This window comes from Callithrix jacchus, chromosome 9 (genome assembly GCF_049354715.1).
Source record: "Callithrix jacchus isolate 240 chromosome 9, calJac240_pri, whole genome shotgun sequence".
NCBI lineage: Eukaryota > Metazoa > Chordata > Mammalia > Primates > Cebidae > Callithrix > Callithrix jacchus.
The window spans coordinates 116,555,832-116,627,920 of NC_133510.1; the positions used below are offsets into that span (position 1 = coordinate 116,555,832).

General features: G+C 45.2%; 1 long non-coding RNA gene and 1 pseudogene across 2 annotated transcripts; both read right to left on the reverse strand.

Annotated features, from left to right (window-relative positions):
- Window positions 1-17,138: 17,138 nt before the first annotated feature.
- On the reverse strand, window positions 17,139-30,251 carry LOC118144344 (uncharacterized). 2 transcript variants are annotated; one of them, XR_004729093.3, is made up of 4 exons: window positions 30,129-30,251; window positions 22,609-22,747; window positions 21,312-21,447; window positions 17,139-19,059 (listed from the first exon to the last, which is right to left on the reverse strand). It is a non-coding gene; the product is annotated as an uncharacterized LOC118144344 (long non-coding RNA). The 2 variants fall into 2 exon arrangements; XR_008474124.2 differs by lacking the exon at window positions 21,312-21,447.
- A 12,168-nt stretch (window positions 30,252-42,419) lies between these two features.
- LOC118144663 (U7 small nuclear RNA) lies at window positions 42,420-42,485 on the reverse strand (annotated as a pseudogene).
- Between the last annotated feature and the right edge of the window lie 29,604 nt (window positions 42,486-72,089).

The following is a 72,089-nucleotide window of genomic DNA, read 5'->3' on the forward strand; positions in this document are numbered from 1 at the left end:
GCCAAACTGCTGTGCATTGTTAACACCAACCTCCAAGGTGGCTTGCGGTTCCTGCCACGTTCTTCCCTGGAGAGTAGATATTGATAAACACCAAAACACATGTTCACATCTGGCCCTCAAAGACAGAAACTCAGGTCTCCATCTTCTGCTAAGCTCAGTTCCCAGAACTCTTGTAGTTCTTTAAGGAATGTTGGTTAAATGTGGGATTTCTTCTGCCAAATGGGGGATCAGAGCTTCAGGAAAGGTGCAGGGCAGGGAATGTGGGGCCTCTGGGGTTTAATGGTTATGATTTTGCCAGAGAGAGACCTCTGCAGTTTAATGATGAGTCCATCACATGGTGGATGTGGTGGGGAGTGCAGAGCAAAGCTCTCTGCTGAGAATCCCAGGAAGTAGATCAAGACCAGAGCAGGAGAAGTAGAGGTGAGACCCAGGGAAGCTTTCCCAAAAGCAAAGGTTTTGAATGAGAGAGATGTCCAGTGACCACTTTGCTCAGACACTTTAAATGGCAGGATATGCTACATATAACCTTGACATTTTCGGGATCATCATTCCCATAGGCATGGGGACCCAATGGTGATCCCTGAGGACAAATCTGAACATGCCAGTCACATATAAATGACCAGAAATGATTGCGTCAATGAAACAGGACAGAGTACAGCCTCAGTCAAGCCTCCAGGGGTTGGTCAGTGCAAGGTCAAACCACTGGATCTCAGGAACATCTGGATTTAAGATGGGGGTTTAGCTAGATCCCTTGTGACTGCACCCCAGCTCTGCATCTTTTCTGCTGTGTGACCTGTGCAAAGTTACCTCACTTCTCTGGGCCTCTGTTTCCTCATCTATAAAAAGTGGATAATAGGCCAGGCATGGTGGCTCACAGCTATAATCCCAGCACTTTGGGAGGCTAGGGTGGGGGATTTCGAGATCAGCCTGACCAACATGGAGAAACCCTCATCTTTTCTACAAATAAAAAATTAGTCTGGTGTGGTGGTGCATGCCTGTAATCCCAGCCACTTGGGAGGCTGAGGCAGGAGAATCCCTCGAACCCGAGAGGTGGAGGTTGTGGTGAGCCAAGATCGCAGCATTGCACCCCAGCCTGGGCAATAAGCAAGCAAGAATGAAGCTCTGTCTCAAAAAAAAGTGGACAATAGTAGTGCCTCCCTCTTGCGGGTATTGTAAAGATTAACTGAATGAATCCACATAAAAACAGAGCAATACTTGGCACATTTCAGTAAGTGTTAATGATTATCATTATTTTCTGGATATTTAATAGACGTGATTATGATTATTCTCATTTAATCCTCTAATTTAACTCACTGGGGGGTAGGCGAGATTATCCTATTTTGCAGATGAAAAGAACTGAGGCTTGCAGAGGTTTAAAAAACTTGGCCAAGGTCACACCGTGGGACATTTGGGGTACCGGCACTCAGATGTGGTACAAAACCCCTGTTCTTTCCTAGCTTGAGGCTTGGGGGCAGGAGAGAGAGAAGGTGGTAAGAATGCCAACAGAGGCCAGGTACACATGGTCTCAGCCCAGCCTTTGGTGATATATGGAAGGCTTACTGAGAGAGATAGAGGCAAAGCAGACAATCCACTGTCGATCTGTGGTCACTAGAGCCGAGCCAGCGTATGAAAACCCCCAGCCCCATTTTATCTCCTCTGCTGGAATGTGAGTTCCAGATAGTCCACCTACGTTCAGTCATATGACTTTTATAGGGACAGCGGTAGAGAACATTAGAAACCAAAATGGTCCCAGATCTCGGATGTGTAGTTGCTTTTCAGACCTACCACAAGTCCAGAGGAATTTCTCCCTGTAGACAACATTTTTTGTCCTTCCCACCTGTGAAAACCATTTATTCCCTTTCCATCACCACCTATACAAGGGGGAAAAATCAAATGAAATATTAAACTGGTTTACACCCCTCCCCTGCCTTAGGTAACCCACAGGAAGGAGGGAAATGGGGGTCCAGAAGAAGAGAAAGAGGGGGCAAAGCTGATGACTGTCCCCAACACTCAAGCCATGGGCCCCCAACTGCTGACCCCTCAGAGTCCGGTCCTGTCCCCACCCCGAGGTGTGCAGGAGAGGAAAAGGAGCTTGCGGAAAGAAAGGCAATGCAGTGTGGCAGAGATGTGTATTCTTCCCGGTGACACAGTGAGCTCTCTCGCCAGCAAAATGTCCCTTGATCTATTTCCCCTGGTAGTGATTTCAACAACAACAATAACAGAAATCCATCATTTCCTTAGCAGGGAATGGAGGGCAGTGGGGGTTTGTTTTTCTTCTGGTGTGGACAGAAAGCTCTTTATTCTCTCCTTGTTTGGGAAGACTTTCCTGCCAGAGGAGTCCAGCTCCAGCTCCAGGAGCGGAAGCTGTGGGAAAGACTAGGGTGAAGAGATGGGCCAGGAGGATGGAGCCTGAGCTGGTCCTCTGACCTTGGGCCAGGAAATTCCTCAGTTTGCTCCTCTCCCAGACAGGGAGAACCGCCCAGCAAAGAGAGAAGGAGGCAGACAGCAACAGGCATGCTGGGGAGCTGAAGATGATGAGCCACCTGTTACCAGTGATGACAGTAATAATGAGCGGAAGCATGTGGCGTGCCCGGTGTTGCGCTTGGGCGTCGTAATGACAGATTTCACGATGTGGGCACTCGCCTTGTGCCAGGTGTTTTTACATTCATCATCTTTTGGATCTTCCAGTTAATCCTGCAGAGCAGGTTCCTGTCTCCACATCCATTTTCCAGATAATGAAATGGAGGTCCAGAGAGGGTAGGTAACTTGTCCAGGATCACCCAGCATGTACGTGGTATTCTCAGGATTTAAATGTAGGGGTCTTCAAGTCTAGGCCTTGTGCCTGTATTCCTCAAAGTGTGGTCCCTGGACCAGCAGTATCGGCATCACCTGGAAACCTATATTCTCAGGTCACACTCCAGACCTACTGAATTCTACACTCTGGGGCCGGGGCCCAGCACTCTGTGTTTTAGCAATCATCCCCCTTCAGTTGAGGAGTATACACTACCAAGCTTGGGAGCTCCTGAACCGAGCTAGCCTGGATGTGGCAAAACATCACGCCTCTCTGTGCCTGTTCTTATTTTTTGCACATGCTGATTCCATTTGGCTCCAGAAACTCACAGCCAACAAGTAAAGTGCAACCAGCCATCACTGCTTTCTGTGAGCTCACATTTCTGTTCTACCCAGATGAAAAGAAGATGTTCTTGCAGAGAGGGGGTGATGTGGTGGGTACAGCCCTGGAGCGGGAGGCAGGAAGGGCTCAGGGGCTGGTGCAGGCTTCACTGCTTGCTAGCTAGATATCTTAGGGCAGGTTCCCCCCCAGCAGACCCTGAGATAGAGACGTGTATGCAGGTGGTTTCCTGGGATGTGCTCTTGTAACAAATGACTGCAAGGAAGTAGGACGGCAGGATGGGGCTGAGAAAGAAGCTGGGCTGGGATGCAGGTGTGATGGGGAGCTCTGGAGGTGGGGTGATCTTTCAGACCAGATTGAGGTACCCCAAATTGAGGTGAAGGGGGCTGAGTCTTTGTACCCCTACATCAACTGTGCCCATGCCTGTCATTGGATATGTGTGACTCTGGGTAAGGTGCCTTCCTCCAGTCCAGGGTGGTTGCTGAAGAGAGCTGACAGCTTAGAACCATCAGAAGCCACCACTGCAGCATCTGGGGAATGAGGGCCTCAGCCTGGGGCCTGGGTGGCACACCACAGCATCCACTACACCAGGCATAGGCCTTCTCCTCAGTCTCTTCTTCTGTAAAATGGGAATAATGGTACATTGCTTCTCAGCCTACCATTTAGAGTATTTTGATCAAATGACACGACGATGACATGATTGTAGTGACTATTGCTTATTGAGTGTGCTACATGCCAGGCCATGCTAAAGACTTCCTAGGCAATTGCATCTCGGCTTCATTCCAACCCTGTGAGATGGGGGCTATGGTGATCCCCATCTTACCGAGGACAAACGCAGGCTCAGAGAGGGAAATTTACCTGAGGTCTCTCGGCTGCTAAAGGACTGCAGCTGGGCTTCAGAGTCCCCCTCCTTAACCACTGCACAATCCTTCCCCACCCCAGTGGAGGTGATTTGCATTCAGACAGTGGGGGTAGGCAGGTGTAAGACACAGGATTTCTTACCTCCCTTTGGGATTGAATGAATAATTTGAGAATGACATGTATACATGTATGTGCACGTCTGCTCCCGCTTTCTGATGAACCTAGTTCCCACTCTTGAGGATGACCAGAGACCCCCAGAGTTAACAATGGGGAAACTGAGGCACCCTTTTGAAGAGCCTTAGCCAGAAAAGAAGCCATACCCTGGATTCCCAGGCCAACGTCATTTCCAGGGGCCCTGGTATTGCAGGAATCTGCAAAGTGGCACTGGAAAAGGCCAGCATGGAGCTGAGTGACCAGCAGGTGATAGTCTGAATGAGGATCTAAAGCTAGGACCCACTTGCAGACTCAGGCTGGCCATCAAGACTAGCCCTCTCAGTCTAGTCTTTATCCTCTCCCGTCCAGTGGCCTGGCCTTCTAGTCAGCCTTTGCCCTTGGCCATCCCTTGGCTGGGGAATATCAAGGGGAACATTCTCTTTGTTCTCTAAATACAATCCTATGTAATTAAGCAAAAGGAAACTGTTGGGGCTGCTGGGTGGAAAAAAAATCTAAGAATTAAGAAACCTCTGGCAGGGCACGATGGCTCAGGCTGGTAATCCAAGCATTTTGAGAAGCCAATGCAGGAGGATCGCTTGAGGCCAGGAGTTTAAGACCAGCAAGACAGCATAGCAAGACCTAAAAAAATTAGTTGTGCCTGTAGTTCCAGCTACCTGGGAGGCTGAGGCAGGAAGATCCCTTGAGCTCAGGAGTTCAAGGCTACAGTGAGCTATGACTATGCCACTGTACTCCAGCCTGAGCCACAAAACAAGAGCTTGTCTCTACAAAGAAATCTCTAGACCAGGGGTTAGCAAATTAACCCCTGAGGGCCAAATTCAGCTCATGGCCTATTTTTACAAATAAAGCCTTATTGGAACACAGTGATGCCCATTTTAAAAAAACATACTGCATTTCACCTTATAACTGCAGTGTTGAATTGTTGCAATGGAGAGCATGAGGTCTGCAAAACCCAAAAGATTTTGCTGTCTGGCCCTTTGCCGGAAAACTTTGCCAGCCCCCAGTCTAGACAGGAAGCACCATGAGGGTAGGGACTGAGGTTGAGGCTTGAGTTTGGCTGAAGCAAGAGAACAGGGGGCTGGAACGGGCTGGGGGACCCTGGGCACCCAGGAAGCAAGCCTAGCCCTTGCTGGTGGGCAGGTCTTTGCCCAACTCAGACCATCAGGCTTCATGCCTTCTCCCCACCCTCCTTCCCCAGTGGTTGACTTGCTCACCACTTTGTTCCTAGGGTCTAGAGCAGTGCCTGCTGATGCCATACATATGAAATAAATAAATGTATGTTTGATTCCCCAACTCACTCTTGGACATCAGCTAAGTCTTGCCCTCCCCGGGCCTTAGTTTTCACACCTATGCAATGAGCAAGATCAAGGTCTCTTTTTCTTTTATTTTTGAGATAGATTCTTGCTTTGTCACCCAGGCTGGAGTGCAGTGGTGCAATATCAGCTCACTGCAACCTCCGCCTCCCGGGTTCAAGGAATTCTCTTGCCTTAGCTTCTGGAATAGCTGGGACTACAGGCATGTGCCACCACACCTGACTGATTTTTATATTTTCAGTAGAGACAGGACTTCACCGTGTTGGCTAGGCTGGTCTCAAACTCCTGACCTCAAGTGATCTGCCTGCCTTGGCCTCCCAAAGTGCTGAGATTACAGGCCTGAGCCACTGCCTCAAGGTCTCTTTTTCAAATTCTGTGTCTATGAATCCTCCAAGGGTTTCTCCTGGTTTAGGGGAGGTGGAGGAGGGTCTCGGGGCTCAGGATCTGATTAGGAGGCATGGTGCCCACTGCCAGGAGAGCCCTGGAGAGAAGAAAGCTGAGAAGGTACTGAGGACATGGAGTCAAGAGGGGCAGCTGGGGGCAATGGAGGGGAGAAGACAAAGGGGAAAATTCCAAGCAGGGAGGCAGATGGAAAGGAGTGGCCCCCGGTGGGACGGAGGAGGCCCGCTGGCCACAATCATGGGCCCAGCAGTCGAGCGCGAGGCCACAAGCTTTCCACAGAGAATGAGGCTGGGGAGCTAATGAGCTCGGGAGGTGCAAAGAATGCTGTCCTGCTAATTCCTGCTCCCTGGGAGCAGCCGGAGAAGGCAGAGAGGGCCAGTGCCCAGGCTGGGCAGCTGGGACCCCACTCAGGGGCTAGGCCAGCTGGTCAGCCGCCGGCTGGGGCTTCATGCCAGGCCCAAGGATGCCCCGGCCAGCCTGCTGGTCCACCTTGTGCCCTGCTGCCTCGGGCCTCGGGCAGGGGAAGGAGGGATCATCCTATGGCTTGGTCCCTAGAGCAAATGTTGTGACAGCCGTGTGCTCACCTGGATAGCGAATCAGACCATTGACTTCCATGAGCTCAAGCTCAGACAACTGACTGCATTTCCAGGTTTCAGAAATATTCAGCTCTTCAGAATTGCTGACAGTAACAAGCAGCATCACAATGATAGAATAGCAATGATGATAACAAGAGCTTCCAGTTACCCAGCACTCCTAGAATCTCACGGGAGCCCGGTGAGGTGCACAGGGGTTATTATTATAGCGAGGGTTTTCTGTCCTCAGCACTTTGACATTTGGGGCCATGTAATTCTCTGTTGTAGGGGGCTGTCTGGTACACTGTGGGATGTTTATCAGCGCCCTTGGCTTCTACTCACTAGATGTGAGGAGCACCCAATTGTAACAACCAAAATATCTGCAGAGATTGCAAAATGTCACCTCCGGGGTGGGGGTGGGGAATACTGATTATGTCTTATTTTACGGCCTCACCTTTCTGAGGCTTAGAAAGGTGGACACGGTACATCCCTTAGGACTGAGTCTCAAACCTCCATCTTCAGCCTTCTCCCCCATCTCCACCAGCAAATAGGTTTGTTACCTTTATTCTTTAGATATGGAGTTCTGGATCTTCGTCTTTTCATATATTTACAAAATTAGGATCATACCGAATATGCTTTTTTATAACTGGATTTTCTCCTTTAACAAGCTAGCACTTACATGGTAGGGTGAGAAAAGTTGCTTATCGGTACATATAGCACGACACCCTTTGTGTCAAATGCACACATGCACACACAAACATATATCTGTATATGCAGGAAACACACACACACATATACAAACATATTTGTATATGCAGAAAACACACACACACATACACACACATATTTGTATATGCATAAAACACACACACATATTTGTATATGCAGAAAACACACACACATACACACATATTTGTATATGCATAAAACACACACACACACATACCACACACACACACATATTTGTATATTCATAAAACACACACACATACACACACATATTTGTATATGCATAAAACACACACACATATCACACACACATACACATATTTGTATATGCATAAAACACACACACACCACACACATATTTGTATATTCATAAAACACACACACATATTTGTATATTCATAAAACACAAACACACATACACATATTTGTATATGCATAAAACACACACACACGCATACCACACACACACATATTTGTATATGCATAAAAACACACACACATACCAAACACACATACACCACCCCCACACACATATATATTTGTATATGCATAAAAACACACACATGCATACCACACACACACATATATGTTTGTATATGCATAAACACAGACACCACACACATATATATTTATATATGCATAAAACACACACACATACACATATTTGTATATGCATAAAACACACACACGCATACCACACACACATATTTGTATATGCATAAAAACACACACACATACCACACACACATACACCACCCCCACACATATATATATTTGTATATGCATAAAAACACACACATGCATACCACACACACACATATATGTTTGTATATGCATAAACACAGACACCACACACATATATATTTGTATATATATAACACACACACACACACATATTTGTATATGCATAACACACACACACACCACACACAGACACACACACATATATATTTGTATATGTATAACACACACACACACATATTTGTATATGCATAACACACACACACACCACACACAGACACACACACACATATATATTTGTATATGTATAACACACACACCACACACACACATATATTTGTATATGCATAACACACACACACCACACACAGACACACACACACATATATATTTGTATATGTATAACACACACACCACACACACACATATATTTGTATATGCATAACACACACACACACCACACACAGACACACACACACATATATATTTGTATATGTATAACACACACACCACACACAGACACACACACATATGTATTTGTATATGTATAACACACACACCACACACACACATATATTTGTATATGCATAACACACACACCACACACAGACACACACACATATATATTTGTATATGTATAACACACACACCACACACAGACACACACACACATATATATTTGTATATGTATAACACACACCACACACACACTTATATATTTATATATGCATAACACACACACACACCACACACAGACACACACACATATATATTTGTATATGTATAACACACACACCACACACAGACACACACACATATATATTTGTATATGTATAACACACACACACATATATTTGTATATGCATAACACACACACCACACAGACACACACACACATATATATTTGTATATGCATAACACACACACACACCACACACAGACACACACACACATATATATTTGTATATGTATAACACACACACCACACACAGACACACACACACATATATATTTGTATATGTATAACACACACACATATATTTGTATATGCATAACACACACACACCACACACAGACACACACACATATATTTGTATATGTATAACACACACACCACACACAGACACACACACACATATATATTTGTATATGCATAACACACACACACACCACACACAGACACACACACATATATATTTGTATATGCATAACACACACACACCCCACACACAGACACACACACACATATATATTTGTATATGTATAACACACACACCACACACACACACACACACATATATTTGTATATGTATAACACACACACACATATATTTGTATATGCATAACACACACACACCACACACAGACACACACACACATATATATTTGTATATGTATAACACACACACCACACACAGACACAAACACACATATATATGTGTATATGCATAACACACACACACACCACACACAGACACACACACACATGTATATTTGTATATGTATAACACACACACACACCACACACAGACACACACACACATATATTTGTATATATATAACACACACCACACACACACATACATATTTGTATATGCATAACACACACACACACCACACACAGACACACACACATATATATATTTGTATATGTATAACACACACACACCACACACAGACACACACACATATATATTTGTATATGTATAACACACACACCACACACAGACACACACACACATATATATTTGTATATGTATAACACACACACCACACACACACATATATTTGTATATGTATAACACACACACATATATTTGTATATGCATAACACACACACACCACACACAGACACACACACACATATATATTTGTATATGTATAACACACACACCACACACACACACATATATTTGTATATGTATAACACACACACATATATTTGTATATGCATAACACACACACACACCACACACAGACACACACACACATATATATTTGTATATGTATAAGACACACACCACACACAGACACACACACATATATATTTGTATATGTATAACACACACACCACACACAGACACACACATATATATTTGTATATGTATAACACACACCACACACACATATTTGTATATGTATAACACACACCACACACAGACACACACACATATATATTTGTATATGTATAACATACACACCACACACACATATTTGTATATGCATAACACACACACCACACACAGACACACACACACATATATTTGTATATATATAACACACACACACCACACACAGACACACACACATATATATTTGTATATGCATCACACACACACACCACACACAGACACACACACATATATATGTATATGTATAACACACACACACACCACACACAGACACACACACACTTATATATTTATATATGTATAACACACACACACACCACACACAGACACACACACATATATATTTGTATATGCATAAAAACTATATGGAAGATACACACAAAATTGTGGTCGGCAGTTTCCCTTGAGAAGCTGGACTGGGGCCAAGCGGGAGTAGGGAATAGAAAACCCTGTTTCCATCACACTTTTCTGAGCTGTTTGACTTTTTACATCAATCAGGTATTTCCTCTTAATTTTAAAACTAGTAAAACAGCGCAAACTTTCCTCTTTGACAGTTCACTGATAACTACAACATAATTCTTTTTCTTCAGCTTTTAAGTTCAGGGGTCCAGGTGCAGAACATGCAGGTTTTTACACAGGTAAACGTGCTGCCCAGATCATCGCATCACCTAGGTATTACTAGAATGTATTAGCTATTCTTCTCGATACTCTCCCTGCCCCCACCTGTTCCCTCTGACAGACCCTGATGTGTGTTGTCCCCTGCCGTGTGTCCCATGTGTTCTCATCATTTACCTTCCACTTATAAGTGAGAACATGCAATGTTTGGATTTCTGTTCCTGCACTAGTTTGCTGATGATAATGACTTCTAACTCCATCCATGTCCCTGCAAAACACATTATCGCATTCCTTTTCATGGCTGTATAGTATTTCGTGGTGTATATGTGCCACATTTTCTTTGGTCTATCATTGATGGGCATTTAGTTTGATTCCATGTCTTTGCTATTGTGAATTGCTGAACTGAACATACACGTGCATGTATCCTTATAATAAAATGATTTATACTCCTTTGAGTATATTTCCAGTAATGGGATTGTTGGGTCAAATGGTATTTTTGCCTCTAAGTCTTTGAGGAATCACCACACTGTCTTCCACAATGGTTGAACTAATTTACACTCCCACCAACAGTGTAAGAGTGTTCCTTTTTCTCTGCAACCTAGCCAGCATCTGTTGTTTCTTTTTTTTTTTTTTTGACTTCTTAGTAATAGCCATTCTGACTGACATGAGATGGTATCTCACTGTGGTTTTGATTTTCATTTCGCTAACGATCAGTGATGTTGAGCTTTTTTTCATATGTTTGTTGGCTGCATGTATATCTTCTTTCGAGAAGTGTTTGTTCATGTCCTTTGCCCACATTTTAATGGGGTTATTTGTTTTTTCTTGTATATTTGTTTAAATTTCTTGTGAACTCTGGATATTAAGCCTTTGTCAGATGGATAGATTGCAAAAATTTTCTCCCATTCTGTAGGTTGTCTGTTTACTCTGATGATAGCTTCTTTGGCTGTGCAGAAGCTCTTAAGTTTAATTAGATCCCATTTGTCAATTTTTGCTTTTTACAATGGGAATCTTTAAATATTGCAAGATACTTCATTGCACGATGTACTATTATGAATTTAGCCATTGCTATGCTGTTGTTTAACTATAAATAATGCTGCAATGAGCATCTTCCTCTTGTGTTTAAGAATGGAAGGTTGAGGGGCAGAGCTCTAGGTTTTTCCTTGGCTCAGCTCCTTCAGATGCATTTTGTAACATCATCTCATTTAATCTTTTCAGCAATACTGTGGTTGAATAAAACTGTGATCCTGTTGTACAAATTAGGAAAGTGGGACTCCAGGAAGCCCAGTAACTTGCCCAAGGTCACAGAAGGAATTAGCCAGCAGGAGAGAGGTGTTAATAAACAACTGATTCCCTGTTAAGACTTTCTCTCTCAAGCTACCCAAATGATCAAGAGAAAATGGAGGAGAGAAAAACTCAACATTTGATTCTCACTTAACATGCACACGATTCACCTGGAATTGGGCTAAAAAGCAAATTCCTCAGGACTGGGGAGGACGGGAGGTAGAAGGTGAGTGTGGTATAAGAGGGTAGCATAAGAAGTCCTATGATGAACGATTCTGTTTCTTGACAATTGTGGGGGTTGCATGAATCTACATGTGACAAACTTGCACAGAACCAAATTCACCCACAAATGAGTGTAAACTAAAAATCAAAAGAGTAAAACTGGTAAAATCTGAATAAGGTGGGTGAATTGGGTCAATGTCAGTTATGTCAATTTTCAAATTGGGACTTATACTAGAGTTTTGCAAGATGTTTGGGGGGAACTGCATGAAGAGTAAACCAGCTCTCTGTATTATTTATTACAACGGATTATGACTCTACAATGACCTCAGGATAAAAAGTAAGCCCTCAAACCAGATTCGGACTTAGGAGGTCTGGGGGTAGAGTCAGGGACTCTGCATTTCTGTATTGTCCCCTGGAGCCAATGTTGTGACAGCCGTGTACTCACTGGGATGGTGAATCCGCTCAGTGACTTCCATGAGCTCAGGCTCAGACAACTGACTGCATATCATGGTTTAAAAAGCACTTGCAAATGATGCTGATGGCCTGTCCCAGCCAGGGTCTGGAACTGCACCCTACAGCATTTGGAGGTTACTAGCCATGAATGGCTATCAGGCACTTGAAACGGGGCCAGTCTGAATTGAGGGGTGCCATCAGTGCAGAACATATATTAGGTTTTGAAGACTTAGCATGAAAGAGAGAATATAAAATATTTCATCAGTAATTTTAAATATTTATTATATGTCAAAATGATATTTTGGAAACATTAGGTTAAATAAAACAGATGCTTAAATTTCATTTCAGGCTGGGTGTGATGGCTTGTGCCTGTAATTTTAGCCCTTTGTGAGGCTGAGGCGGGAAGATTGCTTAAGCCCAGGAGTTTGAGACCAGGCTGGGTAGCATAGCAAGACCCCATCTCAAAAACAAAAATTTATTTCACCTGTCTCATTTATTTTTCAAAATGATGCTGTTAGAAAATTTAATGTTGTACTTGTGGCTTGCATTATATTTTTATCAGACAGCTCTGGGCTAAAGTGTTGGAAGAAGATACATCCAGGGAAAAAAGGTGGTGATCACAGGGGCAGGAGGGGATCGGTTCATTAGTCAGTCAACAAACAGTTCCTGAACATATGCTGTGTGTTCAAGGTGAGCCACGCAGCCATAGACTCTGATCTTGTGGAGCTTGCATTGTAGAGTGGGAAAACCCAGTTATCTGGGGACATCCTGAAAACAAGGAGGGGGGCTTTCAGGGAGGAAGCAAAGGGCAGTGACAGAGTCGGAGTCTGTGGCGATATTGTCACTGACTTTGAACCTGGCCGCAGGCTGATGTGTTCAAACGGTAGAGTTAATCATGTTATCTGGTCAAGGCACTGGGCTAAGTGTCGCCTGAATAATGGAATAATCAACTGGACAACCGCACTAGGTAGGTACTGACATTAGCCCCATCTTATAGCTGCAAAAGAGAGGCTCGGGGAGGTCAAGTGACCTGTCCCAGTGCGCACAGAGAGCAGCCAAAGAGGTTTTTGAACCCAGCTCTGCCTGACTCCAGATCTGTGTACTTAACTGCCACGGGATGCCACTTTTCTTTGCTCCTGGCTGGAGAAATGCAGTGTTGCACTGTTGCATGCATATTTATTGTTGCAGGGCTCTCTCCCATGCCAGCTCTCCGAAGGGGAGAAGAAGGCTGCCCAATTCCTGCCCTCTCTTCATGACCTTGCTGGCACCCTCTCCTGCTGATGCCATAGGAAAATTTGACTCATTCCCAAATTCAGCCTCTCCCAAGTTCAGCAGGCTCCCAGCCCCATGCCTGTGGCTACTGGCCAACTCTTGGGTTGGGGGTGAGGCTGCTGGCACTGGAGGACTTGCCCCTGTGGCCAGAGCAAAGTTGGAGTTGAAGTCACCTCCACCTCCTCCCCGCTTCCTCCCTGCCACCCTCCCTGCTCCCTGCCATGGTCCCCAAGCCACCCCCAGCTTCAGTGCAATTTAATGTCTCACTGAGCTGTCCTTATTTGACAAACAGGTGATTTTGCTAATGAGGAATAAATGAGATCTACAGGATGAGAGGGTATGCGGCAGCTGGCGTGAGGGCAACATGTGCCGGGTTTATTAAAATAATATCTGGCCACATGCTTGGAACTCAGGGCCCAGGGTGGGGGAGCACCTCTCTTTTCTCTCCGCCACCTTCTGCTCCGGCCCAGCCGCCGTCTTGTCCCTGTTCCCTTCCAGCTTCTGGAAGGGTCCTGTCCCCAATTTGGGCTGGACAGTTGGAAGCCTGGAAGACGGAGGTGGGAGAAAGTGGATGTGGGAGTGTGAGTACGTGTGTGTATGCGACTGTGTGTGTGTGATCGTGTGCGCATGCAGGCATACGTATGTGTGTATGCGGAGCTGGTCTGTGTGGGAGAGGCAAGTTTAGCAGAAAAGAGAGCAGGAGAGAGTGGGTGGGGATTTGGGGAGAATGGGCAGGAGACAGGGAGGAAGGGAGGCAAGCAGGAGGGGCCCAAGGAGAATTGTGGGAGCCTGGGAGCATGGAAGCCCCCAGTGGTGAGGGAGCTCTGGGTCCTAGGATGGCTCCAAGGTTACTGCTGTGTGACCTGGGGAAATATCCTCGCTCTCTGGGCCTCAGTTTCCCCACCTGCACAATGAGGGGTTGAAGTTTGCCTTGTGCTGGTCTCTTGCACTGCTGTTTGATGAGAAAGGAAGACAGCAGAGTTGGGAAGGAGAGAGTAAGAGCCACAGGACAGGGGAGACTTCTCCTAAGGCTGAGGTGCTAAGAGAAGGTGTGAACCCAACTCCCCAGGGGGAGCCTGGCCACATTTGCACCCAACTTGGATTGTGGATCTTCAGGCAGGAATAAGTGAGGGCAAGGTCCGGAACGAGGGAAACAGACAAGCAGTGGGAAGGTGGACTTAGAATGGAGCAGGCGGCGGTGGCTGGGAAGGCGGGAGGTGTGTCCTGTCCTTCCCATCTCCGGCTTTCTTTACGCTGTTCTCTCTTTGTCCCTTTCTGCCTGGACTCATCCTCAGACCCGACCCACTATACCTCCTCTCTGAGGCTGTCCACTGTCTCCCATTCCCCACAGCGGACATTACTCTTTTTGAACCCAGGGAGCAGCAAGAGGACCATAGGAGAAGTTGGCATCCTGCAAGGCCTCCTTGGGGAGGTGAGGCCTGAAAGTGAGTTTTGAAGGAGGCAATGGCTCCTGAGCTTCAGGCAGTCCATGCCCCTTGTTGGTCTGTGCCCACCTGCCCATGACTTTTACTTAACATTGATCCTGAAGTGCTGTTATGTAAAAGTCATGGACAGGTGGGCACAGACCCAAAATGCTTACTTTTGACATTGCTCTTGAAGTCAGCCGATGCTTTGTGCTTAAGTGGATTTGGAGAGGCACCATGTACATTAGAGTGATGTGGAAATCCAGCGTCACTCAGTGGGCTTGCTAATGTGTTTTCTACCAGAAATGTATTTTATGTGACTCATGGCATTAGGACCCATTGGTCCAGGCACAGGGGGAAAAGTGATAGGAGTCCCTGAGGTCCCAACTAGGGCCCTGAGCCAAGGCAAGACAGGGGGCGGGGTGGGGGCAGGGCAAGCAGGTCTGTGGGGCCTGGATGCCAGAGAAGAGGGGTGGGCTCCATTCTAGAGGCGATGGGGAGCCACAGAAGGTTGTTATGGGCATTTTGAAGTGGCTAACGTGTTCCCAGTCTTGGGGCCAGGGAGGCTCCTGAAGGTGTGGGGTGGGGTCTCCTAGGGACGGTGTCGCTGCTTCTGGCCTGTCCACTGTGCCTTATGGCTGCTGTCACTGTTCTCCCTTTCTCTGTTCCTGTCACACCCTGAGCCTCTTTCTCTTTGAAGTGCCAATCTCTCTGTCTGTCTGTCTGTGTGTCTGTCACTTTCCCTCTGGGTTCCTGCCATGTGCACACCTTCTCCTCCACCAGGCGGGCTGGGTATCTCCTCCTCCTCCTTCTCACTTCTCTCCCCCTGCTCCCCTGCCAGCCTTTCTTCCCAGTGTCTCTCTTCTGTATCTGCCTTCTCTGTGTCTCTCTGCTTCCCAGTCTCTTCCCATCTTCCTTTCTGCCTCTCTCTTCCTTTGTCTCTTTGCCCATGACCATCTCTGTGGCTCCCAGTCTCTCTGGATCTAACTCCACATCTCTCTGTCTTTATGCCTTTCTCTCTTCCCCATAAAACAAGGCTGTCCCCCCTCTAGGAATAGTGATTCTCCAGGATCCCACACACTGTCTTTAAATGCATACTCAAACCCTAAATGCCCATGACCTCAGCTCATGGGTCCCCACTGCAGCCATCTCTTCCAGGAGCCCACCCTGTCTTCTGTGGGCAGAACAAAGTTCACCCTTGACCATCTTAAGGGCACTCCCTCTGAGCCCAGGGCACAGCACCCAGTAGGTCTTTGGGAGTGGTTTGAGGAGAGTGACTGTGATGGGCGTGGCTGTTCAGGCTGGTCCTGCTGCTGTGTGGTTTCATCTCCAAGAAACTCACCCTCCCGGTGTGGAAAAAAGAGAAGCAAACACACACACCCCCGCCCACCCAGCTCCCCTCACCCTTCCTTGACAGTTTTCCTGTCTCCGGCTGTCTTCCTTCCCATCCATCATTTCCTCTTTTCTGCTCCCTCCCCCAGTCCTACACCCCATCACTCTTACTGACTCCTGGTGCCCTCCCCCAATCTTCATCTCCACTGGCCCCAATGCAAACAGTCTCTCCTCCTTGCAGGGATCATAAGTGAGCCAGGGTGATGGGGAGGGAGGTGTCTTGAGAATCAAGGGTAGAGATGATTCCGGGACATGCAGAGTGCTCTGTTGGTTAATAGCCGAGAAGCCTCCCTCTCCCTGCACCTCCAGTCACAGGGAAGGCAGGGAGCAGAATTTCCATCTGAGATTTCTCAGGGTTTCCCATCTTAAGTGAAGACCCAATACCAGACTTTAAGAATGATAGTCAAAGTTATACCGTGATACCGTAATGTAAGCTTTTATCCATGCTTAGATCTTTAAGAAGTGATTTATACAATTTAAGTGCAGAGTGATCCAGACCCCAACAAAAGCAATGCAAAACTCCCCAATACAGAAAACAAGCTGGAAAGAAATAAGCTATCATATTAATGTTGGTGTTCTTTGAGTGATGAGACTAAGCAAAACACGCATACTGTTAAATCTTTTTCTGTATTTTCCAAATGTTTCTTAGTGAGCCTTTTAAAATTAATTCACTGTTTTCAAGTGGCTCTGTTTATCCATGCAGCTGCATATATGCTTCGCATTTTGAACACTGGTTTAGCAGTGCTATTTTGAAAGTACTTTATTCTCATGTTTACAGTTTATTTATTTTTAGAGTAGGTAATACCTTTGCATGGTTTATAACTCAAAAGCTACCAAAAAAGTATAAGTGAAACTGCTACCTCTCTCCCTCCCTGGCCACCTGGCTCTCCTTTCTAGAGGGAAAGGGTAGCACCTGTTCCTTATGTGTGCTTCCAGCGACAACATCAAGTTAGGAATTCAGAAACATACATACTCCTTTAAGAATAGAGATGACTCAGGATTCTGTAATATCACTCAGTTTTCCCTTCTGCTTCAGGAGACTTAGTTCTGGTCCAAAGGTTGGAATTTCCCCAGCCCAGACAGGTGGTCTCTCTGGCCAATGTCCTGCTCCAGATCTCTTCCTTACAGCCCTCCTGGCCTCTCACACTGGCCAAGACACAAAGTATCCCTTTTTCTTTTTCAAACCCTCTAGTATTCCTGATGACAAAAGCAATGCTTAAATGAAAACATTTGGAAATAGGCAATATAGAACCTTCGCTGTAATCATACCCTCAGATGTCATCAACGGGAACATTTTTTTTGTTAATACTTTGCTGTGGTTTGAATGTGTCTCCCAAAATTCATGTGTTGGAAATTTAATTCTTAATGCAACAGAGTTGAGAGTTGGGACCTTTAAGAGATGATTAGGTCTTGAGGGTTCTGTCCTCATGAATAGATTAATGCTGTTAATGTGAGAGTGAGTTTGTTATCAAAGTGAGTTCAGCCCTCTCTTACTCTCTCTATCTCTCTCTGTGTGATGCCTTCTGCTATGCTATGATACAGCAAGAAGGTCCTCACAAGATGCCGGCCCTTGATCTTGGACTTCCCAGCCTCCAGAATCTTGAGCCAGATAAATTTCTGTTCATTATAAATTACCCAGCCTGGGGTACTCTGTTACAGTAGCAGGACACAGACTAAGACATATTTTCTCAGTGTTTTTTTTCTAGGTATATACTTTTAGATAGTGGAGGTGGATAGAGCAGAGTGTGTGGCATTTTCCAATTCTTCACTTAATATATCATCACTTAATTTATCTGTCATGTCAGTACAGAGAAATATACTTCATTAATAAGATCCATTTTTGAGACACAGTTTGGGGTAAAAGAAGGGAAACCTTTTGTGCTTTGTTTGATATTCCTTGTTTCTTGCTTTTTGTCTTCTTTTCTTTTTATTCTTTTTCAGGGACTGGGACTGATGAGGTCTAGATGGGTGATATTAGTAGCCAAGCTAGGGTACTCAAGGTACTTGATGCCTCAGCGGAATGAAAGAGACCCAGAGGTGCCCAGAGTGGTGGAGCAATGCTCTCCTGCCAAGTAGGAAACACTTATTTTGCTAGAAATTATGAAGCGCTGCCTTGGTCCAAGCTAGCAACTGTGGTCCAGGCTCATGCTGGCTCAGTATTAGCTGGAGAGACCTTAAAAAGAATATGCAGCTCACCTTCCTGAACTTTCCATAGACCTTTGACTGCCAGAGCTTGGTGGAACCTGGGAAATCTCCACATGAAGATCGCTTTGGATCCAGGAGACCTTATTGAGTTGCTTGATGAGACCCATGACACATCCTGCTCCTCCTTGGGCCCCAGTTTCCCATCTATAAGAAGAAGAGAGTGGAGTGGGTGTTAGCATTAAATGAGTGCTTAGTAGATGCCAGGTGCTGTGCCAAGTTCTTTACATTTGATGATCTCATTTTATCCCCAGCAACTCAGCAAGGTAGGTAGTTAGAAGAGGAGCCATGGTTCAAAGAGATCAGAGAGTTTCCCTGAATGCATCCAAATGATAAATACAGGGGCCAGGATTTGAACATAGAATTGCCTAACCCCAGAGCCCAACCTCTTGACCCAATGGCCTGAGAGTCCATGCTGTAAGCTGACTTTCCCATAAAGACAGCCACCAACAAGATGGGGGAAGTGCATGTGACTTTAGTGGGCTTGGGTTTGACTGTCTCTGCCATTGTGTTCCTTACAATCTTCTGATGCTCTTGACCTCTTGGAGACCAGGATTTGGATCCTGCTCATTCTAGTATCTCTAATGTCCTGTGCATTGCCCTGTGCACAGAAGCTCTCAATAAATACTTGTGAAGTCATTTCATCGAGCATCTTTTGAACTTCTCTTATGCATTGGGCACTGTCCTAGGTGCCAGGGATAAACGGTGAAAAATAATAGCATGAAATAAAAGTATTCTTTGTCGTGTGCTAGGTAGTTTGCTAAATGTACATAGAAATGCACATGCAATGTCAACTTGTTTAGTGCAAACCTCAAAACAACTCCACCATGTCCTCAATCTTTATATGAGAAAAAGCCTTAGAGAGGGCAAGAACTTTGTTAAGGGCACAGAACTGATAAACAGTAGTGCTGGGATTTGGAGCTGTCAAGCTCCAAAGTACTCTTTGCCCCTAAATTATATTCTTTCATCTCCCCAATCTCTGGCCTCAGGGTGCTCACAGCTTACTTCAGTAGATAAAATTAGGCACAAATAACTGTAATAAGAGGTAAGAGAGGGCAGGTACCTTCAGAGAACTGTAGAGAATGAATGAATGATGCAGGTTGTGTGAGCTTAGAAGATGGAGAACCTACTTGTGGTTGGGAAAACAGGAAAGGTTTCAGAAAAACACAGTGGCATTTGCACTGGGCATTGGGAAATAGGTAGGTGTTGCAACTGCAGAAATTGCAAGGAATAAAGTTTCAGAGGCAAGAAATTGCAGAACAGGAGCAAGAAATGTAGGATGCAAGTTTTGGTGGAGAGAAAGAAGAGACAGGGAAGGAAATGATAATGATTTGGACACAATGTGTCTTATTAACTTAGATAGTCTGTCAGTTGCTTCTTTTGCATTTTATATATAGATAGTCATATCACATAAACATAATGACAAATTTGCCTCTACCTTTCCAAACATCATAGTTTTGTGCTCTTTTTTTTCTTGTCTTATTGCATTGGTTAATGCCTGAAGTACAATGTTGATAGCAGTGGTGATCTTGGGTAACTTCATCCCCGTCTTGTATTTTAATTGAAATATTTTAAATATTTTACCAATCTGTATGTCACTTGATGAGATTTCATTAGAAACTGGAGTTGAAACCAATTGCATCTGACACATATACAAGCCTCATCAGATTCTCTTGTCTCACCTGCTTCCCAGTCCTTAGCTGTTTGCTCAGCCTTAGCCACCAACAGCAGCCAACTCACTCCACATAGTCTCATGCAATTCCATTGTCTAGGGCTGATCAGCTACTAACCCCGAATCTCTGGCTTTTCTTGTCACTTCTGGACTTAGAAGTAATATCACAACACAGTGTATGGCTTCCCAAGCAGCTGCCGGTAGGGCTGTCTGATGCAGCCCAGAAATGCTGGGGAGTTAATCCAGGGGAGAATTTTTGACCAACAGGATCAGAAGATAGGGAGGGAGCTGATCTGATAAACTCTCCTTCCTCCTCTGGTGCTCTTTTCAGAGGCATGTCCACATGGAGGTGCCCTGCAAGGCTGAGTAGCCCAATGGCCAAACAATCTGCTTTGCTTTTCGAGAAGCAGTGAGCAGCACAGCAATATGTCACCTTGCCTTGCTCCCATCTGCTCCTGCCTCAGTTCCCCCTTCCCTCACTCTCACTGCCTTGGGTTTGTACCTTCTAAACAAGTTACTGTTTTCTGAAACCTGGACAAGGACATTTTCCATATTCCTATTCAGCATTTATTGAGATAAATCATATCATTTTCCTTTAATCTGATAATGTTGTAAATTTCATTGACACTTTGTTCCACAACATGCTTGTATTCCTGGGATAAACCTGACTTGGTGAGCAGATCTTTTTGCAGATGTGGAAGGGTCTGTTTTCCATACTATTGTATACCTTGTGAGTGTGGCTACATGGGTACACCTGGGCATACAAAGTAAAACAGCCTCTCTCGCTTCCAGCCGTGTTTCTCCTCTGCAGATGGAGTCAGGCAGGCTGGCAGCTGGAGATGATGGAGGTGGTGGCAGCAGCTCTGAGGACAGCAGGAGGGGGAGAGAGTGCAGAAAGGGTGGTAATTAGGAACCAGGCGGTATCACAAATCTCCTAGCCTCACTGACACCCGGGGAGAGTGATCACACACTTGGAGTCAGCCCAGACAAGTGTGAAAGCTCTTCACTCCATCTCTAGGTAGTAGGAAGAAGGGGAAGATGAGGGCTTGGGTATCCACAGCCCTACCCCCTGCACTCAACCCAAGAGAGCCATGAGGTCATCCTTGCACTCCCCCTCCCTCAGCTGTGACCTGGGTCAGGGAGCTGTGACTCAGAGGTGTGGAGGAGCAGCCGAGAACCCTGCAAAGATAACAGAAAGGTCCTGGGATGATGTGGCCCGGAGAAGGAAAGGTGAGGAAAGACTTCATCATGGCATCCAATCAAGGCTAGGTAGACTTTAACAAGCAAACTCAAACTGGCCCTCATCAGAAGTGGCAAAGCATGCTTTTCAAGATTGAAAAATTAGTCCTGGAGGAAATTGAAAATTAGTATGGGTTGAAAGGCTCCTGTGTGTGTGTACCAGGGATGAGAGTTAGGTTATTTTTTAACAATCCTTCCATTAGCTGAACGAGGAAGTGTCAGCTCAGAGAGCCTGTGTCCTTGGCCCAAGAGCACACAGCTCTGCAGTGGTGGAGGGGAGATCTCCCTACTTTGGAAGCCATTCATCTCCCTTTTCCCTCAAGAATAAGTGGAAGCTCTCCCTCTGTGGGACGGGTGCTTGGAGGGTCAGGATGTTTTCAATGGCAGGGAGGTGGGCAGGTGGCCTTTTGATTCCAAAACAATAAATAAACAGGAATGTAATCCCCCACCCACTGGGGCTAGCTTCTTTTTGGGCCAGTGACTTGGGTTCCAAGGGAATTCTAGAACTAGGGATTCTTCCTCCTTCTCTGGTTGCAGCAATTCCCGACCTGGGAAGGTGGCCCGAGTGAGCAGCCTTCACTGGCCACAGTGTGAGGCTCTGTGGGTGATCCAGGTGTGCCCTTTCCTTCCCTTCTCAGGTCAGCCTCCTTCCTGGAATGGACACCTGGTAAGGAATAGGAAACTGGAAAGGTGGGGCCAGCCCATGGAAGGCTTCCAAAATCAGCCCAAGAATCCACACTGAGGATCTGGAGCGGGATGCCCCAGCCTCTCACCGACCTCCTCACCTGTCACTTGTCTCCTTGCTTACTCTGTTTCCAGAACATTCCAGAATGGCTTCCAGCATGGTGTTACAGGAAAGGAGTCCCAATCCAGACTCCAAGAGAGGGCTCTTGGATTTCACGCAAGTAATAATTCAGGCCAAGTCTGCAGAGTAAAGTGAAATCGAGTTTATTAGGAAAGTGAAGGAATGAAAGAATGCCTACTCTGTAGACAGAGCAGGCCCAAGGGCTGCTGATTGCTCAATTTTATGATTATTTCTTCACGATATGCTAAACAGGGGTTAGATTATTCGCGCCTCCTCCTTTTTGGCCTTTTGGGTAATTTCCTGACGTTGCCATGGTGTTTGTAAACTGCCATGATGCTGGTGAGAGGGTAGCAGTGAGGATGACCAGAGGTCACTCTCATCACCGTCTTGGTTTTGGTGGGTTTTGGCTGGCTTCTTTACTCAACCTGTCTTATGAGCAAGGTCTTTATGACATGTATTTTGTGCTAACCTCCTATCTTATCCTGCGTCTTAGGATGCCTAACCATCTGGGAATGCAGACCAGTAGGCCTCAGCCTCATTTTACCCAGCTCCAATTCAAGATGGAGTCACTCTGGTTTAAATGCCTCTGACAATGGGGCCTCTCTACGCCTGCTTTTCCCCTTTTCTTTTAACACTCTCAGTTTAGGTCTTTGCTTGGCTGTTTTTCTCCTTGACATCGAGGTCTCCACTCAAATGTCACCTCTGCAGAGAGGACTTCCCTGACCAAAGTAGCTCCTATTACTCTACCTTTTCTAACCCCATGGCACTTATTGCTGCCCTTAGGCAAATTAACAGACAAACACAATAATTTTTTGTTTCCTTCCCATCCTATGCCCTACTTTTAAGTGGTGGATTTTGTAAAGTCTAGGATCTTGGGTATCTTGATCGCTGCTGAGGCTGTGTATGTAGTAGGTATTCAATAAAATAGTTGTTGAATAAATAACTAATGGAATTAATGAATGCAAAGCATGTAGGCTCTGGCACTTACTAGCTGCATGATCTGGAGCACATACTTAACTTCTCTGTGCCTCAGTTTTCTTATTTTTTAGAGATGGGGTCTCACTCTGTTGCCCAGGCTGGAGTGGAATGCCATGATCCTAGCTCACTGCAGCCTCAACCTCCTGGGCTCAAACGATCCTCTCAGCTCACCCTCTCAAATAGCTGGAATGACAGGTGTGTGCCACCATGACCCTGTTTATTATTATCCTTATTATTTTTTGTCAAGACAGAGGTCTTGCTGTGTTGCCCAGGCTGGTCTCAAACTCCTGGTCTCAAGTGATCCTCCTGCCTTGGTCTCCCAAAACTCTAGGATTACAGGTGTGAGCCACCATGCCTGACCTAGTTTCCTCATTTATAAAATGGGAGTGACAGCAGGAGCCTCTTCTTGTGATTGATGCTGTGAGACAATTCAGAAATACTAGTATATCCTGGTCATCATTGGGTAATTATCTTACAAAGGAGGAAAGTAGGGCACAGAGAAGAGTGGCTGGTCCCAGGTCCCAAAGAGCATCAGCTGCAGGTGGAGATTGCTACTCGATTCAGTAGATCCTAGGATGCCATCTTAGGGGCCTGAGCAAGTACAGCTAAGACATAATTTGTAAAATGAAAGTAGAGTTTTAGAAGAAAAGCATCCAAGCAGGGCACGGTGGCTCACGCCTGTAATCCCAGCACTTTGGGAGGCTGAGGTGGATGGATCACAACGTCGGGAGTTCAAGACCATCTGGCTAACATGGTGAAAACCCATTTCTACTAAAAATGCAGAAATCAGCTGGACCTGGTGGTGCACACCTGTAGTCCCAGCTACTTGGGTGGCTGAAGCAGGAGAATCACTAGAACCTGGGAGGCAAAGTTTGCAGTGAGCTGAGATCGCTCCACTGTACTCCCAGCCTGGGAGACAAATTGAGATTCTGTCTCAAAAAATAAATAAATAAATAAAAATTAAAAATTAAAAATAAAGGAAAGAAAAGCAAAAAAGCATATAGCAGACAGATGAATGTGTCCCTAGAGAAAACTGGCCCCTGAGTTCCAGGTAGGGATGTTCATAGCAGCTCTGTTTGTACGAAGCAAAACCAAGAAGTGATCTAAATGCTCCAAAACAGGAGAGTGAAATTAATGGTGGTTTTCCCACTGGGCGGAAGACTCAGCTATTGTAAATTGTGGATGAACTAGGGCTCCAGACGGCAAACGAGATGGATTTCAAAAACTTGGCCTGAAATGAGAAGGGCAAGTATAGTGTAGACAGTGGTCGGTGCTTCCCAACCAGGGACAATTTTGTCCTATGCTGCTCGGGGACACCGGACAATGCCTAGAGACATTATTGGTTGTCACAACTGGGAGCTTGGGGGTGCTACCGGCATCTGGTGGGCAGAAGCCAGGGATGCTGCTAAGCACCCCACCAAGCACAGGACGGCTCCTCCGCAAAGAACCATCCAGCCCCAAATGCCAATCAAGCTGAAGTTTAGAAACCCTGCAGTAGATCATGCTATTTGGATAAAGCTCAAAAACATCCTAAACTGTATGTTTAGGGATATGTACATTCTTAGCAGAACTATAAGAAAATGCATTTTACTAGATTGTTCCATGAGAGCAGGAGTTTTGTTTTGTGGTTGTTCACAGTGTGAGATGCTTCACCATCACCTTTTAAATGAAACACAAATTTGGGATAGTGATTATTTCAGGGTGGGATGGTGGGATGGAAATGGAAAATGCTTTTTTTTTTTTTTTTTCTTGAGACGGAGTTTCGCTCTTGTTACCCAGGCTGGAGTGCAATGGCGCGATCTCGGCTCACTGAAACCTCCGCCTCCTGGGTTCAGGCAATTCTCCTGCCTCAGCCTCCTGAGTAGCTAGGATTACAGGCACGCGCCACCATGCCCAGCTAAGTTTTTGTATTTTTAGTAGAGACGGGGTCTCATGTTGACCAAGATGGTCTCGAGCTCTGGACGTCGTGATCCACCCGCCTCGGCCTCCCAAAGTGCTTGGATTACAGGCTTGAGCCACCGCGCCCGGCCGGAAAATGCTTTTTTGTATATCCTTTTTTTTTTGAGACTGGGTCTCGTTTCGCCACCCAGGCTGGAGTACTGTGGCACAAACACGGCTCACTGCAGCTTTGACTTAGGCTTAAGTGATCTTCCCACCTTAATCTGCCGTGTAGCTGGGACTACAGCATGTGCCACCATGCCTGGGTAATTATTTTATTTTTTGTAGAGATGGGATCTCGCCATGTTACCCAGGCTGGTCACAAACTCCTGGGCTCAAGCAATCCTCCCACTTTGGCCTCCCAAAATGTTGGATTACAGGCATGAATCACCATGCCTGGCCTTTTGCATGTCTTAAATATTTCATAACAATAAAAAATTCCCTGGGGGAGGGGCAAAAACTGTATTCTTGCTGCTTTCAAAGACAGACTCACCTCAGATATGGGATCCCCTACTAACTAGCTTTATGAGCTGGGCATGATGATCAGTCTGAGTCTCAGTTTTACTCATCTGTAAACTGGGTTTCTACCTCCTGTATCTGTCATTTAAAAATGTAATATAGTGCTGACGGGGCTCGATGACTTATGCCTGTAATCCTAACGCTTTGAGAGGCTGATCACTTGAGGCCAGGAGTTGGAGACCAGCCTTGCCAACATGGTAAAACCCTATCTCTATCAAAAATACAAAAATCCCAGGTGCACAGGAGGCTGAAGCAGGAGAATTGCTTGAACCGGGGAAGCAGAGGTTGTAGTGAGCTGAGATTGCACCACGGTACCACAGCCTGAGTGACAGAGCAAGTCTCCATCTCAAATAAACACACAAAAAAGTGAGACTGTTTCAAAAAATAAAAAAGATGTAGCACAGTGCCAGTGAAACGCTGGCTGGGAAAATACCTGGAAAGATCTGAGGAGGAGGTAGTATTAATGCCTTTGTCCCTATGGCTCCCCCGGCCCCTCCCCTTCACCAGCCCTGAATCCCATGGTTCTATGTCACTGAGGAGGGTCACCATTGAATCCTAAGTGGAGATGCAGCATGTGCACAGATGCTACATACATGTAATAGATTTGCAAAACTAAGGAAGAATTTTTAAAATTTTTGGACAAAAGCCAGCCAGCAGTCGGGGAGGGGGTTGGAGGCAAGTAGGGTTGTGTATATATATGTGAATATGAGGACGTGCATATGTGTACATGTGACTGTGAATGAGTATATGCATGTGACACTGTGCCTAGACATGTGTGTGACTGTGTGTGTATGTGCATGCTGTATGAGCACGTAAGTATCTATGTGGACATTTGATAATGTGTGTGTGTGGGAAGTGTATGGTATAGGCATCTTTGTGTATGTGATTGTGTATATGTATGTGGTTCTGTGCATGAAAATATAAGAGTGGATGAGAGAAGTGCACACAAGCACGTACATAAATAAATCTTCACACATACAAGCTTCTGAGTGTGTACCAGTGTATATGTATTTGTGATTATGTGGATGCAAGTGTCTATACTCTACTAAAGATATATGTCTGAGTCTCTCTCTCTCTCTCTCTCTTCCTCCTTCCCACTCCCACCACTCCTTTTCCTTCTCCTTTTGCCCAGGTTTGCTGGCCTAAGAATGGCCACCTCAGGTGAGCCTCCTGCATCTCTGGCTTTGGGCATTCCCAGCAGGTGGGAGGCAGCTCAAGACAGGCTCTTATCAGGTGAAAATCCAGCTCCAGCCCCCGCTGAGCCCCAGTGAGAAAGGAATTGCCTGCAGGCTCTTCCCTAATCCCCCAATGGAACCTCCCTCACTTACCTCTCTGTGTGGTAACAAAAGACCTTTCTGCTCTGGTGGTCACATTCCTGACAGCTTAGTTCAGAATGGGGGAAGGGACTGTAGGATTTTGGGGGGCAGCTGGGCAATTTCTATTGGCCTGAGTTTCCTCCTCTGCAAAACTGACACAGAGTGGGAAGAAGACACACAGCAGAAGGGTCAGTAGGCAAAACTGTATCGCTGATGTGGTTAAGTATGACCATCCTCTGCACTTCTCCATTTCAGACTTAGATGCGCTCAGCAAGTGTTTACTGATAACTCAGTACTAGGGGCTAAAAACCCAGAGATGAACAAAAGGCGTTTTTCTACTTTGGGGAGGTAGTGTTGATGGAAAAGGAACCTAGGGACGCAGATCCTCAGAGTCCTGGTCAAACATGTTTTACCCTGGGGCAGGTAGGGATTTAAAACCTTTCTGCAGCCCCATTTAACTGGCCTAATTACTGTCCATATTCTTTGCTGTAGCATTCAATGTCCTCTATTAGAAGGGGAAGGGATAACTGGGAAAGCTTTCTTGCAGGTGCAGTATGTGAAAGAGAACTGGACCCCACAGAACAGGTAGAGTTCTGGGAAGTGAAGATATGAGGGAGGGGCCTTTGGAAAAAAGGTTCTGACTTAAGAAAGGGCTCAGCAGCTGGACCTTGAGTCTGGTTGCTCGTCAACCCATGAAATTAGGGTGGTGACAAGGCTGAGCTAGATTCCATGTATTGATGTTGGGGCATGGGTGGAGAGTGTTTCAGTTGGCAAGGTGACTTCATTCCTGTTACTTTACCTTTTCCCCTCAACCCAGGGAGGCTGATGTTCATTTGACATTTGAAGAAATGGAAGAAAAGGAAATAGTGACTCACTCCAAGTCTGCATAGGGCTCAGGCCAGTGCTCTTTTCTCTACAACACAGCTGTCTGCTCTGCCAGACACGTGAAAAGAAAGTCCTTGAGATCCCAGGGCTGGGAGATCTCTTGGATGATGGCAGATTTCTGTTTCTTTTGTTTATACCTGCTTATGTTTTGACTTTGCCATCAAATATCTGTTCCTTAATGTCATCACTAGGAACATGCTTCTGTTCCCATAAGTTCCCCCGTTTATCCAGCCACCCATCTATCCACTTCTCTATTCACCTACATTTTGAGCACTCCCATACATCCACTCATCCATTTATTCATCTTCTTCTCTACCTACTCATCCATCCATCCATCCATCCACCCATCCTTCCATCCATCCATCCATCCATCGACTCCCCCAACCCATACATCCTTTCTCATTCATCTGCCTACTCACTATTCACCCATTCATTTCCCCATCAGTCCATGTATCCATACGCCCAATTATTCAACTATCCATCCGTACATTCATCTACCAATGCCCTATCTATTCACTCACTTATCCACCCACATGTCCACCAATCTATACTCCTATTCATTCATCCATCAAAATACCCACCCTTTCACCCATCTACCCACTATCCATTCTCTTACTTACCCAGTCATCCATTTATATACCCATTTATTCATCCACACATTGACCCATCTACATATCCACTCACCTATCCAGCCACCCATCTGCAAATTTAACAAACCTACACTCATCTATTCATCATTTATTCACTATTCACCTATATTAACCTCTCCTTCATTTACTCACCACATCCATCTACTCACCCATTTACCTACCCACTCATCCACACACCCACCCAATTCCCAATCAACCTTAGACTATCCACATACCCATCGCTTTGGTAGATCAACCATCCATCCAAATACTCAGCCATCCATCCAAATACTCAACTGACCACTAATCCATGCATCCAGTCACCTACCCACCCACCCCTTGTTCCTGGGCACGGACTCATCATTCCATGTAAGAGTCCAGGTTGGTCTACCCAAGCCAGTGCTGCCTGCTTACAGGGCTGCCACGACGCACCCCGCATGCAGAAGGCTGCAGGAAGGGGAGGTGAAGGGGCAGTAACTTACATGCAATCTCCCCTAGGATTTAAAGGTCACCTGAGGGCTCTTTCTTCCAGGCCCAGTGGTAGGAATTCTGGTAAATGAAAGAAAAAGAGAAACAAAGAGACAGAAACCCAGGGAAGGAGTAGAGAAGAGAGAGGAAATGATAAAGACCAGGGAGTGAACTAAAGAAGGGGAGACAGGCCAGGTGCCGTGGCTCATGCCTGTATTCTCAGAGCACTGGGAGGCTGAGGTAGAAGGATCCTTTAAGCCCAGGCGGTTGAGGCTGCAGTGAGCTGTGATACTGCACTGCACTCCAGCCGGGGCGACAGAGCAAGTCCCTGTTTCAAAAAAAAGTAGGGGGATGGGGAGAAAAATAAATGAAAATGTATGCAGAGAGAAATAGGAAGTGGAATACAGGAGTAATGGAGAGAGACAAATAGAAGATTACATATTATGCGGGTGGGGGTAGCGGGTGGGGGTAGCGGGTGGGGAGGAAGCGCAGGCTAGAGGGTCCCCAGCGTCACGCCCTGTCGCCCTCCCCTGAGCTCCCGGAAGCCCTTGCGGACGCGGCCAAGCTCCCCGCCTCCTCGGGAAGAGACCGGGAAACCTCGAGTCGCCGGGCGGGCGCGGCGCTCCTGGGCGCACCGGGGCGCATTGGCACTGGCGGCGGTTGCGCGGGCTCGGCAGGCCTCACCATCAATTAAGCGACCGCGGGGTCCGGCGAGCGGCAGCGACTGTGGAAATTACCTTTTGATTTCTTAATTACATTGTCCTCACCTGCAGCTCAACCTGCCTAGGAGAGGCGCACGCCGAGCTCGATTCTCCGGGTGCCATAAATTAGGACGCCAGTCGCCGGCGAGCTCTGGGGCTTCCAGGACCTCCGAGCGCAGCCCGCGGGCTATTTTTATCTCCCTCCGCATCTCGGAGGAGCTTCTACTAATTCACTGTCCCCCCACACCGTCTCATTTCCCCCGCAACCAGACCCAAGTCTGCTCCCAGATCGAGGTTCCAAACCCAGCCTCTGCCGAGCTGTGATGTGTGACTCTCGGCGAGTGCCCCCACCTTTCAGAGCCTCAGTTTCCCCATCTATAACAAGAGAATAAAACATAGCTCCCATTTGTGTGGAGGGTAAGGCTTTGTGAAGGCTTAGTCCCACTAAGCACTCTCATTCATTCGTTTCGTGAGTACACCTTCAGTGTCTACTGTAGATCTAGTGCTATTCTAGGCTTTGCAGATAAGGAGATGAGCTTTTTGAAACAGTGTCTGCCTTTTTAAAGTGAGCAATGGCTATGATTTATTATTATTATATTATCAACAGGTTCCAGGCTTTTTGAGACTCTTGGCGCATGCTGCAGATGGGTGCATGGAGACCTGAGGGTGGTGTTGTGGAGGGCAGGTGAGGATTTAGGGTGGAGGAATTGTCAGACTGGGGTGGAGCTGACCCACAACACACACTCAAAGACATTCTGGATATCAAGGCATTTGACAGATGGGGGAGTGACTTATCCACGCCCACTTAGGCACTGGTAGAGATTAGGTCTGACCTTTCAGGTTCTTCTCTCCCCATAGCTTGGTGATACCCAAAGTGTGGTTCTAGACCAGCAGGGTCAGCTTCATGAGAAATTTGTTAGAAATGCAAATTCTCAGGCAATACCCTGAGACCTCTGAAATTAGAATCTCTAGGAGTGCATCCAAGGAATGTGTGTTTTGACAAGCTCTCAAGGGGATCTTTATGCCCGATGTGGTATGATAAGCACAGTATGGCCAGGTGCAGTGGCTCATGCTTGTAATCCTAGCACTTTGGGAGGCCGAGGCGGGCCGACCACTTGAGGTGGGGAGCTGGAGACCAGCCTGGCCAACATGGTGAAACCCTGTCTCTACTAAAAAAATGCAAAAATTAGCTGGGTGTGGTGGTGCATGCCTGCAATTCCAGCGACTTGGGAGGTTGAGGCAGGAGAATTGCTTGAGCCTGGAGGCAGAGGTTGCAGTGAGCCAAGATCATGCTACTGCCTTCCAGCCTGGATGACAGGGAAAAAAAAAAAAGGAAAGAAAAGCACAGAATTGCCCTAACGAGTGCAGTGTTTCCTTTGTTCACTGCCTTGATCTCAGAAAATTGATTATTGTGCTTCCTTATAAGAATTCAAGTTGCACCCACACCGAGGCATCCCACATGCTGTAAACATGTACTTCAGGGCCCCCCAGACCTGCTGATGCCCAGGTTAGAGCCTGTGCCATAGCCCAAGCTCGCATTGAAATTACCTGGGGAGTCTGAGAAAGTTCAGATACCTAGGCCCCTCCTAAGACCAATTCAGTCTGCATTGCTGGGGATATCCTGAGTGTCAGCCTTCCAAAGCTGCAGGTGACTGATGTTCAGGGAGGGTTGATAGCAACTGACAATGTAGAAACTGACCAGAATGGGGAGTCAGGGGTCTCCATTTACAAGCCCAGTCCGGCCACGGAACTATTTGGGGCCAAAAGTCATATCCCCTTTGACAGCCATCTAGGCCATATTCCACCAGTTTATCGTAGGTCCGAAGTGATTGGAGAAACATGCAGAAAAGGCAGATTCTACATGGGGATCCCCCTCCTAGAATTTGAGCCCTATGTAGGTTTGAGGTAGGGCCTGAGAAAATGTTTTTTATTTTATTTATTCTTTTTTGAAACAAGGGCTTGTTCTGTTGCCCAGGCTGGAGTGCAGTAGCATGATCACAGCTCACTGTAGCCTCGACTTCCCAGTCTCAATGTGAACCTCCTGCCTCAGCCTCCTGTGTAGCTGGAACTACAGGTGCACCACCACACCTGGCTAAGTTTTTGTATTTTTTGTAGAGATGGGTTTGCTCAAGCTAGTCTTGAACTCCTGGACCCAAGTGATACTTCCTGCCTCGGCCTCCTGAATGCTGAAATGATAGGTGAAAGCTACCCTGCATGGTAAGAATATGCATTTTAAAAGAGCTGCCAGATAAACTTTGCTACAAATGTCCACTTTTTGAGCGATCCCCTGGGGGCAGCAGAACAGGCAAGTTAAGGACCTGTTTGAACCCTAACTTCATTTTACATTGCAATCCTGGTTGTCACCTTTCTTACCCCCTCTCTCACCTAATTTACTTTCTTCCTCTTTCGAGCATGTTTATTTAAATTCCTTTAAATTCATGTTTTCTTGACTGGGCATGGTGGCACATGCCTGTAATCCCAGCTACTCGGAGGCTGGGGGAGGAGAATCGCTTGAACCCAGGAGGCGGAGTTTTTGGTGAGCCGTATTATAGTGAACTCTCAGTTTCTCTTCAAAGAATCAGTATGTCCGTATGTTTAGCTCTCTTATTCTTTAATTCTCTGTTTTAAAGTTTAACTTCCTTGTAATTCCAGTAAACAACCTTCTCTGCTGGTTCTAATCAGTGGTTCACATCTGCTCCACCAGCCCCTGGCTCCATCCTGACGCATCCTGGTCACTTGATCCACTCACCTATTCTGGTCGCCTTCTTTGACCTAGGTCACCCCTGGCTATCTGCTCTGACCTGCCCATAACCGTCCTTCCCACCAAAACACCCACCCTGCCACTCCAGCTTGGACTCCGGCTCTCTTTAAAATAGCCAATCAGGATTAGTCTAGCTTGTGCAGTCTAACCCTAGCCAATAGGGGATGACACAGCAGTAGGGACAATCCCTGTCAGGCATAAGTACCCCTTCCTCCCTTGTCCAAGGATGCAACCACCATTGCTCCATCCATGAGCCACACCCTTCTATAGAAGTAAACTGCCTTGCTGAGAGGATTTATCTCCAAGTGCCATTTCTTTGGTGACATCAACATTTTATTTGTAACAGCTGAGATCATGCCATTGCACTCCAGCCTGGGCAACAAGAGTGAAACTTTGTCTCAAAAAAAAATATATGTTTTCTTTCTCTTCCTCTTTTGAGCATGCTTATTTAAACTTCTTTAAATTCATGTTTCTTGATATTTAAAAAATATTAGTTGATAGCTGTGTGCAGTGGTTCATGTATGAAACCCTAGCACTTTGGGAGGCTGAGTCAGGAGGATGGCTTGAGCTCAGGAGTTTGACACCAGCCTGGGCAGCACGGCAAACCCTGTCTCTACTAAAAATACAAATGTTAACTGCTTGCGGTGGCATGTGCCTGTAGTCCTAGCTACTTGGGAGGCTGAGACAGGAGAATTGCTTGAACTCACGTGGTCAAGGCTGCAGTGACCTGAGATGGTGCCATTGCAGTCCAGCCTGGCTGCGTGACAAAGTGAGACCCTGTCCCAAATATATTATATATATATGTTGAGGGAGACACTTTTTTGGGGGTTAAGGAGGAGAAGGTTTTCCCCCAAGTATATGTCTATCAAATATTGATCAAAATTCTCAAAAATGCTTCTACTAAGCTCTTAGTTCTAGAAAAGGTGGCATAACAAAGATCAGATTTATTATCCTGCCTTAAACAAGTAGAAAACCAGACCAAATATTTATTTATTTACTTTTACATATTTAACTTTTATTTCAAGGTCAGGGGTACATATACAGATTTGTCATCTAGGTAAACATGTGTCATGGAGGTTTGTTGTACAGATTATGATGTTGTCACCAGGTACTAAGCTTAGTACTCAATAGTTATTTCTTTCTGATCCTCTCCTTCCTTCCACTGTCCACCCTCAAGTAGGCAATGGTGTTTGTTGTCCCTCTTTTTGTGTCTATGTGTTCTCATCATCTAGCTCCCACTTATAAGTGAGAACATGTGGCATTTGGTTTTCTATTCCTGTGTTAGTTTGCTAAGGATAATGGCCTCCAGTTCCATCCATGTTCCTGAAGAATACATGATTTTTTTTTACGGCTGTGTAGTATTCCACGGTATATATGTACCATGTCTTCTTTATCCAGTCTGTCACTGATGGGCATTTAGGTTGATTCCATGTCTTTGCTGTAATGAATAGTGCATGAACATACACATGCATGTGTCTTTATGGTAAAACGATTTATATTCCTTTGAGTGTATTCCCAGTAATGGGATTGCTGGGTTGAATGGTAGTTCTGTTTTCAGCTCTTTGAGGAATTGCTACACTGTTTTCCATGATGGCTGAATTAATTTACACTCTCACCAACAGTGTATGAGCATTCCCTTTTCTCTGGCAACCTTGCCAGCTCTGTTATTTTTTGACTTTTTGACAATAGCCATTCTGTCTGGTGTGAGATAATATCTCACTGTGGTTTTGATTTGCATTTCTAGTGATTAGTGATATTGAGCTTTTTTCCATGTGCTTCTTGGCTTCATTTATGTTTTCTTTTGAAAAAGCGTCTGTTCAGGTCCTTTGACTATTTATTTTTTGAGACAGAATTTTGCTCTGTTGCCCAGGCTAGAGTACAGTGGCACAATCTCATCTCATTGCAACCTATGCCTCTCAGGTTCAAGCAATTCTCCTGTGTCAGTCTCCTGAGTAGCTGGGATTACAGGTGTGCACCACCATGCCCGGCTAATTTTTCTTTTTTTTTGTATTCTTAGTAGAGATGGGGTTTCACCATGTTGGCCAGGCTGGTCTCAAAACTTCTGACCTCAGATGATTCACCTGTCTTGGCCTCCCAAAGTGCTGGGATTACAGACATGAGCCATTGCACCTGGCCCTTTGACCACTTTTTAATGGGGTTGCTTGTAAATTTCAGACAAAATGTTTAAAAGCAACAGTTTTAGGCATCGAACAACAGGTAGTCTAGGTCTGTGTCCCTGAGAGAAGGAAAACGAGGAGCCCTCTGGGTTTCCAAGCAATAGCACAGGGAGGGGAAACCCAAAGAGCTTGAGAACTTTCTGAGTGAACTTAAGACAGAGGTTGGAGTTCAAGGAGTCCAAGTGGGTAAAATTTAAGGGACAGGTGTACTGGAGAGGGGAGATCTTCCTGGGAAGATAACTCCAGAAATCAAAAAAGGAGTTTTCTTTTGTCCTTGGTTCTGGGTTCTGTGCATGTGCCAGAGGCAACTTCTTGAAACCAAGGAGAGAACCACCAAAAGGAGTAGGCAGAACAATTCCTAGATCTCACATAGGGCTGGGAATAGCTCATGTGACCGTGGAAAGCCCTCGTAAGAGACAGGCCATGGGGTAGGATCCTCAGAAGAGTACAGCTGTAGCAGTGGGGATAAGTTATCCCTAGATGAAAGGCTGCTGCTTTGACACTGCTCTAAGAAAGTATAAAAACAAGATTTGAAAGCTACAATTGGCTAAGTAGCTTAACTGTTTGCTAGGACAAAACTCAGCACTTTAAGACGACGACAAAACTGAGCAACCAAAAGTAAAACTGTTTTTTTGTATAAGGTTAAATGTACATGTGTTATATCGGATCCAGCAGTCCCACACTGAGGCAGTTATTCAAGAAAAATGAAAATGATATTCACACAACGACTTATGCTGAAATTTTTACAGTGGTTTTATTCAATGTAGCTCCAAACCGAGAAGAATTCAAATGTCCACCAATTAGTAAATGGATATCAATTAGTGTTACTTCCATATACAAGGGAATGCTACTCAAGAGTAAAAACAAATTTACTACTGATGTAAACCATACCATAGACAAATTTCTTTTTTTGTTTTTTAATTTTTACTTTTTTGAGATGGAGTCTCACTCTGTTGCCCAGGCTGGAGTGCAGTGGCTACGATCTTGGCTCACTGCAACCTCCACCTTCCGGGTTCAGGCAGTTCTCTGCCTCAGCCTCCTGAATACCTCGGATTCCAGGCACGTGACACTACACCCGGCTAATTTTTTTGTATTTTTAGTAGAGATGGGGTTTCACTACCTTGGCCAGGTTGGCCTTGATCTCCTGACCTTGTGATCCACCTGCCTTGGTCTCCCAAAGTGCTGGGATTATAGGCATGAGCCACCATGCCCAGCCATAGATGAATTTTAAAACCACAATGCTGAGTGAAATTAGTCAAGAATGAAAGGTTACATACTGTATGATCCCACTGATATAAAATTCTAGGCCGGGCATGCTGGCTCATGCCTGTAATCCCAGCATTTTAGGAGGCCGAGCTGGGATCATGAGGTCAAGAGATTGAGACCATCCTGGCCAACATGGTGAAACCCCGTTTCTACTAAAAAATACAAAAGTTAGCTGGGCATGGTGGTGTGCACATGTAGTCCCAGCTACTCGGGAGGCTGAGGCAGGAGAATTGCTTGAACCCAGGAGGCAGAGATTGCAGTGAGCTGAGATGGCACCACCATACTCCAGCCTGGTGACTGGTGACAGAGCAAGACTGTCACACACACACACACAAACAAACTAAAAAAAAGGCAAAACTATAGTGATGGGAAGCAGAACTTGGTTGCAGGGGGGCTGGATGGGAGGTTGGGTGTGAGGTGGGAAAGGGAATGACACCCAAGAAGCACGTTTTCAAATGATGGAAATCTGCAATTTCATGATTACAGTAGTGGTATATAATTTGCCAAAACTCATTGACTTGCACACTTAGAATTGGTTAATTTTATTCTATGCAAATTATACTTCAGTGAAGCAGATTAATAACAACGCTCATGCCCTCTGGCTACAGAAGTTTACTGCTCAGAAGGTATCCCAAGGAAATATTCAGAATGTGGACAAGGATTTATGAACAAGGATGGCTTTCAAAGAATTGTTTATTATGGTGAAAAATTATGTACAAACAAAATATCCAATTGTAGAGGTGGGATGAAATAATGATGATATGTGCATAGGATGGGTTGCTGTACAAGTTATTAAAATAATTTAATGACCTGGGAAAAATACGCATGATGAAATGCCTGCTGAAAGACAAAATGTGAGCTATGGTCTCTGGAGTGCAGATACCTGTGTTGAAGCCTGGCTTTGCCACGCACAGCTGTGTGATGTCAGGAAAGCGCTTAGCTTCTCTAAGCCTTGATGTTCTCATTCTTACAATGGAGATGCCAGCAGCACCTACTGTACAGGTTGCGGTCAGCATTAAATACAATCACACTAGTAAAATCCTTAGCGCTTGGCATATGACAAACATGATAAGTGCTAGCAGAGGTTGTTTGCTGTGACCAAAGTCTGTAAATGGCAGGACAGTTTTGTCTAAAATTCTCTGTAAAGGATAACACAGAAATATACAAGCATATTTATCGTGGTCATCTTTGGGCTATGGAAATGTAGTTTATGTTATTTTTCCTCCTTATACTTGTCTTTGTTTTCCAGTTGTTCTATAATAAGGATGCATTACTTGTAGAATCAGAATCAAACCAGTAAGCATTGTAAAGAGTTTCCTTTGCATTTCTGAAATTCTACAAATGTATATAGGAGCATCATTCCAGATGCAGAGTAGTGATTAGAGGGTATGAGGTGGAGATGAGAGGAATACAAGGCTGGGGAAAATATGATTCTTGCTTTCAAAGTGTTAGGTGGGCATGGTGGATCATGCCTGTAATCCCAGCACTTTGGGAGGTTGAGGTGGGTAGATCACTTGAGGTCAGAAGTTGGAGACTAGGCTGGCCAACATGATGAAACACTGTCTCTACTAAAAATACAAAATTTAGCTGGACATGATGGTGTGCACCTGTAATCCCAGCTACTAGGGAGGCTGAGGCAGGAGAATCGCTTGCACCCGAGGTGGAAGTTGCAGTGAGCTGAGATCAAAGCACTGCATTCCAGCCTGGGTGACAGCAAGACTCTGTCTCAAAACAAAAAACAAACTAACAAACAAAACCCCCAAAGTGTTTGCAAAGTATCTGGGTACATACATTTGTAAAACATGGAAACAAAGAATCCTACCACAAAATGGAATGGACAAGAGGCAAGATTGGCAGAGGTACAAGTAGTTCAACAGAAGTGCTGTGGAAATGCCCTAGAAGGAAATGTTGGTGTTGCCTGGGAGCAGCGGGGTGGATTCCCAGAGGATGGGTGATCAAGCTTGGCTGGGATGTGAACAGACTCCTGGTGGAGGGCACTGTGTGAGCAAAGGTGTGGAGCTGAGAATGTGCAGACCATCTTCAGAGGACGATGACCTCACTGCTGAGGCTTGATGGCGGGTGTGCCTGATGGAGGGGAGTGGGGAAGATACAGCCTGGCAAGTTCATGAAGTTCTCGGTTCTAGTTTTGTGACCGAAGTGCTGAGAACAGTGACCAAGTGTCAGCACTATTCTCAGCACTTCCATGTGTTTACGCTTTTAAACTTACAGAACTCTGAGTCAGGTATTATTTCAAGCCCCATTTTACAGAGAGCAAACCGAGGCGGAGACACACAAATAGATTTGGTCTCACTCCCTGCAGCTAGCAGGTGATAGAACCAGGACTCAAATCCAGGCGGTGTGGCCCCCAGTCCCTGATGCCTCGACACAGCCCTGCACTGTGGAGGTCAGGCTTGGATATTTTCTTTTTGCAACAGAAAGCCATGGACGGTCTCATAAAAAAAACTGGAAAGTGCCTTTAGCCAAGACACAATCCTGTTCTCTACATCTGAGTAATTGCTTTCTCTTTCTTTCCTACACAAAAAGATGTTCTGGAAGAAACCAAAGGTGATCTGCTGGCCAGGGAACAGGAGACTTGGATTTAACCCTTCAACTCTGACCCTCCAGAAGAAGCAAGACATTTCTATTCTGTGCTATAGATTTCTTGTCTTAATACAGACGGAGCTGGTAGGAGGAGGAGAAGAAAAGGGAGTGCTTCTAAGTGGGGACAAAAAAATTCCCACAAAACCTTGAAATTTTATCTCAGCCTCAAGTGGAGATTAACCATGCCAAATATCTGTGTTATTGATAACAATAATGATGACAATTATTATATTTTATTTTTCAATCCTGGTAATTATTGTTCATTAAATTATTAGCATTCATTATTCCTACAATGTGTAATTAGGACAATGGTGGATAGATTGCTCTTGACTGTAATGAAGTTTTTATAATTGTAATTTATCGGCATCAAATTACCTTTCTTAAAACGAATCTGAACATCACATTCTTAATTCTGAGGAGGGGTGGCAATTATTTTTAATTAATGTTTCTTGTTTGTGCCACACAGGGGGAGCTGTCTCACCAAGCCAATTCTCTGTGTCTGCAAGGAAGTTAACCAAGAATAGCAAAGGGATTCTTGAATCAGTCATCTATCGTGAAACGTTTGTTTTTTCCTGTCCCCCACCCCAGTTTCATCTCCTTTTCTCTGAGGCAGTGGCCACAGGGAAAAACAACAACAACCACAATTTTCCAATATGATTAGTGGTGGAGACAGGAGATGATGATGCACATTGTTTACACCAATTTGTTGCTAGGTTTGAGAATAACATTTTTTTCTTCCTTCAGAAATGGCTCAATTGGGCCAGATGCAGTGGCTCACACCTGTAATCCCAGAATTTTGGGAGGCTGAGGTGGGTGGATCGCTTGAGCTCAGCAGTTCAAGACCAGCCTAGGCAACATGGCAAAACCCCATCTCTACAAAAAATACAAAAATTATCCAGGTGTGGTGGTGAGCACCGGTAGTGCCAGCTACTAGGGAAGCTGAGGTGGGAGGATGGCTTGAGCCTGGGAGAAGAAGGTTGCAGTGAGCCGAGATCACATCATTGCACTCTAGCCTGGGTGACAGAGCCAGTCCCTGTCTCAAAATAAAAAAAAGAAATAAAATAAAATAAAATAAAGAAATGGCTCAATTGCCAGCCTCTGTCTTGGGGAGTATGTCTGTATGTCTGTCCCAGGGTCTTGGAGGTGGTGGTTAGGAGATGGCTTTTGGTGTAAATTTAATTGTGATGATTCACATAAGGTGACAAGCTCTTCTCTCTCACCACCCCCATCCAACAATTGGCTAAGGTGACTTCTCCAAAGATATGAATCTACTTCTTGTTTTTAGAAAGGTCAAGTGAGAAGTCTTGGAGCATGTGTTTCTACTGTTGTAATATGAAGTTTCCTGTATTTGACTGGGTTTAACCTAGAAAAGGGGCAATTTAATGGTTCAAACAAATCTATCCACCAGGATGATAATCAATGAACTGACTCCTTTCCAAAGATGTTGTTTAGGAGGGACAGAAAGGCCATTTGTTTTTGGCAATTGAATGAGGAAGAAGATTGTTTGTCAAGAAGAAGCATAAGGAGAGAGGATGGGGCAGACTGAGGAATACACAGGGAAGTGACCTGGAGAGAGACTGACTTACTCATCACCCATCCTGCACCAAGCATAGGTCAGGCTCTTTCTGTGCACATGTTCAAGGTAATGAGTGGCACTACCCTGGGTCTCCCTGACTTCCAGACACCTGCACTGTCTACTGTTCCAGAAGTGAATAGCTATCAGTCATTCACATCTTAGACTAGACACAAGACCAGACTGACCTTTAGCCTCCTAAACTTGATCTTGGTTTCCTGGTAAAGGAGCATCAGACTTTGTTGAGCTGGAAGGGAAGTAGTTCTAGATCCTGAAGACTAAAGTTCTACTCCCCCTATAGTCAGACCAAAGGAGTAGATGTCTACTTCATCTGTGATGGTGATGTCTTCACCCTGGTTTGAACAGAGAGAATTTTGCCTTGTCCAGGAGGGATCTGGTGTCATGTCTGTGCTGAGGTTCCAGTAGAACACACAACCTTTGATACTCAGTATGTGTAAGGAGCTTGTGACATTTGCAGTTGCCTGGTGAATATTGCTAAGGAGGACTGAATTCAGGGTAGACACATCTTTGGTTGGTGGTGGCTGGGGTGGAGCTTGGGTCTGTGGTCAGGACTCAAGGGATCCTGGAAAGTTACTAAAACCAGCACTTTGGGTCCAAATTAGTTAGTTGACAGCACCCATGGATAAAGCCATGGGCTTCTAGGAGATGGTGAGGGCTCCCTGGCTCCATAGAAATGTAGTACTGAGGGTCTGAGATGGGCGAAATTTTCAGCACCAAGGACAGAGGCCAAATCAAACCAGACGGGGACCTTCTAAGATGAGCTACACATAATCCTATAGTTTTAAGAGATCTCCTGGTATCCTTTGTGCAAGCCTCTTCAGTTGGATTTGCTCTTTCTTGCCTCTCAGGGAAAGAATATTGATGCTTGGATTCTGTTATCTTATTCTAGCTCTTTCACTTATGAGCTGGTAAAGTTTGTAGAATGGGTTAATAATTGGTTGGTTTGAAGATTAGTGAAATCCTGCCTATAAAAAAGCATAGCATAGTATTTGACAAAGTAAGCAGTCAATAGGGGGCATTTGTGGCTATTATTCTGGAGGCAGAATGCGTAGGTATGATTAATAATAATGATCATAGCAACCTCCACTTATTGAGTCCTTACTATATGCTAGACTCTGTCTTAAATGCTGTAAATATATTATCTCCCTCATTATCTACAACAATCTTCTTACAGATGAGAAATTGAGGCACAGAAAGGCTAAGGAACTTGGCCAAGGTCACACAACTGGTAAGTGGTAGAAGTGAGATTTGAATGAACCCAGGTGGGTAGAGAGGGTATAACACTTATACTATTATGCCGATGGCCTCAATAGCTCTGCTATAAGCATTCAATAACTGGAACAATAATGTTAATTATTATCATTACCATCATCACCAGTGCCAACATCATTTGTCTATGACTATTAATTATTAATTGATTATCTCCCTTCTCCCACCTCTTTCAAGAAGTTTGATCAAGGGACATGATGGGCTGAGGAAGAAAGTGCCATGACAGAAGGAAAGATTTCCAAGGAAAAGCATGAGGCATGGTCCTGGACATCTTGGAGGATGTAAAAACAGGTCCCAAATTTGGGGGACCTCAAAGCCTAGTAGAGGGGGATTTTTCCCCCTTTTTTCTTTTCTTTTCTTTTCTTTCTTTCTTTTTTTTTTTTTTTTTTTTGAGACAGAGTTTTGCTCTTGTTGCCCAGGCTGGAGCATAATGGTACAATCTCAGCTCATTGTAACCTTTGCCTCCTGGATTTAAGCAATTCTCCTGACTCAGCCTCCTGAGTAGCTGGGATTACAGGCACCTGCCCCATACCTGTCTAATTTTTCATATTGTTAGTAGAGACAGGGTTTCACCATCTTGGCCAGGCTGGTTGTGAACTCCTGACCTCAGGCAATCAGTGCACCTTGGCCTCCCAAAGTGCTGGGATTATAGGCACGAGCCACCATGCCCAGCCCTTTCCCCTTTCTGTGTGGGTCATTTTCTAGTGAAAACTGAAAACCTGCTAGATAAATTCTTTAAAAAAGCTGTAACACTTAGAGGGGAAGGTAGATAGTTAGTTGCCCAAATAACCACAGCACCAAGGTATAAACTACCGTAGGTAAGATACCAAATGCTATGGGGAATCAGGAAGCGAGCTGTTTTCAGATAGGGATTAACTTTATGGAGGTCTTCCTGCAGGACAAAGACTCTGAACTAAGGATGCAAACATAGGCGAGATTGGGACATCGTGTCAATGAAGAGACGTTGGAAACCAAGCAGCCCGGACTGAACCACTTTACTTCCTCCTCTTCCTCATTTTCTTCATCCTCCTCTCCATCTTGTCTTCCTGTCTTTTTCTCCTTTCTGTTCTTATTCTTCTCTTCTTCCTCCTCCTTTTGTTTCCCTTCTTTCTTCCCTCTGTCCATCTTCCTTTTCTTCCTCTTCTTTTTCTTATTCCTGCTTTTCTTCCTTCTCTTCCTCTTCCTTCCACCTTCCCCTAATTATTTTATAATTATCAACTGACTCACCATACTAGAGAATCAGCCAAAGGCTGAGGATCTGAATGCTGGTAAACCTTTCTTCTAGCTGTTTGCTTCACACTGCAGCCTTGGAGTGGAAATGCAACTCTAAGTGAAAATTGGGGCAAATTCTATTGTGGGTGAGGCAGCATTTTTGTCAAGGAGGACAAAGCTTAATACCCACCCTCAGGAAAGGCATTTAGAAGAATAAATCTGGTCAACTAGACCTTGGCAGTGACCCAGCCCTGTCCTATACTCTCTGTGTAACCTTCAGCAAATAGCTACACATCTGTTTCCACCTCTGTAAGATGAGGGTAAACTGGGATTTTCTCTTCACAGGGTTGTCACGAGGGTTAAATGAAATAATCTATGCGAATGTATTTAGCATCGTGCCCAGAACATAGTAGATGCTAAAAAAAAAAAAAAAAAAAAAAAAAAAGCTCGCTTTTCATCTCCTTTAATTAACGAATCGCTATATTTAAAATGAGGTCTGTAGCTCCGGAGCGGGAGCAAGTCGTGATGGGGTTGTACCAGCAAAAGAGATGGAAGGCAGGAGAGAAGATCGGATTTCTTATGGGGTGAAGGTGGCCAGTGTAAATCTAATTTCTTGGCAAAAGCTGCAATTTGCCAGCCCTTTTAATTATTATTTTTTATTATGGATACAAATTAAAAATAAACTGTGTGTCTCAATCACAGCAGGGATTAAAATTATTCCCTAATTGTTATCTTTGAATCAATCTAGCTTCTATTAGCTCTGCTTCTCAAGGTATAATTGAGGGGTGTGTGTGTGTGTGTGTGTGTGTGCGCGCGCGCGCGCGCGCCTGTGTGTGTGTGAGCATGGATGTGTGTCTCCTTGGTTTGCGGGGAAGGCACCTTCCCCATTTGATGCACTCCGTTGTATTCCAAATTCTAGTTTTCTTTTTCCTTCCTCTTTCCTAAAGATCTTGAGTGGCAGTAGAGTTGGCAAGGTTTAAACAATAGATTCCTGTCCCTATCTTCTATCCCCAATATTTTTATTTCAAAAATCAACATACTTTGTTCTATCCTGGGGGGCATTTTTTGTTAGGGTTGAAGGTGGGAGAGGAATGATCTAAAATGGATACATTGGTGATCACTAAACTCAATTTCTTCCTGAATGCAGAGCTCTAGACCACAAATTCTCTAGGCAAGAAACAGGGCTTCTTGCTCACTTGTTCTTGACTACATTCCCAGCACCTAGAACAGTTTCTGATACATGGTGGGTTCTCATTAAATATTAACTGATTAAACTCAGTCAAGCACGTTGTACTGGAAGAAAATATGTGAAATGCATAGTGCACAAATACATGATCCCTGGTATATAGATAATGGTAGTGAGCAATATCACACAGCTCCTGTTCTTTTTATCAGATACTCAAGCTCAGACAGACCATCCTGAGACAATTTTTCTACTTAAATTTTATTTTAATATTTGCAGTCTTACTAGTTGCCATTTGCCAAGCCTTTGCTATATATACCTGATGCTTTATATGGATTATTGCGAATTCTCAGGCACTCTTACTATACCCATTTTACAGATAGGGAAACTGAGGTTCAGAGAGATGAAATCACTTGCACAAGCTCACGCAGCTGGTAAGTGATGAGGCTGAGATTCAAACTCCAATCTGTCAGGCTCCTAAACATCTATGATCTCTCTTGTCACTATTCTTCCCTACCTTATGATTTCTGTTTATATTTTATTTTATTATTTTATATTTTTGGACACAGTATCTCTGTTGCTCAGGCTGGAGTACAGTGGCACCATCATAGTTCACCACAGCATGAAATTTTCAAGCTCAAGTGATTCTCCTGCCTCAGCCTCCCTAGTAGCTGGGATTACAAGTATAAGTCATCATGCCTGGTTAATTTTTGTTTATTTATTTATTTTTTGTAGAGATGGGAAGTCTTGCTATATTGCCCAGGCTGGTCTCAAACTTCCAGCCCAAGCAATCACCCCACCTTGGACTCCCAAAGTGCTGAGGTTACAGGTGTGAGCCACTGTGCCCAGCCTCCAATTTATTTATCTCTTCCAAGTAAGCAAGCTACGTATTGCTGCCCTTATTCTTCACATAAAGAAAATAAGGCCCAAGAAAATCTTAAGACTTGCCTGGGGGTGGGAGGTGTCACATGCATAGAGACCTCATGCTACTGGCCAGTGTACTACCAACGTATCCTAACTAAGGCATCACCTGCCCTCCTGTGCTGGTCATCTAACCCAATAGAAATTTAAAAATGAGAACTTCAGGCCAGGCACAGAGGCTTATGCCTGTAATCCCAGCACTTTGGGAGGCCAAGGCAGGTGGACAGCTTGAGGTCAAGAGTTTGAGACCAGCCTGGTCAACATGGCAAAACCCCATCTCTACTAAAAATACAAAAGTTAACCAGGTGTAGTGGCGCATGCCTGTGATCCCAGCTACTCAGGAGGCTGAGGCAGAGAATTGCTTGAATCCGGGAGGTGGAGTTTGCAGTGAGTCGAGATCGCGACACTGCACTCCAGCCTGGGTGACAGAGACAGACTCTGTCTCAAAAATAAAATAAAATAAAAATGAGTACTTATAAAAAACTTTAAATCTAATAAATGAGTTCATATAGAGAGACCAGAGTGACTGCATTGTGTTTTCAGCAAGAAGCTGAGCTGAGGTCGTATCACTAAAAAGGGGGTGCTTTTCCAAGTACCACACTGGGAAAGAGTAAGCGTTTGTTCATTTATGCTTTGCATGAATACTCTTTGAGTACCTGCGATGTGTCAGGTCTGCAGGAAGATCTAAGAATACAGCAGGTAACGGAAGAGCCAGCCCTTGCCCTCAGAAGTTTATGAGCAAGGGGACGAGACAGATTCAACAAAATATCCCCATAATCATGTAGTTACAAACTGATCAAACATGGGAGGAAGAAGTACAGGGAATTACTAGAGATTGTATAATAACAAGGGGACACAATGTCCCAGTGAGGGTGGGGGTGTGTGTGTTCAAGAAGGCTGGGACACATTTGAGCATCGATTGAGGAGGAAGAGTTAACTAGGTGACTCCTCTTCTAGACAGAGGGCACTGCTTGCAAATGAGTCCAGGAAAAACGACTAAGGCATCTCCTAGGAACAGGAGAGCCACTGTGAATGGTGCTTACAGGATGGGGGACAAGTGTGACTAACCCTAGGAAGGTAAATAGGGGCCAGATCCACAGGGCCTTGAGGACAAGGTATGATGGCAACAGGGATCTACTGAAAATCATCTTGAGCCCAAGAAATGCTTTAATTGGATTTGTGTTTAAAAGACAAGATCAGTTGAGGCTGGGCGTAGTGGCTCACAGCTGTAATCCTAGCACTTTGGGAGGCCGAAGTGGGCTGATTACATGGGGTCAGGAATTCGAGACCAGCATGGCCAACATGGCAAAACCTCATCTCTACCAAAAATGCAAAAATTAGTTAGGCATGATAGCACACCCTTGTAATTCCAGCTACTCAGGAGACTGAGGCAGGAGAATCACTTGAACCTAGCGGGTGGGGGTTGCAGTGAGCCAAGACTGCACCACTGCACTCCGGCCTGGGCAACAGAGTGAGACTCCATGTCAAAAAAAAAAGATAACTTGAGGCCAGGAGTTCAAGACCAACCTGGGCAACATAAAAAATACCCTACTTTTATTTAAAAAGAAAAGAAAAGAAAAAACTGAGCCAGCCATGGTGATACACAAGTGTAGTCCCAACTACTCAGGGGACTGAGGTAGGAGGATAACTGGAGCCAAGGAGTTCGAGGCTGCACTGAGCCATGTTTATGCCCCTGCATGCCAGGCAGAGTGACAGAGTGAAACTCAATCTCAACAGAAAAGAAACTCATTGAAAGGACACTCAGAGCAGCTCTTTTGGTGTTTTGATATCTTGAGAATCTGTTTTGAAATGAGAAAGAAGGATCCATTCTGGCAGGCGTGCTAAAATAGACTGATGGTATGTGAGGAGGAGTGTCTGCCTAGAATATCTTCCGGAACATGAGTGGACTGGGGACAGCATTCATAAACATCGTTTTAATTCAGAAAGTTTTCAACATGCCATCATAGTTTTGTGGTGCCGTCATAGTCATCTGTGGTGTCATTAGGGTTGTTCCCGAATATTTTGTTTTCTGCCTTCCAGGCATGTGGCAGGAATGTGCTTCTGTGACCAACCAAAAAGACCACACTGTCATATCTAGGCTGAGTTTTTATGAGCACTTACCTTTGCAGTGATGGAAGGCTGGGTCCAGATGATGCCTCCAAACACCTGGATGTTCAAGCGACCCTCCTATAGTCAAAGACTCCTTGCTAACCCACGGTAAAATGAGACTGGGTGAGAAACAAACTGCTGGGGCTGTTTGTTACTGAAGCATAACCTCGCCTTCCCTGACACATACAAAAGCTCTCCCACACCCTGCTCTGCCTCCTCCTGCATCCATCTTCACCCCCTCTCTCAGGAGGCTGCAGCCCCACCGGTATGCCACATTCCTTTCAATCCCAAGGCCTTTATACACGCAGTTGCCTCCAACCTGCTCGACCTGCTTTCTCTCATCCCTTGGCAAACTTCTACACTCCTTCAGGTCTCAGTTTCAGCGTCTCATCTCCCTGTTGGAGGTTTCAGGGGACATGAGATCTTCAGAGCACTGACCCAGTTTGTGGTCACATCTTTATTTGTTTTTTGAGACGGGATTGCTCTGTTGTTACCCAGCCTGGAGTGCAGTGGTATAATCACAGTTCGCTAAAGCCTCAACCTCCTGAGCTCAAAGGCTCCTTCCTCCTTAGCCTCCCAAGTAGCTGGGACTACAGTTGCATGCCACCATGCCCAGCTAATTTTTAAATGTTTTGTAGAGATGGGGGGAGGGTCACTATGTTGCCTAGGCCTCAAGTGATCCTCCAGTCTCAGCCTCCCAAAGTGCTAGGAATACAGGTGTGAACCACTGTGCCCAGCATCTAATGCTTTTTGAATGAATAAACAGACGAATGAAAGAAACCCATGTGATCTTGAATTGCCCCTCCCAGTATGGAGGAAAGAGGGCCCTGGACTTCCATTCCCCTTATCTTCGGCCAATTCCACATTTCAACATTCATGAGCTCTTTTTTCCATAAAGAAATTAAAAATTTTATTTTATGACTGTGGTGGTATAAACATGAATATAATCCAGGCTAGATTCATCAATATATATACACATTATTATTATATCATGTTTTCTTTTGACTTTAAAAGAAATTAACATCAAAACATTCAATTAACATTAAAACATTTTTATGGACCCCTTGAAGTATTGTGAGTCCTAAGCATCACGCTTCCTGTGCCTAATGGAAAAATTGGTCCCCCCAACCCAGTTTCCTGTTCATTCATTCCTTCATTCATTCATTGAGCAAGAATGTATAGAGCATCGTCTCAATGCAAAGATCAGCACCAGTGCGGGTGGGCAGTGCTGGGATCCCAGACCCTGGTATTCCATCTAAGGCAGAAGTAGCCACTCTCTTTTTCCTTGTCTCTGTTATTCTAGTGGGGGAGATAAGCATGGAACAAGTGCAACAAGAAATAGATGTGTAAGTGATTCACACGTAATGTGTTTACGAATTTATTTATAAATGTATTTATACCTTATGAATTATAAATTATGATGATTCACACATTTACTCTAAGTTGCTGAGCTCTAGTGTCTTTGGAGAGCCAAGAACAAGGAAGTGTGAGGTGGTCTGTGGGAGAAGGAGGGTCATCGAGGAAGCCTTCCTCAGTTGGAGCTGCAAGTTACCTGTGCCAGGAGGGTGGGGCAGTGCATCTCAGGCAGAGGCCCGGCATGAACAAGGTCCTGAGGCAGAACATAGCAGCCAGCGTCTTCAGCATCATCAGAAAGCCACAACCATCCCGTAGGACTTCCGGATACTCACTTTCTTTCCAGGCCTATCCCAAACAGTTTGCAGCCTGGGCCACAAGCACTGAGCACCAGGGGAGTCCGGGAGGGCTGGTTTGATTAGATCACTGTCAGCCAGGGACGGAGGTTAATTGCTATTCTCTTTGTGATTCTGGCTTGGCCCAGCAGCTCTGCCCACGGCCGCAAGTGTGTGTGTGTGTGTGTTTGTGTGTGTGTGTGTTTGTGTGTCTGTGTGTCTGTAGGTCAGTTTGGCCTCGACCTGGCGGGGAGGCCAAGGGGGTAGGGGGTGGGTTGCCCAAGATTTCTCTGAGTTCTGAGCCTTGTCTTGTCTGGTGTGTAGCAAAGAGGAGTGCTTAACAAGCATTAAGGGACACAAATAATTCCCCTTTTCTCCTCTCCGCCTATTCTTCCCTCTCTCTTTTCTTGTAAATCCTGCTTCTTGCATGTGAATAGCGGAATGGCTTCATCTGGGACCTTTAATCAGATCCCTGGTAGGCTCTAGGAGGGCAAAGTGCCGGAGGGATTACCTTTTATTTTAGGTTTTTCTCCCCTAGTTTCGCCATTCCCCTCTTCCCCTCCCCTGGCTGTGTTTTCCTCCCTGGCGTTTGTTCTCAGCAGAAGTAAGTAAGGAAGGCTTAAAGCGCGGGGGAGGGGGGCTTACAAACTTAAGGGGATCGGGCCCTATTCAGCCGGGCTTGTCCACAGACTTTCCGCTTTTGTTCTCGGCCATTCTTCAGCTGATTTCTTCACTCCAGCAAAAGCACTCTAATTCCCTTTTAGATACGGAGAATCCGTCCTCTTCCCCTCGCTGCCCCCTCCCTCTCTCCACCCCACACACCCCATTTCACTTTTTCAGACCCTTTATGCTCCGTCCTCGTCCTTCTCAACAAAGACCCAACATCCTCGCAAAGTATTTCTTTCACCGACCGGGGAAGCGCTGGAGAATCAGGGGGAGGGAAAGGGAAAGAGGGAGAGAAGAGGGGGCTCCTCCGGGATCAGACCTCCAAGCTGGGCCAGGGGAGACCCGTGGCTTTAGACTGCAATCGCTTGGTCTCAGCTTTGCCTTGGTTGGAGAAGAACGACGCTGATGCCAGCACGAGCTTGTGGAAGGAAAAAATGTCTGACGATGGTGACAGGAGGCAGGAGGCTTCGGAGACCTGGTGTGGGCATTGTCCGTATTCCTGGAAGGACCAGGGGTGGTCCCGGAGAAAAGTCGGTGCGAGGAGGGGGTACCTGGGCCTTCAATCTCCGTCAAAATCCCCCAGACCTCCTGGGCGCAGCCAAGTGAAGCAACCCTGGGGAGGCGCATCCCAGTGAAACATCCCTGGGGTATCAGAGACGCTGGGTCTGGGGCCCTCGCTGGGGCTTTTCAGCAACCAGGAAAAAAGGTTTGAGACCTGGAGGAAAAGGGTTGGCTGCAAAATAGGGAAAGAAAATCCCCAACTCAGAATTAGTAAGTGCCGGATTGCGGGTCTACACAACATATTTTATGTCCAGTGCACTAATTGTTCAATTTGACATTCATAAAAATTTCATTGCATATAAAAACAATTCGTGGGGCAGGTTTTCTTTCTCATTCCATTCATGACCTGCCTCCCTCTCCTTCCCTCTCTCCTTGCTTCCCTCCTTCCCAATAATCTGATGAATACCTGTGAACCAGCCACCCATCCCTGTAACATCAGAACGTGCTAGTAACTTCCAGTGACTCTGCCCACTCCGATTCTAAGGCCCTCCCTCCTTGCAAGAAGTAACTACCTTCCTAAATTCTGTCTTTCTATTTTAAAAATAGTCATTATCATTCATTTATATTTCTAAGCAAAGTTCCCCTTTAGTTCAGTTCAGATTTTCTCATTCTACCGGCATCTGTGGGATGGCTGAGCCGTTCGACCAAACCATCGATTCAGTGAGTTCCTTTCAACCAAATTACAAAAGGAAACTGTGTAAAGTTCTTTCAAACAATTTTTACAGCAAAACCAGCTCTAGGAAATGGGCGTGTTGTGCTTTTAGTGAGTTAGTTAATGACGCAGGGAGGAGCCCTCAAAGTAAGAGTGTCTAAGTGCCTGCCAATCGCTGAAGATGGTGCTGCCTCCAGTCCTACTTTCATTAGGGTTGTAACTCTGTAGTCAATTACCAGCCTTGGCTTCCCCATCTATGAAATGGGAACAACAAATTAGCTCAGCTTTTTATTGAAAACATAAAAAGTGAGAGCGCATGAGAGAAGCAGTCTCACTGCCTCACATCCTAGAAAGATAAAACGAGCTTTCCCATCTTCTCATCTTTCTGGTCTGAGGCTGAGAAAGATGAGTTTCTCTTCTTCGAAATGTCGACAAATCGACGCAGGGCCATTTAAGAGAAAGTGGGCCGGGGCCGTAATAGCCCAATTGGGAGTTTGAACACCAGAAGGGCTGGCTCCCTCTCCATGCCACTGGATGGGCAATTACTGCGAGGCATTTTTCGGGCAAAATAGAAGGCAGAGAAATAGCAAGTAGGAGCCCCAATTATCGGGAGTCATTCTCGGGACGAAAAACGCTGTCTCATTCTCCTGCAGCAAACTGTCGGTCAGACCTGGGGTGGTTAAAGCGGTTAGGAGAAGACGCTGGAGATTCAGCAGGGATAATGTCTGGCTTTTCTTAGTAGGGGAGGAGGACGATGGATGGATGGATGGATGGATGGATGGATGGATGGATGCTTTGGAAGCCAGCGTGGCTTGCATCTTTCTCCTGGATGCTGTGGGGCACAAGTACAGCGTTTTATTCTCTGCATGGTTTCTGTCTCCCCCACCTTGCCCCACCACAAATAAATCAAGGGTTCTTTCCCTCTCTGTGTTTCTAGCTATGCAAACAAGAAAGACAGTGTGTCTCCAACCACCGCCAGGGCTTTAGGCAGTGGTGTGTTGGTAAAATATTTAACAACCGGCTCCCAAAGAAATGCCTGATTTGTAGAGTTTGTCAGTTTCTTCGGTGTAAATATTCCCACCTGACATCCCTGGGTAGCGTTTGAAAGAGATAGGCAGTAGCATACCATTATAGAGTGGTTCTACCACCCACAAACCACAGATAGAAATAACCTCAGAGATCCAGTGTTCGAGACCAACCTGACCAACATGGAGAAATCTCCTTTCTACTAAAAATACAAAATTATCTGGGTGTGGTGGCACATGCCTGTAATCCCAGCTACTTGGGACGCTGAGGCAGGTGAATCACTTGAACCTGGGAGGCAGAGATTTCGGTGAGCTGAGATCGTGCTTTTGCACTCTAGCCTGGGCAACAAGAGCAAGACTCCATCTCAAAGAAAGAAAGAAAGAAAGAAAGAAAGAAAGAAAGAAAGAAAGAAAGAAGGAAAGAAAGAAAGAACCTCAGAAGCATAGATAATAATAAAATGTAGACAAATAATCAGGACGTAGTGAATTTGGAGTGTTTATTATCTTTGCTTTAATATGACTGATTTAATTGTAAGCTTATTTTAAGTTAATTTTTAGTGGGTGGTTGAACACCCAGCTTGCCAAATTCCTGTACATGTGCTGGTCCACTCTTGGGAACCAGCTCGAGCCTGCTGCAGCTCACTGCCTGCTTGCAGAATATTTTCTGTTTGCTCAGGGCCCACACACTCCTGTGTGCTTGTCATTGCTACATGATGTCAATCAGCAAATTTATCACTTCGTGATAAAGGAAAATCAATAGGCACTTTCCACTCTTCTCCCTGAAAAACAGCCTTCCAGGGGACCCTGAGAGATTGCGTTTTCAGATCAGAAAAGTGGAGTTTGCTGCATTCCCTGCCTGGAGCTTCTATTTTAGATTGCAAGATTGTGGCCTTGCTCTATGCCTGTGTGTGCTCATTCAATAGCAAACCATGAGTGCCTACTGTGTGCCAACCTCTGGGAGAGGGAGACGGCAGACATTCTTCCCTCCACAGAGAACTGTCAACTGGGGAGCAAATGGCAGGCAAGAAGGCAGCTTTAGCCTCCATGGGTCCTTGTACTTCTCTACGAATTGGGGTTCCCCAGAAAGCCTCCCTTTGAGGACCTGCACTTCCCTCTTGCATCTCCCATCTTTTTTTTTTTGAGATGGAGTCTCGCTGGAGTAGCCCAGGCTGGAGTGCAGTGGCTCGATCTTGGCTCACTGCAACCTCTGCCTCCTGGGCCCCAGTTCAAGTAATTCTCCTGCCTCAGCCTCCCAAGTAGCTGGGATTACAGGCACAGCCACCATGCCCAGCTAATTTTTGTATTTTTTAGTAGAGATGTGGTTTCACCATGTTGGTCTGGTCTTGAACTCCTGACCTCGTGATCTACCCACTTTGGCCTCTCACAGTGCTGGGATTACAGGCGTGAGCCACTGCACCCGGCCACATCTCCCATTTTCTAATAATATTTTTTTCCTTTGATCTCTAGACTGTTCCTAAGTTAGCTGTAGACTTAAATATAAAAAGTCTCCTGTAACTTAATTGCAGAGCTACTGTTTGTCACCTATAAGATTGGCACAGATTAGAAAGCTGAGGAATACAAAGTGTTGATGAGGACATGGGGACACAGGAACCCAATTACATAGCACATTCTGGCATGACTTGGTCAGATTAAGTCTACAAATACTCCATGCCCCAGTAATTTTACTGCTGGGCATAAGGGCCAGGTACTTCTCTACTCAGGACCCTTCTTCCTGCTTCCTGGGATCACTGAACCAATAAGGGTCTAGGATGGGCAGAGAGCAACATCGATGGCTTCCTTTGATTTCATCCCACCTCCTGAATTTGTGTTCCCTGTATAAAACCCATTGAATGAGAGAAAATATAAATATTTTAATTTTAATTTTTTATTTTTTTAGAGGTAGAGTCTCTCTGCTACCCATGCTGGAGTACAGTGGTGTGATCGCAGTTCACTGCAGCCTTAACCTCCTGGGCTCAAGCAGCCCTCCCAGCCCAGCCTCCCAAGGACTGAAACTAAAGTTGTGCACCATCACACCTGGCTAATTAATCCCCCCTTGCCCTTTTATTTTGGTAGAGATGGGGTCTGGCTATGTTGCCCAGGCTGGTCTTCAACTCCTGTCCTCAAATGATCCTCCCAAAATGCTGAGATTTCAGGTGTGACCACTGTGTCCAGCCCAGAAATAATTGCTTTAGTTCCCTTTTAGCAATCATAATAAAACTTATTGAGTGTTTACTATGCTACACTTGTTATCTTATGGAATCCTCCCAACCATTCTAAGAAGAGGCACATATGATTCCTCCCAATTGAAAGTCAAGGAAACTGAGGCTCCAAGAGCCATTATTTCTTGCTGAAGATAATACAACCAGTAGATGCTATAGCCCGTTGGGGCAACAGGTCTGTCTGAACCTAGAGTCCATGAGACCTTTCCCCTCACTTGTGAAACTGAGTTACAATTCTCTGTTTGTGGGTCCTTGACAGCATGGTGTGGGTACATTCACTGCCTAGCCATAGTGTTGGCATGGTGTAGGTGCTCAATAAATGTTTTTTGTTTGTTTGTTTTTGAGACAGGGTCCTGCTCAGTCACTCAGGCTGGAGTGCAGTGGTGCAATTATAGCTCACTGCAGCCTCAACCTCTTGAGCTCAAGCAGTCCTCCCACCTCAGCCTTTGGGGTAGCTAAGACTCACACCCAGTTCACTTTTTTTTATTTTTTGTAGAGATGAGGACTCTGTTGCTCAGGCTGGTCTTGAACTCCTGACCTCAAGTGATTTCCCAAAATGCAGGGATTACAGGCAAGGGCCACTGTGCCCAGCTTTGATAAATGTATATGAAGTTAGCAAGGGGTTGAAAGAGAACATTTTTCCTCATCTTGATATTAGGAGGATTAAAGGAGATAATGCAAGCAAAATACTTAACATGTGCTCAATATTTTTTAAAATTATAAAATGGTGGTCTTGATCTTCCTGCAGACTTATAAATAATCAGGTTTTTGGGAAAAGTCCCAAGCGTAGGAAGTTAGGAGGGGATTTGGGGAGCAGAAGATTTTCAACACTGTATTGTTGAGCTCAGGAGCAAATGCACAAATCATGGACCCATCGAAAATCAGGCCTGGAAACAAACATATGAAAAAATGCTCAACATCACTAATGATCAGGGAAATGCAAATCAAAAATCACAATCTTACTCCCACAAGAATGGCCATAATCAAAAAATTAAAAAAAAAGATGTTGGCATAGATGTGGTGAAAAGGGAGCACTTCTGCACTGCTGGCAGGAATGTAAACTAGTACAACCACTGTGGAAAACAGCGTGGAGATTCCTTATACAACTTAAAGTAGAACTAGCATTTGATCCAGCAATCCCACTACTAGGTGTCTCCCCGGGGGAAAAGAAGTCATTACATGAAGAAGACACTGCACACACATTTATAGCAGCACAATCAGTAATTGCAAAAATATGGAATCAGCCGAAATGCCCATCAATCAATGAGTGGATAAAGAAACGGTGGTATTTATACATGTACGATGAAATACTACTCAACCATAAAAAGGAATTAATTAGCGGCACTTTGCAGTAACCCAAATGTGATTGGAGACTATTATTCTATGTGAAGCAACTCAAGAATGAAAACTAAACATTGGATGTTCTCACTCATAAGTGCGAGCTAAACTATGGGGATGCAAAGGCATAATAATGACACAGTGGACTTTGGGGACTTGGGAGAAAGCATGGGAGGAGGGTGAGGGATAAAAGGCTACAAATTGGGTTCATTGTATACTGCTCAGGTTATGGGTGCACCAAAATCTCACAAATCACCACTAAAGAATTGACTCATGTCACCTAATTCCCCAAAAACATATGGAAAGAAGAAAAAAAGAAAATCAGACCTGGAGTGATCCAGTCTCTGCTCCACGGCGACAGAGGAGAAACTGCTCAGAGAGCAGCACTAATACCTGATGTCTGGCTCCTGGGCCACTTCTTACTGCCACCTGGATGTCCTATGAGTGTCGTTCCTCTCCAGAGTTGGAGAATAACTTGCCTACCCCAGGAGATTTTTCTCTGATTTCCTTCTTTCTTTCTCTTTCAAGGGCTGGGGAAGAACCAGACTCCTGAAATTTGATTTGAGCATCCACTGGGGAAGCTGCTTTTCTAGGGAAGAACTGGGTCTGGAGCCTACTGAAAACTTGAGGTCTCTGTGTGAAGGGGGAACAGGGGCCATCTCTCTGTGGGGAGTGAGGCTGTCTTCTGCACATCACTTAGAGGTCTTAGGGTTTCTTTGAGGTCACTTCTGGGTGGATGGAGCTCTAGGAAGAGCCAGAAGGCTGATGGTGATGAAAAAATACAAACTATGGCAGCAACTTGTCAAAGACACCCAAGTCCTGCATGGCTGCTGGAGGCAGCCTCTGAGTGAGGGAGGCTGAGCATGAGTTAGTCCCCTAAACAGATGGGCACGAGGGAAGCGAGGGGATGGACGAGGGGGAATGACGGGAATGCAGGAAGCCAGCCTGGCTGCTGAGAGCATCTCTGTCCTCCCTGTTCCTCTTTTGCAGAAGGAAGGCCCCCTCGCCAGCCTTCCTCCTGGTCCTTGCCTGCCCCAAGCTTCCTCCTGCTGTGGGTTCTTTGCCCTATGATTCTTTCTACCTAGAACACTGTCCACCCAGATCATGGCTGGCTCCTTCACATTGGGTGAGTCTCTGCTCAAATGTCATCGTCTCTGATCAGTGAATCCAAAGTCATCTCCTGGCCAGTCACTTCCTAGAACACGCCCTTTCCGTTTAGTTCTCAGCACTATCTGCAAGGACCTCCCTCATTTTCTGTGTGACTTTGACAGTTTCTTAACCTGTTTGTGTCAAATTTTTCTTATCTGTCAAATGGGTACACTGGCACCCATCTCATGAGAGTGTCATGCTGATTAAGTGAGGTGATATGTGAAGTGCTCAGAATGCTGCCTGGGTGGAGTAAGCCATAGAGCAGTATTTCTTCTTATTCTCATCATTGTGTTTGATCCATTGTCCTCCGCCCCCAACTAGAGCATCATCTTAACAAGGACACATACTTTGCCTTGTATTCTAATGCCTGGTACAGGGTTTGGTTCATAGTAGGTGCCCAAGAAGTATTTTTTTTTGAGTGAATGAATGAGTTAATTAATAAAAGTTCTAAAAGAAACTAAAGCACAGTTTTAATGAAACCAGGCAATGGGTATTAAAAACACTGGGGTTTGGATAGGCTCTTGGATACATATGGGGAGATAGGCATGGTGAAGGCAGGAAGCTGGGGCAACTCCAGATGCCTGCCCTTGGGGCTGGGTCCTTCTTTCAGGTAAGGGGGCAGGAGGAGGAAGGGGTTTTCAGGAACATGGCGGGAGGTGCAATGCAGATTTAGAGGGGGGTTCTGCTGGGGCTTCAGAGGTCCCCCCTGTTCTAGGAGCATTTGCTCTCTCAGGCACTCAGTGGATCTATGAGCTGGAAGGGACTCCAGAAGGAGATGGAGTGAACTCAGAGACCCCAGTTTATCCTCTGCTCACCTACCATCTTGCAGAAGAGGAGGCTGAAGTACAGCCACAGGATCAATCAGGCATCCTGGCAGAAGGGTTGGGTCAGCCATTTCCTGGCCCCACATCCCTGGTGCATGCCTGGTCTTCATGTGGCATTGGTACCTTCCCAGAATTGACCCCTCCCTTTTCTCCCAGGGGTGGGTAATCTAGGGATCTATTTGGAGGATGTTGCGACCTGAGGCTTTATACAGGAAGAACCATGGTCCCTGAAAGGCCAAACCTTGGTCTCCTGGAAGACCTTCTCCTGGTGCTGGAATCCATCTGCTGCCCTCTGCTCTCTGGGCCTTTACTGTGACCAGACCTGAGGAGACAGCAATGGGCCAGGGCCTGGAGAGGGAGGGGCCTGTGGGCAGCCCAGATCAAAGGTGGCAATGGCGACGACCCCTCTGTTCCAAGTGACAACAGTAACAACATAACAGCACTGATTTAAAAATTCATAATACTGGGTAAGGCATAGTGGCTCACATCCATCATCCCAACACTTCGGGAGGCTGAGGCAGGAGGATCACTTGAGCCTAGGAGTTCGAGGCCAGCCTGGGCAACATAGTGAGAGCCCTTCTCTACGAAAAAATTTAAAAATTAGCCAGGTGTAGTGGTGCACACCTGTTGTCTCAGCTACTCAAGAGACTGGGGTGAGAGGATTGCTGGAGCCCAGGAGGTCAAGGCTATAGTGAACGATGTTTGTGCCACTGCATTCCAGCCTGGGCAACAGTAAAAGACCCTGTCTCAAAAAACAGTTGATATTTTCTGAGCACTTACTATGTGCCTGGCACTGCCCTAAGGGCTTTAAAATATTGCTCCTTTATTTCTCACAAAACATATGACATGTATGTTAGATAAGAGAACTGTGGTAATGTCCAAGTTCCTGAATTTGATAATTACATGGTGGCGGTGTCGTGATTAGGACTCGCACCCTGAAGAACTTCATGGGAAGTGGTACAGGGCTACAGCTTCCTTGCAAATGGCTCCACAAAATGAAGTAGGTAGGTACGCAGACAGATGAAGTCGTGTAGAGAGCAAGCGTGTCCAAATATTAGCAATTGGGGCATACAGATAAGAGTATGCAAGTGTTCATGGATCTTGCAACTTTTTGATAGGTTTTAAAAATTTTTCAATGAAAAGGAAAACCAAAAATATAAGGGCAGCACTATTATTGTCCCCATTTTACAGATGGGAAAACTGAGGCACAGAGAAGTTAGCACCTGTCATAGATGCTCCAGAAATATCAGCTGTTTTTTTATTCACACGTGATGAGGCCAAGGCTCAGAGACAGTTCGTAACCTGTCTGCCATCGCACAGCAAGAAAGTGGGTGTTTGCCTTTGAAGGGTCCTATCGTTCTGACCTGCTAAGGTTATGTGGACCTCAGGTTGGCTTGGCTGGGGCAGGGGCGAGTGAGTGGACTCTCCCCATGCTTTCAGATCAGGCCCCCAGTGTCCTCTCAGCTTTGTTGGGCCCCTTAAGATAAGGCGAATCTTTGTAGAGCCCCCTTTCCTCCCTCCCGCCTTTCCCCTTCAGGAACCTCTCCCGGGAACCCTTGCAGCACTCCCTGAGCTCCCCCCTCCTCTGTGCACCAGCAGCCCCATCGGAGGGGCCTGCAGGGTGGGGATATTTGCCAGCAAATACGAGCTATGTGTTAAACACTCTGCCAGCATCTTCTCCACACCCGGCAATGTTTGCTCAGCAAACATCACTAATTTTCTGGTTTCTTGGGCTGTGCTGGAGCCCCCAGAGCAAAGCTTGTTGTTCATCAGCTCTGCTGACAGTTTCCTGTCCATATGGCCACCAACCAGGCCCGGGTGCAGAGTTGGGACCTCCTCCCAACACCAAGTCCCAAGAAGATCTGTGGGGAGAGAGAAAGCTTCTCTGGTTTTCTGGGACACATCTTTAACTGGAATTCCTCTAGTGCTGGGATTCTGGAATGTAGGGGAGAGGCTTCAATTATTTCTTGGCCTTGAGTGTGTCTGGGGAATTCTTTTCCTCTCTTCTGGTCTCTGTCCCATCTATCCTCCAAGATTCAGGAAGCCAGTTTATTCCAGTTCATATCCATCCATCCATCCATCCATCCATCCATCCATCCATCCATCCATCCAGGTATTTTCTGAGCATCTATTTGTGTCAGGGAGGGCTGGGTGCTGGGGAAACAGCAGTGCATATAACCAACCTGACCAGCATGATTTCTTGCCCTCCTGAAACTGACATAATAAAGCAGTTAGAGGCTGGACACAGTGGCTCACACCTATAATCACAGCACTTTGGGAGGCCGAGGTAGTAGGATCACCTAAGGTCAGGAGTTCAAGACTAGCCTGAGCAACATGACAGAGGGAAACCTTGTCTCTACTAAAAATACAAAAATTAGATGGGCGTGGTGGCGCATGCCTGTAGCCTCAGCTACTTGGGAGGCTGAGGCAGGAGAATCACTTGAATCCAGGGGGCAAAGGTTGCAGTGAGCCGAGAACGTACCACTGAATTCCAGACTGTGTGACAGAGCCAGACTCTGTCAAAAAAAAAAAAAAAAAAAAAAAAGCAGTTAGCAAATAAATCAACAAGGCCCTCTGAGAGGTGAGGAAAATAGTAGGCAGGGTGCAATGGCTCATGCCTGTAATCTTAGCACTTTGGGAGGCCAAGGCAGGCAGATCACTTGAGGTCAGGAGTTCGAAACCAATATGGTAAAACCCTGTCTCTACTAAAAATACAAAAATTAGCTGGGTGTGGTGGCGTGTGCCTGTAATCCCAGCTACTACGGAGGCTGAGGCAGGAGAATTGCTTGAACCCGGGAGAATTGCAGTGAGCCGAGATAGTGCCACTGTGCTCCAGCCTGGGCAACAATAGCAAGACTCTGTCTCAAAACAAACAAACAAACAACAACAACAAAAAAAAAAGGTGATGAAGGGGGTGCTGCTGGCAAGAACTGCGAAGAAAGGGCTCCTGGAATTTGGGTTATGTGAGGTCAGCCAGTTCGGCTGATTTTTCCCTTCCAGGCTCTGTATGGCTCAGCATGGCACTGTTACATGCCCTGTCTTTACTTAAAATGTTGATATCTTGTTTATCATAGATTTTCAAAGTGCAAATACAATTTACGTGACATAAAATCCATTCTGACCATTTCAAAGCGAACAATTCAGTGGCATTTAGGGCACTCACAATGTTGTGCGACTGTCATGGCTATCTCAGTGCACACCATGTTCATCACCCAAAAAGGAACCCCTCATCCACTCAGCAGTCACTCCCTAGTCCTCCTTCCCTCTCCCCTGAGAACTGCCAACCTGCCTCTGTCTCTACGGACTTTTCTATTCTGCAGTCACATAAATGCAATATGTGGTCTTTTTGTGTCTTGCTTCCAAGCATAATGTCTTCAAGTTTCATCCATGTTGTAGCACGTGTCTGTGCTGCATTCCTTTTCATGGTTGAGTCATTTTTCTTTTGCATGGATAGAACACATTTTGTTTATCTGTTGATGGACACATGGGTCATCATAATTCTTTTGTGTTCTTTTTGATTTTTTAAAAAATATCACATCAAAATTGCATCGGTCTATGGAAGAGGGTTTCAGAGAGAAGGAAACCTGTGTAAGGGCCTTGAGGGGGGATTATGAGCTTGAAATAAGACATTCTGGGGAGGGAGCTCCAGGCAGAGGGAACGGCCAGGGAAAACCCTGAGGCAGGAATATGCACTGGGCAGTGGAAGAACTGCAAGAAGCCCAGATTAGCTGGAGAGGAGTGAGCCGAGCGAGAGAGCATAAGACTTAGGCAGAGGTGCCTTTGAAGGGTCCTATCTCTCTGAGCTGCCTCAAAAAACAAACAAACAAACAAACAAAAACCCACCAAAAAACAAGGAGGGATACAGGTGAGGATGACAGGCAGCTGGACCAGGTAAAGCTCTACAGGGCAGGGCAGGGAGCATAGATTCCATTCTGAATGTGATGGAAGCCACTGGTTGGTTTTGAGATGGTGAAATTATGCACTGCAGTTTCAGTTTGCAAAGCTCACTGGCTGCTCTGCATAGGTGTGGACAGACAGGAGGCAGGCGGGCTTGTTGAGGAGCTGTCCCAGGCATGGAGGTGAGACCACATGGGTGGGGGGCCTGCACCACTGTGGTGGTGATGGCAATGGACTTGGAGGGAACTGTCAGCTGCCATATAGATTTTGAATGCATAGAGAGATGATCCATTCATCTATTCAGTTGGCAAGCAATGACTGGGCACCAACTATATGCCAGGCAGTGCCAGATCCTAGGAGTATAGGCAGACAAAACCAGACAAGGACTCCGTCTTCATGGAGCTCACGGTTATTAAACAAGTAATTATGGATAAGCCCAGCGGCAAAGGCCAAGGTGCAGGTATTCATCTGTGGCTGTTTCCAGAAATGGAATCCATCGCTCAGAGGAAGGCCCTCTGTGTCATCGGGAGATGTGCCAAAGAAAATTCTGCTTCTCTCTGGTGGTGCTATCAACCAAGGAGTCATTCCCAGTGTCCTGCAATGTGGCACATCCTTGGGACAAACACTTTGAAGTGGGAAACAACCGCTTTGGATGGTTGAGTTCTGAGCTGTGTCAACAAAGAACCAGGGGCTGGGTGCTGTGGCACATGCCTGTATTCCTAGCACTTTGGGAGGCCAAAGTGGGTGGATCACTTGAGCTCAGGAGTTTGAGAACAGCCTGGTCAACATGGTGAAACCCTGTCTCTACAAAAATTACAAAAATTAGCTGGGTGTGGTGGCCTGCACCTGTAGTTCCAGTTGCTAGGGAGGCTGAGGTGGGAGGATAGCTTGAACCTGAGAGGTTGAGACTGCAGTGAGTCGTGACTGTGCCACGGCACTTGAGCCTGGGTGACAGAGTGTGTCTCAAAAACAAAAACAAAAACAAAAACAAAACAACCCACAAACAAAAAAACCCTACCAAAAACAAAACACACACACAAAAACAAAAACATGGACTCTCAGCCCATCAGCTCCTCTCCTTCTCTGGTCTGTAGAGGAAATCTGGAGGCCTGCGGGGAAGCTGGAAGAGGCCCATTAGTTCCCACCAAGCCCCCTTCTCTCAGCTCTCTTAGGCCGAGGCCAGCTCCTCTGCAACTGATGATGAGTCATGGCAGGGGGCTGATTTGGAAGAAACGAGGCCAGGAGACCCCTCAGCTCTCACACAGGAGACACCCCATTAATCTTTAACAAACATGAAGTTCCAGGAGGCCTGGCCTTCAACTAATGAGGCCTGGTTTCCCAGGGACTCCCCCTGGGAAAGAGGAATTAACCACCAGAGGAATCCGAGAGCAGGGAGTAGATCTTCTGAATGAGGGTGGGTTTTTCCCTAGACTCACTCATCTGGCCGCCCCCCCTCACCAGTTCCCCCATAGACTCAGGCCATACAGGCCACGATTCCCCAAATATGCCTCTTTATAGACATTCATGTTTAAAAACAGCCTTATGGAGGTGTCATTGACAAGAATAAATCATGCTTATTTAACGTGTACAGCTGAATAAGTTTTGACACATTACACAACCGTGAAGTTGTCGTCACAATCAAGATAACAAACATATCCATCACCTGCAAAAGTGTATTCTTTGTCGTTCCTCACTCTCACTCCTCTCTTCCATTCCCAGGCAGCCACTGGTCTGCTTTTCGTCACTACAGATGAGTGTGTGCATTTTCTAAGGTTTTATATAAAAGGAATCATACTCCTTTTTTTTTTTTTTGTCTGTCTTTTTTACTTAGTGTAATGCTTTGGAGAATCATCAATGTTTATCATTCTTCGTCCCATCAATAGTTCATTTCTTTTTAATTTATTTTAAATTTTTATTATTATTGCTTAGAGATGGTCTTACTCCATTGCCCAAGCTGAAGTACAGTGGTGCGACCATAGCCCACTGTAGCCTCCAATTCCTGGGCTCAAGCAATCCTTCTGCCTCAGCCTCTTGAATAGCTGGGACTGCAGGTGCATGCCATCATGCCCAGTGTAGAGATAGGACCTCACTATGTTGCCCATGCTGGTCTCAAATTCCTGGCCTCAAGTGATCCTGCTGCCTCAGCTTTCCAAAGTGCTGGGATTACAGACATGAGTCACCACACCTGGCCCATGCCTTTGTAGGGAGGAGTCGTATTCTCTTGTATGGATATACCACCAGTTTGTTTATTGATTTTTCTGTATCCATCTGGACATTTGTACATACATTCTCTTTTTCTAAAAATAAACTTTTGGGGCCCGGTGCGGTGGCTCTCGCCTGTAATCCCAGCACTTTGAGAGGCTGAGGTGGGTGGATCACGAGGTCAGGAGATCAAGACCACCCTGGCCAACACAGTGAAACCCCATCTCTACTAAAATACAAAAAATTAGCCAGGGGCATGGTGGTGCATGCCTATAATCGCAGCTACTCAGGAGGCTGAGGCAGGGGAGTCGCTTGAATCCAGAGGCGGAGGTGGCAGTGAGCCGAGATCACGCCACTGCGCTCCAGACTGGAGACAGAGCAAGACTCCATCTCAAAAAAAAAAAAAAAAAAAAAATCAACTTTTAATTTTAGAATAGTTTTAGACTTAGAAAGATTGTGAAGACAATGCAGAGACTTCCTATACGACCCCACTCAGTTTCCCTTGTTATTAACATCTTAGATGGTTCATTTGTCATAATTAATGAAACAATGTTGAAACATCATCATTAACTAAAGTCTGTACTTGACTGAGATTGCCCCAGTTTTTACCCAATGTTCTTTTTCTTTTTTATTTTTGAGACGGAGTTTCGCTCTTGTTACCCAGGCTGGAGTGCAATGGCGCTATCTCGGCTCACCTCAACCTCCGCATCCTGGGTTCAAGCAATTCTCCTGCCTCAGCCTCCCGAGTAGCTGGGATTACAGGCACGAGCCACCATGCCCAGCTAGTTTTTGCATTTTTAGTAGAGACAGGGTTTCACTTTGTTGACGAGGATGGTCTTGATCTCTTGACCTCATGATCCACCCGCCTCAGCCTCCCAAAGTGCTGGGATTACAGGTGTGAGCCACCGCGCCCAGCCTCCAATGTTCTTTTTCTGTCCCAGGATCCATCCAGGATCCCACATTACATTTAGTTCTCATGCCTCCTGAGGTACCTCTTGGCTATGACAGTTTCTCAGAGTTTCCTTATTTTTGATGGCCTTGACAGCTGTGAAAACTACTGCCGCAGGGATCTGGTAGAATGTCCCTCAGTTAGGGTTTGTTTGATGTTTTTCTCATGACTAGACCAAGGCTATGGGCTTTAAGGAGGAAGACCACAGAGCTGGCTTGCCATTCTCATTACATCATGTCAAGGGTACGTCCACCATTGTCATGACGTACCATTGTTGGCACTAACTTTGATCACCTGCCTGAGGCTGTGTTTGTCAGGTTTCCCCACTGTAAAGTTACTCTTTCCCTGTTCTTTCCATACAGTATTCTTTGAAAGGAAGTTACTATACACAGCCTACTCTTAAGAAACAGGAAGTGGGCTGGGTGTAGTGGCTAGAATCTGTGATCCCAGCACTTTGGGAGGCTGAGGCAGGAGAATCTTTTGAGCTCAGAAGTTTAAGAGCAGCTGGACAATACAGTGAGACCTCATATCTAAAAATTAAAAAAAAAATCAACTGGTGGTGTGTGCTCGTAGTCCCAGTTCTTCTGGAGGCTGAGGCAGGAAGATCGCTTGAGCCTGGGAGACTGAGGCTGCCGTAGGTTATGATCATACCACTGCACTCTAGCCTGAGCAACAGATGGAGACCCTGTGTCAAAAAAAAAAAGAAGTAATGAGTTATACTTCACTTCCCTGAGAGCTGAGTATCTACATAGATTATTTGGAATTTTTCTACATGGAGATTTGCCTATTCTTACCCATTTATTTATTATTCAATCAGTTATTTGCTTATATCAATATGAACTCATGGATATTTATTTTATATTTTGGTTTATAATCCAATTCTACTCTATTAATTTTGTTGCTCAAATTGTGTCAGGTTTGGCCATTGGAAGCTCTTTCAGTTGGATACAGTGTTCCTTTGACACGTTCTCATTATTTTGTGTGTGTGTGTGTGTTTGAGCACTTTATTACTTTCTGGCATTACAAGATGTTCCAAGCTCATTTTGTATATTTCCTTCCCCTACTGCAGAATGAGCCATTTCTCCATGGAATCCTGGTTCCTTTTATCAGAATAGTATGAAACCAAGATTTGGGCACTTAAGTGTGCTCATTGCTACTGCTTTCTCCACTTCCCCTGGAGATGTGCTAGACTGCACTAGGAGCCAGGAGCTGTGAACTCCAGCCAGATGAAATCGGGAAAGTCTCTCTCATCTGAGAGCCTGTTTCAATGCCTACAAAATCAGAAGTAATCTCACTCGTTATGACTCCAAAAGCAATCCCAGCATAGCCCTATTGCCAAGGCCCTGTTGGCTGACAGAGCAAGGAAATGTAGGCATGCATACATCTCTGTCTCTTTTTTTTTGACACAGGGTCTTGCTCTGTTGCCCAGGCTAGAGTGCAGTGGGTATCACTAGAGTGCAATGGGTCTAGACACAGGGTCCTACTCTGTGGCTGAGGCTACAGTGTTGCGGTGTGATCACAGCTCATTGCAACTTCAACCTTCTGGGCTTAGGTGATCCTCCTGCCTCTGACTCCTGAGTAACTACAGGCATGCACCACCACACCTCGCTAATTTTTAAATTTTTTTAGACATAGGGTCTTACCATATTTCACAGACTGGTCTTAAGCTCCTAGGCTCAAGTGATCCTCCTACTTTGGCCTCCCAAAGTGCTGGGATTACAGGTGTGAGCCACTACGCCCAGCCTATTTTTATATGTATCGGTATCTATAATAAGCTGATCATGTGTTCACACTGATGTCACCAATGCTAATGCATAATATTTGTATGGTTTAGCCTCCTCCTCTTGCTTATCTGAAACCTGTCACTCCAACAATGAGAACTCTGGCTCCCACCATCTGGCTTTCATTTACTTAACTGTTCAATTCCAGTATACATCTATGGTGTTTTCAGAACTGTTAACCCATATGGTTGTGGGAAGCAAACTTATCAACTAGAGTACTGTGCTTGCATGCAGCAACTTTTGCCTTTAGTCTTTTTTTTTTTTTTTCCAGATAGGGTCTCACTCTGTCACCCAGGCTTAGGCATGATCATGGCTCACTGTAGTCTTGACCTTCCCAGGCTCAAGTGATCCTCCTACCTCAATCTCCTGAGTACAGCCTCCTGAAAACGGCCTCCTGAGACTATAGGTGAGTGTCACCATGCCTGGCTAATATTTCTATTTTCGTAGAGACAGGAGGCTTCTCACTATGCTGCCCAGGCTGGTCTCAAACTTCTGGACTCAAGTAATCCTTGTATCTCAGCTTCCCAAAGTGCTGGGATTACAGGCCTGAGCCACTGTGCCATGTCTCATTTTGAGTTAATTTTTGTGAGTCATATAAGGTCTGTGTCTTGCTTCTTCTTCTTATTTATTCATATATTTATTTTTTAGCATTTGGATGTTCAGTTGTTCTAGAATTATTTGTTGAAACAAATTTCTTCATAGAATTGCCTGTACCATTGTAAAAAAATAAAACCAGTTGACTATGTTTGTGTACAATCCACTTTCTTTAAAATTTGAATTTACTTTCAGAAGAAACTTTATAGTTTTACCAGCATCTCTTGCCATAAATAGAAGGGGATTTTGAAAATCAAACAGAAACGGATATTATAGTTAAATACTCTGCTGTCTGCCATGAGTCGAGGGCAGCATCATTGCTGAGGGGAGGTGAGTGTGTGTGTTAGAGAGGTGTTCATGTGCGTCTGCTCTCTGGTCCAAGAATTCAACTCCTGGGTAGATATCCAAGAGAAATAAATGCTTACTTGCTTAAAACATGTACAAAACTATGTATAGTAGCCCAAATTCCAATAACAGGAGAATAAAACAACAAATTTTTGATGGAATGCTATATAGTTATAATATTACAATAAGTATATATTATATATTATGGTATTATTGTATAATATAGTTATTACTGCATAATATATGACATGGTTTGACTGTGTCCCCACCCAAATCTCATCTTGAATTGTAACTCCCTTACTTCCCGTATGTTGTGGGAGGGACCCGATAAGAGGTAATTGAATCATGGGGGCAGTTCTCACATACTGGTCTTGTGGAGATGAATAAGTCTCACAAGATCTGATGGTTTTATAAGGGGACACCCTTTTGCCTGGTTCTCATCCTCTTGTCTGCCACCACGTGAGATGTGACTTTCACTTCCTGCCATGATTGAGAGGCCTCCCCAGCTACGTGAACTCTGAATTGATTAAACCTCTTTCTTTTGTAAATTGCCCAGTCTTGGGTATGTCTTTATCAGCAGTATGAAAACAGACAAATACAATATATGTTAAATGTATATATTATACTATTACATATTATATCATATAGTATAACTTACAACATGCAGTGTGATACCTATTATACTACGGTAAATATATAATGTATAATAGTAACATAATAATTATACATAGTAATAAAAATGAATAAACTACCGATACATATTGTATTAGGCTGTTCTTGCATTGATACAAAGAAATACCTGAGACTGGAAACTTTATAAAGAAAAGGTTTAATTAGCCCATGGTTCTGCAGGCTGTACAGGAAGCACAGTACTGGCATCTGCTTGGCTTCTGGGGAGGCCTCAGGAAGCTTACAGGCCTGGCAGAAGGTGAGCAGTGAGCAGACATGTCATGTGGTGAAAAGAGGAGCAAGTGAGGGTGGGTAACTTGGAAATGACCAGATGTTGTGATACCTCACTATCAGGAAGAAAGCACCAAGCCGTGAGGAACCCACTCCCATGATCCAAACACATCCCACCTGGCCCCAGCTCCAGCATGGGGGATTGCAATTCATACTGAGATTTGGGGGGGGGCGGGGACAAGTATCCAAACCATGTCACATACAAAATGGATTAATCTCGAAAACACTATGCCAAGCTAAAGAAGCCAGAAGCAGGAGTTCACACTGTATAATTCAATTTCAATGAAGGTTTAGAACTGAGAAACCAAGCCAACATTGATTGTCACTGGGACTGCACCTGGCGAGGCAAAACTGGAGACAGGAATGTGGCAGGCTGCTGGACGGAGGTGGGTTAGAGGGTGATGTAATAGTAACGAGGAGAAACATTTACAGAGGGGGAGCTACGTGCCAGCCACAGTTATTCAAGACTTGGTATGCAATAATTCATTTAATCTTCCCATTCACTTCATGAGCAAGTGCTGTTACTATCCCCATTTTACAATGGAGGAAGCTGAAGCACTACGAGGTCAGGCCACTTTCCCAAGGTCACACAGTGAAGTCAAGGGGAAGTAGGATTCACACATGGCCCACCAAGTTCCTGTATTTTTCTACTCATTGTGCTGCTTCTTGAAGAAGCAAAAGGAAGACTGTTGGGGTTTAGTGGCAGAAGAAGATGGAGTTTTGGAGTCAACAAGCTCAGTGGAGTCCTGACTGCGCAACTTGCTACCTGTGTGATCTTAGGCAAGCTTCTTAACTCAATTCCTCATGTGTACAATGGTGCTACCAGTCACTCCTACCATGCTGGATTTGGGGATGACACCCCATGGAGCCACAGCCCAGTGAATGGTAGTGAGAAAATAAATCATCTACATTTCTATAACTATTCTGGGATTGCTTTTGGAGTCATAACTAGTGAGATTACTTCTCATTTTGTAGATATGGAAACAGAGGCTCTGAGATGAGAGGGACTTTCCCAATTTCAGCTGGCTGGAATTCATAGCTCATGGCTCCTAGTGCAGTCTATCACATCTTCAAGGGAAGTGGAGAAAGCAGCGAGCCAGGAGGGGGCTGCAGAGAATTCTCGCACGTCGCTAATGTACCCTCCAAGATTTTCTAATGAGACAGCACATCAGAAAGAGTAGCCATAGAATGAGTTAGGAGAGATGACATCAGATGAACAGGAGGGGAAATGGAGAGACTTTGTTCCCTTGTTTATACCTTCCTATTTATTGGGTGCCACTGCATACCAGGAATCGAGCCATAGGCTGAGGAGATAATAATCCCCGCCATCATGGAGCCTCTGGTTTCAAGGGGGAAGTTACACAAGCAATTACACAAGTAAATGTGAAATCCTAGCTGTGGCAAGTGACACAGAGGTGAGAAACATGACGCCAGGAGCACCAACAACAGGAGGGTCTGACTTGGTTGAGGAGGTCAGGAACAGCTTCTTGGGAAGGCAACACTTGAGCTAAAATCTGAAGGAAGAGTAAACATGTGGAGTAGTCATCAGGATTGTTCATAAATATTTGATTTGTTCTCTTCATCCAGGGACATGCATGGTAAGGTTGCACTTTCCTGTCCTGTTCAACCCAAGAATGGTTATTACTTCAACCAATGAAATGTGAACAGAAGCAATGGCTCACTTCCAGGCAGAAGACCTCAGAGACAGTACACATTTTGCAAGTTTCTTTTTCCCCTATCATAGTTGCTAGCAATATTTCAGATAGTGCTTGCCCAGGGGCCTGGATTCCAGAGTGCAAATGTGAGTAAAAATGTGGGGCGGAATGCCCTGCTAAACCAGGATAAGCATGTGATGTGAGTGAGAAGTAATCCCTTATTGTGTTAAACCACGGAGATATATTTGTTAAAGCAGCATCACTTAGCTTGTGCTGACAGATACAGCTCGTGGAGGAGGAAGAAGCAATATTTCAGGTGGAGGGAGTAGCTTGAGCCTAGGCCCAGTGGGGATCAGACGCATGATGGGTTTGACGCAAATATGACAAGAGATGAGGATGAGAGAGAGATGAGGATGGAAAGCTGGGTAGGAACCAGATCACACAAGGTCCTGTAGAAAGGGTTTCATTTTGTCCTAAGAGCATGGTAGTCCATGAGAGTGTTTAAGCAAGATGATGACAAGATTAGAGTTGCCATTTTGCCAAGAACCCTTTAGTCGCTGTGTGGAGAACAGATAGTTCGAGCAAAAGTAGAAGCTGGGAGACCAGTCAGAAGACATTGCAGTTCTTGAGGGGAGAGATTCTGATATTTTAGTCCAAGGTGTGAGGTCAGTGGAGACATGAAAACGTTGGTGAATTTGAGGAGTTTAAAATCTACAGGATGCAGTGATCAGTTTGCCATTAATTCAGCAAGTATTTGGAATGCCTACTGTGTCCCAGATACCAACTCTAGCAGATTCATCCTAGATGGGGTGACCAAGGGGAGAGTGGTATCTGAGCTAGGCTTTGAACAAGACATAGGATACCGACTGCTTTAGAAGAAAGGAGCTGGGGGAGGCATGTCAGGCAGGATAAATACCATTGGCAGAAGTGTGGGTATACAAAAACTATCAGCTTGTTGGAGAGCCAGCGGGGAGCCCATGTAGCTGAAATGAGGGAGGAATACAAACTGAAGACAGAAATGCAAATGGGGCAATGCCTTGAATGCCAAACTAAAGAAATGGGGTCCTTTCATCTGAGAGCCATAGGAACTCACTGAAAAGGTTTGTGCTGAGGACAGTCATCATAGAAGCTGTTCTTGAGGAACTGGCTAGGAAGCAATGCCCTGTGGTGGCAAGGGTCAGAGAGTGCATATGGAAGCATTTCAGCTTGGGGAACTGTTTAGAAACAGATTCTTATAAATTGCTGGGGAGGAGAGAAGAGTCCTAGAGGGCTGTGATCATTGACTTAAAATGTTCAAAAAGCTCCAAGGGAGTGGGTGCGTGAGTGAGTGGGAATCATGAGTCACCTAAGAGAGCAAAAGTGAGTTCAAAGATAGTGATGGATGGGAGGCAGATACATTCCAGCACGCAGAACTTCCTAACAATAATAGCAACTACATTCACTTTCTATTGCTGCCTTAACAAGTTACCATAAGTGGCATAAAATGACACAAATAGATTTTTCTCATAGTTCTGTAGGTCATAGTTCAGATGGCCTTGACTCGTCTCCTGCTTAGGGTTTCACAAGCCCAGAATCAAGGTATCATCACAGTTGCATTCCTTCCCGGAGGATCTAGGGAGGACTCCATTAATGTAGTGGGACACATTCAGTTCCTTGCCATTGTAGAAGTGAGGTCCTCATTTCCTTGGTGGCTGTCCTCTGAGGGATTGTCTTTGCTCCTAGAGGTTGACCACATTCCTTCCCATGTTTTCCATGTGCTCCCCCAATCCCCTCCACCACAAAAGCAGGTAGCTTTTTTCTCATGCTTCACTGTGCTCAGGCAGGTGGAGACAAATTTGACTTTTTTTTTTTTGCCACATCTCCCTGACTCCAGCTAGAGAAAATTTTCTGCTTTTAATTTGTCATATAATTAGATTATCTACCATCTGCATAATCCAGAATAATCTCCCTTTCTTAAGGGTGAAACGTTAATTACATCTGCAAAATTCCTTTTGCCATGTATTTACAGGCTCTGGAGAATACGATAGGGGCATTATAGAGTTTATTACAACAACACAACAGACTGCCACAAGTTGGTAGTGAGCTCCCATTTTTGGATGGCAATAAGCATTCATTCATTCACCACACATCCACTGGATACTTACTCTTTTTAATGTCATTCTCCTTAAGTTCCATTGTGTATGTTATTAATATGGCTATTCCAGTTTTGTTTTTGTTAGTATTTGCCTTGTACCTCATTTTTACCCCTTTAGTTGTACACTTGCTGTCATTTTTTAAAACAACATATAGCTAATTTTGTATTTTATCTGACTTAAGAATCTCAATCTTTTAATGGATAAATTTAGACCATTTACATCTATTGTAAGTTATGTGGTTGTAATTATTTGTCATTTTATTTCTTATTTTCTGATTACTATATTATACTGTGG